Source organism: Oncorhynchus mykiss, chromosome 18 (assembly GCF_057628025.1).
Source record: "Oncorhynchus mykiss isolate SJ-2025 chromosome 18, ASM5762802v1, whole genome shotgun sequence".
Lineage (NCBI taxonomy): Eukaryota > Metazoa > Chordata > Actinopteri > Salmoniformes > Salmonidae > Oncorhynchus > Oncorhynchus mykiss.
In genome coordinates this window covers 23923803-23974931 of record NC_143039.1, presented here as the reverse complement: position 1 = coordinate 23974931, position 51129 = coordinate 23923803, and the positions used below count along the sequence as shown (strand labels likewise).

Here is a 51129-nt window from a genome sequence, read left to right as displayed (position 1 = left end):
TCTAAATAGACAAAATACGAAAAAATGAAGGACCTGAATGAATGAGTATGTTAGGTATGTCCAAACTTTTGACTGATACTGTATGAGGTATTGACTGTCACATACTACTGAATATCAACTATGACGCTGTCGATTTTTACAACATCACAATTGAATATTAAATAGTAAAGCAAATTATACAAATGTCGCCAGACTTTTAAAAACTTTTTGGAAAGGGTTATAAAATGTCGCGATATGCGCAATGTCCTCCTCTGCTCTTTGTGGTTGTCTCAACCAATAAAATCACGCTCTGGGTTCCTGCTTCTAGCTTCCATTACACCACGACACGCACCACCACCACCAGTTAGTAAACGGTGTCGGTTTAAAGGCTTTAGACCACCTAACTATAGTGCCATGAACATAAGCAAAAAATAATTTACAGTAATATAATATATCAACTGTATCTTTAAGGTTCATTCATTCGGAAATTGACAAAATAAGAAAAGACGAGCGAAACCTAAGGGACGTCGACAACCCGGCAAACAAAGAGATCCCTTCTCGACGACAACATTTTTCCTCAATATTCTTTAGTTATGAGTCATGTGGCCGTCGAAAATTTACACGGTCTAGAACAGCAGGTGAGTTTTCTGTATTTCTTTTTATTTGTGTTCATATCTATAACACGTAGAACGAGTCTGAAAATGCAGTCGTGGATATCAAGCTAGCTGGTTAGCTTTGCTCGCTAGCTACGTTAGCTGTAACTGCGTGTGTTGTCTAATCTCTGGGTAAAATGGAGGCCGGTGGGTGATAATGGTTGGTGACGATGGCGGTGCTTCACGTTCAACAATTCAGTATTTCTCACAATTGGATTGATCCTTAACTATACCTCAAAGACATGCAATCTAAACCCTATGTTCAATGTTGGTGACTTTCACTTTATCTTGCTTTTATTCACTTGAGCTGATTGTTAGCCTGCTTGCTAGTTTGGCCTCTAGTTAGCGTTAGGTACGCTAACATGAAAGCTAGGTGCCTACATTTTCTTCTGCGTCACTGTGACATTGTTTTAATCCCGAATGAACAAAGCGTGTTTATGCTTTGCACAGTTCCTGGCTAGCAACGACTGCATTGTTTGGTTTTATGTTGTGCTATAGATTTGGTTGCCATGTTAAAGAACCTGTCATTGTTAAATCATCCAGTTGTTTTTGTCACCTGTAATGTTAGTCCAACCGACAGTATCCAGGAAAACACCCATTAATTTGGTATGGAAGCATTATAAAATGAGTCTTGCTGTAACTGCATTTGCAAATGCAACATTTGTCTGTTAAATATGGTCAAACGTGGAAGATGAAACCTAACATAATTAGTAAACTGTCATGACATTTTCTGATAGTCAGCAGATGCTTATTTGACATGTGCTTGGAGGTGTGAAAGGATGTTGGGTTGGTGGGGGGGCAATTTATTTTGACACAGGAAATAAGACCCCCTTTGAGCCATGTTGGTCACGCTCCTTGATAACCTGTATTTGTCTGTTAAAGCAAAGGACTCGAGGGGAAGAATTTCGGTAGCAGTATATACATTTGAGCAGAGAATAATCCAGTCCAGCTCTGTAACGTTAATTGGAGTGTTTTGGTAGGGTGTTAGGCAATGAAATCAAGCTATGGTTCTGGTGTTACACTTTATATTCCATGTTATTAGAGAAGCTTCTCATGAACACACAATACTTTATTTCCTGATGATAGGATTTACCATTGCTGATATCAAATGTTCAAGTGATCTAAAAGGTCGTGACAGGTCACTGTCAATCCCTAGTCAATGATGGCACCAAATCACGTTTCTGAATTCTAAAATTAAACACATATTGTCCAATATTTCAAGGACATTTTCGGGTCTGATGTAGAACAGAGATTATGAAAATAAAATAAATGATTAACTTAAAATGCTATGTTATGCAAATTAGGCACTTCAAATGCAAACCAGGCAGTACAGAATACATCATTACTGTAATTTACACACACACACACACACACAGTCTAATGGCGTGCTTCCCATCCGCAATAATTTGGAACAGTTTGTGCAATTATTATAACATTGTTACGTTTTTGTTCAGTTTTTTTAATCGGCAGTTCACGCCCCATGGTTTGAATGGTCAGCAGTATGGATTCTTCAATGAAGTGGGTTGACATTCCAACGAGAGTAATATTTTTCACTTTAGAAATAATGCACCAATAATCTTTGTTAGATTAAAAAAAAAGTATTTGGCAACAACCTCAATGATTTACAGATTTCTTGAGTTGTCTAATTTGACCAAGTGGCTACGGCGTCTCAAGATGGACAAAAAGTACTATTGCATCTTTTTTCTAGTTTTTCAAGCTGCCTTTTAAGGGAGTATACGAGCACACTCATTCGGTTTGCGACGCATGCGGAAGGCTTAAGACACGTCTCAGCATCCGCACACACACACCACATCACACACTTCTCACTAAGTCTGAACTGTAACATGGAAAGCTACTGGTCTAATAACGTACACTACATGGCCAAAAGTATGTGGACACATGCTTGTCGAACATCTCATTTCAAAATCATAGGCATTAATATGGAGTTGGTCGGTCCCCCCTTTGCTGCTACAACAGCCTCCACTCTTCTGGGAAGGCTTTCCACTACATTTGAGAACATAGCTGCAGGGACTTGCTGCCATTCAGCCACACGCATTAGTGAGGCCGGGCACTGATGGTGGGTGATTAGGCCTGGATTGCAGTCGGCGTTCCAATTCATTCCAAAGGTATTCGATGGGGTTGAGGTCAGGGCTCTTTGCAGGCCAGTCAAGTTCTTCCACACCGTTCACCACAAACCATTGATGTATGGGCCTCGCTTTGTGTACGGGGGCATTGTCACGCTGAAACAGGAAAGGGCTTTCCCCAAACTGTTGCCACAAAGGTGGAAGCACAGAATCATCTAGAATGTCATTGCATGCTGTAGCATTAAGACCTCCCTTCACTAGAAATAAGGGGCCTATCCCAAGCAGTTAAAAACAGCCCCAGACCATTATTTCTCCTCCACCAAATCTTTACAGTTGGCACTACGCAAACCCAGATTTGTCCATCGGACAGCCAGATGGTGAAACATGATTCATCAAACCAAAGCACGTGTTTCCACTGCTCCAGAGTCCAAAGGAGGCAAGCGCTACACCACTCCAGCCAATGCGTTGTGCATGGGGATCTTAGGCTTGTGTGCGGCTGATCGGCCATGGAAACCCTTTTCATGAAGCTCCCGACTAACAGGTCTTGTGCTGATGCTTCCAGAGGCAGTTTGGAACTCGGTAGTGAGTGTTGCAACCGAGGACAGATTTGTACGTGCTTCAGCAGTCCCGTTCTGTTAACCAAATGACTTGACAGAAAGGTGGCATCTTATGACAGTGCCATGTTGAAAGTCGTTGATCTCTTCGGTGAGGCCATTCTACTGCCAATGTGTTTGTCTATGGAGATTGCATGGTTGTGTGTTCGATTTTATACACCTGTCAGCAACGGGTGTGGCTGAAATCCACTAATTTGAAAGGGTGTCCACGTACTTTTGTATTATAATGTTTCATAAAGTACAGTATTGGGATTTTTGGACATTGGGTAACAGCTGATACTTTGTTTAAAGAAAGTTATGTTTTTTCTTTTAGTGATAACAGATTTGTTTACAGCATTTAAAATTAAAACATTTTTTTTTATACCTTGGTCCATTATTTCTCCCACACCGAACACCCTAGTTTTGGGTCTGTATTCCTGTAGGCCAGGGCTGCCCAACTTTCTTCCTGGAGATCTCCTGTCCTGTATGTTTTCAGTCCAACCCAAATTTAGCATATCTGATTCAGCTAGTTAATAAGGTCTTGTTGAGCAGCTAAATGGTAGAATCAGGTGTGTTAAATTAGAGTTGGACGGTAGAGGGTTGTGCAGCCCTGATCTAGCCTATTGGCAGTTTTGAGTTTCTGCCTTGTAAGAAAGTATCTTTTGTTGCTTGCAAAGGTACACCCACGGTAGACTGCTCTGCAAAACGTACAATTGAAACTTACTGTATGGATTGTGGTGGTGGGGGGCAACGACACTAGACAGGGGAGTTCCCTGCTTCACATATGAATAATGGGGGAAGCACTGTAGTATAAGGGATATTCATGTCTTTCTGCTTTCTGGAGATCAACAGTTTGTCACACTTTATTTGGATATTGTGACCATCTGTTGGTAAGCAACTGCCGGCGTAGGTTAGGGAAAGGGTTGGGATAAGTGTTAGGGTTAGTAGATTGGTAGTTGAAATGTTACTGTATAGCTTCTATAGATGGCGTGTTACCCAGTTTTTGTCACCCTTTGTCTTGCAGCTTACTGTCCTATGTGCATGTTTAGAATGACATTTATCCATAACAGTGTTTACAGTAGTACTTAACTATCCGTTTCATTTTCTATTTCAGCTTGCTGTCCTAGGCTTGAACAATGCTGACGGGCAGGGCGGAGGCACTGGCAGTAAGTGATCTCTACTCTTTGAGCCAAAGGACATCTAGCTTGTGTTATGGTGATCCTTTTCTTTTTGATCACTTGGTCTGAAGCAGCCCTCACTCTTATCCTTTCCTTCAGGGCCATTGTGTGGTTCAAGGACTGAATATAACCCAAGGTTGCCTTTTTAATACATAGTTCATACCCCAAAGTCAAAAACTTGTCAGATGTTTTCAGACCTTAGAGGTGGTCTGAAGTTGAGCTGAGTCAGTGTTCTGCAGGAATCTGCAGATAAATTATTGGTACCGTCCAATCACGGGCCCACGAAACATCCCAGTCCTGACATCACTGGCCTTTGTGGGAAAGAGACTAGAGTATGGAGCTTTAAACTATTGGGACTGACTCACATTTCCATCAGTATTACTAGGTTCATTTAGGTGTAAGATGCCATCAAGTGATTTTAATTTCACTTGTTTATTTTTAGCCAAATCATGCTCTTATCATTTATGAAATAGCATAAACGCCATTAAGTTTTCAGTTTCCTTATTTGGGGTACAAGACAGTTTACATTTTTTATTTTATTATTTGTTTAATCAAACAGGCCAGAGGCTACTTAATACCTATTAAATTAAAGGGATTGAGACATCCCTAGAATAAGGCTAGGAACCCATTAGACCTGTGACGTGTTTGTCCGTTTGTGTACAGTACTGCCCTTGTGTTCACAAGTCTGTCTCTCTAGGGACCTGTTACATTCCACCTCATTTACGGAACCAAGAGGCTTCCAAAAATGGTAAGTGTCGTCCCCCCATCAACACTACCACCTCTATGAGGTATGCCAGTTGGACACTGTAAAAATGCCCTGGCCCCCTAGTGGTGAAGAATGCCATAATGCATTCTAGTGGACCATAATAAACATTTCACTAAATTGATTGAGCAAGCAACAATGCTGTGAAATTCCCTCAACTAAAAAGCAGACAATTAGCTTTAGTTTTATCTTGACCATTTATTCTCGCTGGGCTGGGACATGGTCAGCTAGAGGGTGACTGACCTGGATGTATTGATTTTCTCCACTAGTTGGAAACAATGGCGTAAAGGTTGCGTTAGAATCCCCATCTTATATAGCCAGCCGCTTGTTTTTATTTCATCCCAAAAGTCACTACAGGAAGACGGACACAACCGTGCATATCCAGTGACCCGGAGTCCATTTTGTGACAGCATCTGGGAACTGCGTTGACAAACCATCAACCACTCCATTTCCCTGCTCTTACTGGCCAACATTTGCAGTACATCATGTTTGCATGGCAGCATGTTTTCATCATGAAGCCCCCCCCCCCCCCCCCATGACATTTTATTTTTTTGCAGCAGATGCTTTCTCTAGACCGAGCGCTTTGTCAATGGCACCAGGAAGCTGTAAGTCCCTTTACTGTCCTCTCTTTGGCTGAGGGAAGCTCTGGCGTTTTTCATTGTAAATGTTATCTTTATTTTATTCTGCATGTTTTAATTAAATTGCCTACCAGAACAGTGGTCTCACTCAATTCGATTAGAAAACAAGGCCACGTGCATTTCGACAAGGGAACTGGGGGCTCTCAAATTACATCTTTAAAACCACATTCCCATGGGTGAAACGAAGACACGACTGGCTTTTTCCTGCATTAAGGGTGTTGGCATCCTCTCACATGCTTACATTTTGTTCAAATGCAAAACAGCCTCCATTAGTTATGTCATTCCAACATACTGCTTAATTGCAAGGTTTCCATTTATTTGTGTGGAATTTAAAGTGGTAGGTTTTAGCAAATTAATGCTGCTTGCATAACAAATGTTCCTTAATCAGGACCCTAGTTAATGAGCCAAATGATTGACTTGTGTAGACTGTTTTATTGTATGGATTGCACATTGTTTACCGGGAAAATAAGCCAGGTCCTTTTTAATTGAAGTATTTCCCTTTTCAGAGGCATCCATGAGGTAACAAGTGGTGGGTATCTGGGATGTTAAAGCCAAAGGAACCAAGAAGGGCGTGGTTCCATTGTGCCCCTAACTCCTACTAGCTCTAAAGGACCTCAACACATTTCTTACAGCCATCCAGGTCGTTCTAATCTGTTAACATAGAAAGGCTAAGTGGAAGTAGCTAGAGGCTGAAATGGAACTAGGCCTACTTGGTCCAAATGTCTCTTCCTATAGGGTCCGTTACTGCCGTTGTGCCCTTGAGTAAGGCACTACCTCTAAGTGCTCTAGGGGTGCTGCTCTGCCGCTGCCCCTGTGTTGCTCCCAGCCTGTGGTGTCTGTGAGATTGGGTACTGTGACAGCAACAACTAAAGAATATCTGTGCAAATGGACCAATAAACAAAGTATTGTATTGACTGCGTATGAGGAGGAAACCCTCTTGTACTATGGGAGTCACCATGTCTCCCCTCTATTTCCTTTCTGTTTTTACCCAAGATATGCCTGGCGGTTGGGACGGCGGACGCAGCAACGGCTTCGTGCAGAACGGTTACCACGACAACCGCATGAATGGGGGCAACCGGTACAACAGTGGCCCGCCTCGCATGGAGAGGGGCAGGGGGGGTGGAGGTTTCCGTGGTGGCAGGGGCGCGTCCTACAACCCGGTTCAGCCTATGCAGAATGTCGGCATGTTTGGAGTCTACGACAACAAAGATGGCGGCGGCTGGAACACGACTAAAGATGCCTACACCAGCTTCGGCGCGCGTCCTGATAGGGGGAAGTCTGCTTTTTTCAACAATGGCGGGAGTGCACCCCGAGGAAGGTGAGAACTAGAGAATTCACTCCCAAGCCCTTAGCCAACAGTTATCAGGTTCCTCAAAGTCCGGGGCTGTACCATGAGGCAACTCATTAGCAAGCTAGCCCTTCCTGACCCCTGTGGTTATGTTATACTTGACAGTTACCCGCGTGGAGGGTTTGGAGGCAGTGGAAACAGCCGCTGGGTGGAGGAGTCCAGGGATGATGAGGACTGGTCCAAACCCACTCAGGCCAATGAGCGCCTGGAACAGTGAGTAGTAACCTAACCTACCCCTCTTTCTGCATACTAATGGTATTTCAATAATGAGGAGTTAACAATGTCATTTTACAATACATCACTATCCGCTGTCCCTGTCCTTTATCAATATCCCCTCTAGTTAAAATGGTCAGGTAGACCTTTCTGTCACTTTCCTGACCTGTGTTTCTGCTTCTCCCCAGGGAGCTGTTCGCTGGTGGCAACACAGGGATTAACTTTGACAATTACGACGACATTCCTGTTGAGGCCACTGGCCAAAACTGCCCCCATCACATTGACAGCGTGAGTCCCTAAGTATTCTAGCCAAATAACCCTGTCTCAGATCCAGTAACCCTCATGTCCTATTAGTCAGCATTTTGTTAGTATTCTTCAAAACCAGAAGTGTTTCCCATGGGCTCTACTGAGCAGCTTGTGTGGCGCTGTTGATCCCGCTGCACATTTCCTCCCCCTTCCCCCTGAAACAGAGTTGCGTGAAAGCTGTTTGGTGCTCATTTGAGTGACTGGTTCGTCTTCGTATTTCAGTTCCAAGACGTAGAGATGGGAGAGATCATAATGAGTAACATCGCCCTGACCCGCTACACTCGGCCCACTCCGGTCCAGAAGTACGCCATTCCAATCATCAAGAACAAGAGGGACCTGATGGCCTGCGCCCAGACAGGTTAGAACCAGAGTGAACTAGAACCACTTCAAATTGGATTGGTCTGGAGAGCTATATGCAGATATGACTTACGACAACTGTATTGTACTGTAGTTGATTTAAGTATAGGTATATGACTAATATAAACTGTGGTCTCTCAGGTTCCGGTAAGACTGCTGCGTTCCTGTTGCCTGTACTGAGTCAGATCTACACTGAAGGTCCAGGAGAAGCCCTCGCTGCCCAGAAGTCTGGAGGACAGGACAACGGAAAGTATGGTCGCCGTAAGCAGTACCCCCTCGCTCTGGTCCTGGCCCCCACCAGAGAACTGGCCCTGCAGATCTATGAAGAGGCCAGAAAGGTAAGCAACTGCCCCCCCCTCTCACCTGTGATGTTATTTGCGGGTGTAGCAAAATGCTTGACACATCCACACAATGTGACCACACACACAGAGAGGACAGCCATCCCATCAGCATCAATACCAGCTAGGTTGGTAGCGGTTTGCCAGTGGGCCTCTGTCTCTTTGTCTCTGTTTTTGTGTTGATGGCCAACCAGCCAAGGTTGTAATTAGGGAACTGCAGTGAAACACACAACCATTGTTTGTGCTCTCCTTTCTCTCTCCTCTCGTCCCTTTCCCTGCCTTCTCTCTCTGTACCCTGTATTCACCCTCTTCCACCCCTCTCTCCTGCTGTAGTTTGCATACCGGTCCCGTGTGCGTCCTTGTGTGGTGTACGGAGGGGCTGACATTGGCCAGCAGATCAGAGACCTGGAGCGAGGCTGTCACCTGCTGGTGGCTACACCTGGACGCCTGGTGGACATGATGGAGAGGGGCAAGATCGGCCTCGACTACTGCAAGTGAGTAGACTTCCAACATGCTGGACTGCTGGCAGACTGAGCTGTCTGAGATATAACTTTTGGTTCTTGACTTCATTGTTTTTGAAGAGGTGCAGACAAGTTACAATGCCCCAGGACCCAGTCACTGGGCACTTTACCTAGATGAATAACCTAAGCCTTATTCACATTGGATTAGTTTTACTGGGGGAGATGGGAGTTATCTAATTATGTGAACAAATCACCACATCTGTAATTTAAGTCCTGTCCAAATCTTCCATGTCAGTCATTTTTAAGTAGCAGGAGAGTAATAAATCCAGCTGGAAAAACCTATCATTTTTCGACTATCTCCTGATGCAGCTTATTAGACCATTGATTAGTTGAATTGGCCTGCTGGACAGGAAAGGAATACTACATGCCCATGAGTCTCTGACTGATGGGGAAACAGGTCTACAGACAATCCCTGACCCTGTCTCTGTTAGTTACCTGGTGCTGGATGAGGCTGACCGGATGTTGGACATGGGTTTTGAGCCCCAGATCAGACGCATCGTGGAGCAGGACACCATGCCCCCTAAAGGCATCCGTCAGACCATGATGTTCAGCGCTACCTTCCCCAAGGAGATCCAGGTACTCACACCCACATGGTGTTCAACTCCCTTTACTAAAGAGATCATGGTACAATGACAATAATTGTTACTCTCCAGTCCCCACAATTGCTTCTGTATTTGTCAAAAGTATTGTGCTTAATGAGGAAAGAAGGTGTTATTTGCCATATGTCCTCTCTATGGTGTATTAACCCACCTTTCTACACACATTTAATAAACTGTCCTCCATATTGGCTCCACAACAATAACATAAACCCCTCGGTCAGATCCTGGCGCGTGACTTCCTGGAGGAGTACATCTTCCTGGCGGTGGGACGTGTGGGCTCCACCTCCGAGAACATCACCCAGAAGGTGGTGTGGGTGGAGGACGGTGATAAGAGATCCTTCCTCCTGGACTTGCTCAATGCTACAGGTAACTAACTACCTGGACTATACCTGTCACTGGCTCAACCCCCTCTCCTGTCCCTGTCTGTTAGTCTTACTTACTGGAACTTTTACTTGTAGTGCAGGGTTTCTCAAAGCTCATCCTGGGGACTCGCTCACTGTGTTCTGGATTTTACTCCAATTGAGCAACAATTGTATATACATTGATATGTGGTTGGTAAGGGCATTCAGTTATCTGAAGGAAGCTTTGATTGGTTGAAATTCAGTTGAAATGAAAACCTTCGTGGACAGTGGGTGTTTGAGGACTGGAGTTGAGAAACCCTGTGTTTAAGTAGCCCCTCTGTCTTATGAATATGTTGACTTGATCAGTTGGGCTCGGTGGAATCTGCAACGGCATTATTTCCCAACATCAGCTAACTAAAATCTAACTAAATCCTGAAGCTAATCATTGTTTGAATATGCGGACATGTCTTTGATAGGACAACTTCCCAGCAGATTCCACCTGCTCCTAACACTAGGCTAGTTTCTGATTTTTAAAGCTTGTCAGATATATATAGATAGATCTTAGAAGATGGGTAACCATTCAGCTGTGAGGGTCTAGTATTGATTTCATTAGGTATTCTGTTCTTTCAGATGGTCATAAGCCTGGGTTGTGTTCAGTGGGCAGTTTGTGTGTTGAACGTGACCCAGTGTTGGTAATGTCATAGGGTCAGATGTGAGGTGAAGACTTGTACTCTAGCTTAGGCATGTTGGCTATCATAAACTGACCCTGCCTAGTATCCCCAACCCCCAGTTACTCCTATGCAGAGCCATGTACACGGAGTTCAGGAAACCATACTCCATGTTGGCACCAAATGTTCCTCAACAATAACATTCTAATAATGAGGTCGTATTGGAACTTGTTGGTACCATTAATGGCGGCCATTGGGTTTTCTGAACTCTGTTGGCTAACCTCCCCCTTTTTAATGTCACTTATGAACTGTTGAAACTGCAATGAGTTTATCATCGGGTTTGGTTTTATCCAAAGTCATTCCGAGCGAAGTTCAGGACAATGCAGGTGAAAACATAGAGAAACCTGGTAAGTAGGAATTTATTATTACTAAAGTGGATGTAGAAGCTTGTATCTCATTTCATATTTCAGTTTATTGATTTATTGCTTGGCCTGTATTGGTTACCCATATTAGTCATCCATTTGTGTCCAGACGAGAAGGTCCCGTTGGTTCGGATCAGCCATCTAGTGTGGTTGTCATTGTGAGGTCATTCGCTGTTTTGAAGGGTGTTGTCTCCTTTGTGTGTGTGGGGGGGTTGATTTGGGAATCTGTGACTGTTGATTTGCTTTGCCCACACCCTGCTTGCTACTGCAATCATATGCCATTTCTTACACGTATGCTTTTGTTATGATGGCCACGGCAGCTTGCAAAACGTTCACTGCAGGTAGAAAAATCAATAACATGATCCACTATTCTACCAGACGGAGAAACATGTTCAAACATATCTCATCTGAATGGGCTGTAACATTTTAAACATTTTGAAGAAGCCCTCTGGTCATCATGCATCACGACTCACTGTAGAGTAGCCCGACACAGCTTTAGATATGCAGCTTTTCTTTGCCAGAGCCGCCATTTCTTAGCAACACTGGATGTTTCTCCTCTCTAAACACCCGTGGTGATTCAGCCCCCTCCTTTCCTCTCAGATCCACAACCACAGGGGGTAGTGGGTAGATGCTGTTTCCATACCTGTAATGTCTCCCCTGGGGCTTGTTTAAGAGGGTTCTGAGCAAGCACTGAACGTTGCAGATAGAAATTCCACGAATAGACCTGACGCTAACCCTCCCATGTCGGAAACCGAGGCCATGTTTGTTATACAGAATCTATTTCTATCTGAACATTTTTAAGCAGTGACTCACCGGTCATCCTTCTCCTCCTCAGGTAAGAACTCTCTGACGCTGGTGTTTGTGGAAACCAAGAAGGGAGCGGATGCCCTGGAGGACTTCCTGTACCGTGAGGGTTACGCCTGCACCAGTATCCATGGCGACCGCTCCCAGAGGGACCGAGAGGAGGCTCTGCACCAGTTCCGCTCGGGACGCTGCCCCATCCTGGTTGCCACAGCGGTGAGTCTGCAAGCTGACATTTTGGTTTGACTTCTACAGCTCTGTTACAGGTTAAATATATTGGTGGACAAATGATAAAGCGAAACACACTAGATCTTTGGCCTCAAACTGTTCAAGGCCTGGTCTTTGTTTTGCAATATGGTTGCATGTTGGGGTCATTTAAAAAGGGAGCTAACATGCTTCTGTTCAAACAAGAAGGCCAATAGTTGTATTCGGTCTCGTGTACCAGGTGGCTGCCCGTGGCCTGGACATCTCCAATGTCAAGCACGTTATCAACTTTGACCTGCCCAGCGATATAGAGGAGTACGTCCACCGTATTGGCCGTACTGGACGTGTAGGCAACCTGGGTAAGCCTCTACAACATTCAAGAACTCGCCACTCAGCGACATGTAATGCACATTTTTTTTTATTTAGATAACTATTTGACTGTAACATGGTGAACCCTCTCCTCTCCCAGGTCTGGCCACGTCGTTCTTCAACGATAAGAACGGCAACATCACCAAGGACCTTCTGGACATCCTAGTGGAGGCCAAACAGGAAGTACCCTCCTGGCTGGAGAGCCTGGCCTATGAACACCAGCACAAGAGCAACACCCGCGGACGCTCCAAGAGGTACACACACATGCTTACATACACAGTCCTACATAAAGGAGCAGAAGTACAAGGGTTTAGAGACTTATCACTCTCTTAATCACTGACTCATCCTCTGTTTAGGTTCACCTCTGGTGGCTTCGGAGCCAGGGACTACCGTCAGACCAGTGGCGGCGGCAGCACTGGAGGGTTCGGGGGTCGTGGTGGACGCCAGCCCAGTGGGCATGGAGGAAACCGTGGATTTGGTGGCGGCGGTAAATATCCATTAAAACAACAGTAAATATTACTGTTGGTCTGTGTCATAAGAATTGTGGGATAGACCAAGTCCAAGAGTTGGTGTTTTAATTCCAACCATGCTCCAACACAGTCCTTATTCTCCTTCTAACACTGTCCTGATTCCCACCCCACATCACAGGTGGTTTTGGAGGCAACTTCTACAGCAGTGACGGCTATGGAGGAAACTACTCTCATCAGGGGGGAGTGGACTGGTGGGGCAACTAAACATCCCTCTAACCCTATCTCCCTACACCTCCTTCCTCCTCCCCCCACCATCGCAGTGGGTCGCACCACGCCAAACTCACTGATAAGGAAACCACATGTGTAACCTAAGCCAGACTATATAAACCCCGTGTAGCTTCCAAACAGACTGCAGTACATTACCAGCTGTGATTCTCTGACCGCTTTTCCAAAAAATGGAGCTGAGAGACGGGGGACCGAGTGGACAGCTGACCAAGAGGAAAGCTGGAGCCACTGAGCGATTCCTAAAGAAACATGGCACCGCCAGGCTCTGGAATCATCGTGTGGCCGCCCGTAGTGACTATAGCGTATTTAGGATCTTGGGACTTGCAGTTCTTTTTTTTCTTTCACTACAACTGCTTTTTCTTTCTTTGTAACAAAACAAACTGAGGATCATTTGTTTGTAAATGTACTGTGCCTTTAACAATTAGATTTGTTTTATCTGTATTTTCTTTTAAGTGTCATAACTGGCTAAAACCTGGCCAACAAGAACTAAATGATATATTTTTTGTTTTGGGGTTTAAATGTGGTTTTGTTATTTTATTCGGAAGGAAAACAAAATAAGCTTGAACTAAATATCAAACCTTGGCAAACACTGAGATGACATGACTTTTGAGTGAGTCATTTGTCCATTTGAGATTCAAATTTGTCACAGGGTAATCTGATGGCTCAAACTAGCTCCGACCGCATGTTGCAGCCATCCTATGAGAATTCCGCTATAGGTTTTCAAACCCTTGTGTGACAAAAGTGCACTTCAAGGAAAAAAAGAGTTCAAAATATTTTTCGCTCACTCTATCCTGGAGAGGAATATGGTAGTCTTCACTTAACGAGCCATTCCAGTTGTACAATTTTAAAATTGAATATTTAAATGGTATGTCCATACATACAAGCTATTTGAGCAAGTCGATGCTCAAAAGTTCAGTTCCCCACTAACAAATTGTCTTGGCATTGTGGCACCTAGTGAAGCAACTTCTTCTAGCTGCCTGGTGGGTGAATTTAGTTTTTGATTGAGCTTTTTTACTTAAACATTTTGGAGGATGGAAATGGACAAATATCCATCCTTCTGAGAGAATGTTTCTTAAACTGGTCAATTCTAAAACGGCGCTTGCCATATAGAAAGTGAAGTTCGAATGGTTGCCATAGGACCACACAGTAACCTGGGTGGCTTTGCTTTTTTGTCAAGGCCATCCTGGGATGAAATACGCATGCAAGTGTTGTTGTTTTTTGGTCAAGGAGTTTAAAAAAATAATGCAAAAGGAAATTCTGCAGCAGGCTTTTATTTCATTACAAAATGTCGTTCTCTTACACCTTTTAATTTAGTTCTCTTTTTCAAGCTGCGTTCGAATCCGAAGGACATTCTCGGGTTAACTGTTTAAAGACACAAGCTCTTCCTCCTCAGAGAGCGTAGGAAGGTCAGAAGTTACGGGTTAAGGGTCAGCAATGTACAGACGAGCAAACTGAACTGCACACGTAGCAAAGGGTGATGGGAAGTGCAGTTTATTTACCAGTGCACCATTTTAAGAGGCAATGGGGTTTTCCTGTGTATGCTGGCTGGTGAATCTAGCCCACGCGACCCGGCCAAAGACGGGGGTGCTTTAACTATCCTTGATTTCTGACACAGAACCAATGCAGCTATTCTTCCCTTTGTAGGGTTGGGCCGCCTTGATGTATTATGTAAAACCACTGGCCAGTTTACTACTATAGCTGGCATCCAGGCTTCCTCCTTATATAGGAGGGAGGCCCAACGTTGGCTAGAAAATGGCATTTTAAGTGCAATAGGTATATATTCTCAGTGTGTCTGTCGTGCCTTGACATTTTGAATCAATAAGTGAGGTGGTGGTTATGAAGCAGATGCACTGACAGTATTGTGTTAACTTAAGATTGAATGGTGCTACCTAAGTTAGGTCTAGGCCCCTTTGTGATGTTACTTAATGGCCATCAAGTTTTCCAAAAAACATTTTATTGCACATCTAGAGTTTTATATAAATGTCTTGAGTGTGTGTCCTTAAAGCTTCCGAATTTTGTGTGTGAGGAGATTGTGAAAAACGCAGCTTGTTTACGAAAGGGGAAGGGTTATCACTATTTAAACCAGGATTTATTTGGGACCAGGGGTTAGTTCAGTAGCAGTCTGAGAATTGAGCTATTTGCACACAGATTACTAGATTCTACTTTCGCTGCTAGTTTGTGTAATTTATTAAGCATTTTTGAGAAATATTTATTTTTATAAGCCTAAAGTGATAGTTTAAGAAACTTGACCAAAAGACAGTACAAAAACACTGGCACTTGAATGTTGAATGTCACCGGTATGCGTGGAAATTTATATTTTTCGGGGTAGTGTGAGCTTTTTAATGTCAGTCATATTGGACTCAAATCAAAATCCACACCTGTTACTTATAGTAGTACTGGCCACATGGCCACACCGTCTAATCAACCTTAACGTTTAATTGGCGAACAAAATTCGAAACAAACAACCAATGCCAAGGTTTGGATAAAAGTGATAACATTTTCTAAAAAATATTGTACCAGTGCAAGAAGTGTCCAGATTCTCTCCAATTCAATTTTGCTTTTCCTTGTTTTTGAGTTGTTTTTTTTCCTCCCCCAGCGAATGTCTGGCACATGGTAATCTTAAGGAAAAAAAACATGTGGTTCTGCTCTGTTGTATTTGCATATTTGGGCCTCCGTGTGTGTTCTGTGGAGTGTGTGGTGAGTCTTACAGTAACATTGACTGACTGAGTCTGAAAAGTAAAGGTTTGGATGAAACGTATGAATGGAAATGTGAAGCTGCAGAGAGGAGAGGTTGGAGAGCTTTCGGCTGGCCAGACACTCTCCTGAATGCCACTGAGTCGCCCACTAGTTTGTATTTGCTTTATGTACTAGTTTAGAGGCTGTGCACTGCACGAGAAAACACCTGTGCATTTATTGTATGATTTTACCAAAATTAAAAGTTTTGACTTGCAAATAGTTAACCAACTTTTGTATTTTGTCTTTGCATATCCGGAGTTTAATATTCAACATTCAAGCCTGCGTTATAAAGTTATTTATTGACTATGATGAATATTACATTCGACCTTCATTAGTAAAACATTTACAAAAATAAGTGTTCCCTTGCACACCCACAGTGATTGAGCTGACTAGTGGAGGTCAACAACCCTAATTAAGACTGATTAATTGAACCAGGTCTGGAACAAAATCCAGCACACCCTGTTGCTCTCCAGGAACACAATCTATGTGCTTATTGGTCTCTGGTATTGGGCTCAAAGGTAATTGGTTGGTCTTCTGGTTTGACATCTGGCCAGAAGTCTGGATTCTCTTGGTACCATTTGACTGAAAAACAAATGAAGGAGAGGATACTTTAGAGATTCCCCCCTTGTGCTAAACTATATGAAAGTCAATCTAAGGAATCCATAGAGTAATGTGTTCATGTACCTGTCCTTCTGATGCCCTCTGCCCATGACACTGCAGGCTTCCAGCCCAGCCTCCACAGCTTCTCACAGTTCACAGGGTACCTCAGGTCAACCACTGGCCTTGGGTGGGTGAGAGGTTCAACAATGTCAGTGTCTTAGGAGCCAATCACACAGCCTGCCTTTCTCACACTGGTTTCCATGGCAAAGACATGCTCAAAGGAAGTAAAGGCTCTGAAAAGTGTTTAGTGGGATCCCCTTCTACTTCACTCACCGGTCAGGCACAAACTCCAGCCAGTCGTCCAGTTCTGCATCAGGTACATGCCTGACCTGTAACATACACTATTAGCAGATGTCTTTCAGTGGCTCAGTAAAGAGGACTACAGTGTGACCAGGCACACACTTCACCTACCATCTTGATAAGTTCTCTGGCTAGTTGAATGATGGATATTTCGAAGTCGGTCCCGATGTTGTAGGTTTCTCCCACTGTCCCCCTCTACAGGATGGTGTGGAATGCTTCAATGGCATCATCCACGTACAGGAAGTGGCGAGATTGAGGGCTGGTCCCTTGGATGGTACTGTGGCAGAGAGGAGCATGGGATATGTAGGCTTTATTTGAAACAATAACATATGAAGTAAAAGATGCCCCCAGTCTGGGATGATGTCAGTGCTCTCTTAAAGTTGAAGTATTTACCATTTTTTGTTCCGCTGAAGGAAGGACACGAATTTTGGAATGACCTGGGGGTAAAAAAAAGAAGTTTGTTGAGACATCTTAAAAGACCAGACACACAACAGAAATATATAGAACTGTGGTTCACAGCCAGGGGTGCTAGGACCACTAGGGGTACTTGAGAAGACTCATGAAACCATAGGGTTACTGGTAGAATGCACATTAGAGGGTACTTCAGAGGTACTCCGGGCAGAGTAAAATTCAGTTGGTGGTACAGTAACCGAAAAAGGTTGGGAACCACTGATATAGAATATAGATACTATATTGACCTTCTCCAAGTACTGTCTGGGTCCATATACATTATTGCTCCTTGTTATTATAACAGGAAACTGAAAGAAAAAAACAAATATTACTACAAAAATGTGTACATTCCTCACAGAAAAACGTGGTTATAACTGTGGTATGTCTGGTGACAGTATTTACTACCTTGTGTCTCTCCCTGTAGGACAATACAAGACACTCAGCAGCTGATTTAGACACAGAGTATGGGTTGTTGGGTCTTCTTGGGCTGGTTTCATCTAATTCCTACATGGTGGTAAAAGCGACTGCATTTAACACCAGGGACCGACAGTACTGCAGACAAAGAACCTTAAGTGGCAAAATAAGTTGAGAAGTGGCACTCAACTTGGAGTTCAAATGTAAATGTGGCATACACCTTACAACAAGTTATGATATTTATGTCAGGATAACAGTGAAAATGATATGAGTGGACTGACCTTATACAGACTCTCTCCATACACCTCATCTGTACTAATGTAAATAAACTTCTCCACCTTGGCCTCAAAAGCTTCTTTCAGTAGCACCCTTGTCCCCTCCACGTTCACCATGTGGTATCTGGACGGCCATACGAAGGACGTCTCTGAAAAAGGGGCAAAGAAACATATGGATGAATGTCTTGCTCTATGGGTCACTGAGTGTTGTCAACAATGCCTTTGATTGTTTTGGCATGGTAACAACACAATCTAAATAGTAAAATGTCATTTCTTACCAACATGTGTTTGAGCTGCAAAGTGAAAGATGATATCGATGTTTTCTGTGGCAAACATGTGTTTTAACAAGCATGGATTGCATATATCCCCCTGTTAAAGAAAAGGCACAAGCCATGACACCTACAGTGCCTTGCGAAAGTATTCGGCCCCCTTGAACTTTGCGACCTTTTGCCACATTTCAGGCTTCAAACATAAAGATATAAAACTGTATTTTTTTGTGAAGAATCAACAACAAGTGGGACACAATCATGAAGTGGAACAACATTTATTGGATATTTCAAACTTTTTTAACAAATCAAAAACTGAAAAATTGGGCGTGCAAAATTATTCAGCCCCTTTACTTTCAGTGCAGCAAACTCTCTCCAGAAGTTCAGTGAGGATCTCTGAATGATCCAATGTTGACCTAAATGACTATTGATGATAAATACAATCCACCTGTGTGTAATCAAGTCTCCGTATAAATGCACCTGCACTGTGATAGTCTCAGAGGTCCGTTAAAAGCGCAGAGAGCATCATGAAGAACAAGGAACACACCAGGCAGGTCCGAGATACTGTTGTGAAGAAGTTTAAAGCCGGATTTGGATACAAAAAGATTTCCCAAGCTTTAAACATCCCAAGGAACACTGTGCAAGCGATAATATTGAAATGGAAGGAGTATCAGACCACTGCAAATCTACCAAGACCTGGCCGTCCCTCTAAACTTTCAGCTCATACAAGGAGAAGACTGATCAGAGATGCAGCCAAGAGGCCCATGATCACTCTGGATGAACTGCAGAGATCTACAGCTGAGGTGGGAGACTCTGTCCATAGGACAACAATCAGTCGTATATTGCACAAATCTGGCCTTTATGGAAGAGTGGCAAGAAGAAAGCCATTTCTTAAAGATATCCATAAAAAGTGTTGTTTAAAGTTTGCCACAAGCCACCTGGGAGACACACCAAACAAGTGGAAGAAGGTGCTCTGGTCAGATGAAACCAAAATTGAACTTTTTGGCAACAATGCAAAACGTTATGTTTGGCGTAAAAGCAACACAGCTGAACACACCATCCCCACTGTCAAACATGGTGGTGGCAGCATCATGGTTTGGGCCTGCTTTTCTTCAGCAGGGACAGGGAAGACGGTTAAAATTGATGGGAAGATGGATGGAGCCAAATACAGGACCATTCTGGAAGAAAACCTGATGGAGTCTGCAAAAGACCTGAGACTGGGACGGAGATTTGTCTTCCAACAAGACAATGATCCAAAACATAAAGCAAAATCTACAATGGAATGGTTCAAAAATAAACATATCCAGGTGTTAGAATGGCCAAGTCAAAGTCCAGACCTGAATCCAATCGAGAATCTGTGGAAAGAACTGAAAACTGCTGTTCACAAATGCTCTCCATCCAACCTCACTGAGCTCGAGCTGTTTTGCAAGGAGGAATGGGAAAACGTTTCAGTCTCTCGATGTGCAAAACTGATAGAGACATACCCCAAGCGACTTACAGCTGTAATCGCAGCAAAAGGTGGCTTTACAAATTATTAACTTAAGGTGGCTGAATAATTTTGCACGCCCAATTTTTCAGTTTTTGATTTGTTAAAGTTTGAAATATCCAATAAATGTTGTTCCACTTCATGATTGTGTCCCACTTGTTGTTGATTCTTCACAAAAAAATACAGTTTTATATCTTTATGTTTGAAGCCTGAAATGTGGCAAAAGGTCGCAAAGTTCAAGGGGGCCGAATACTTTCGCAAGGCACTGTATTCAAGGTAACAGCCTTTATGAATTTTTAAATATATTTTTTTACAATAAACATAAACAATGGACAAAAAACAATAAACAACTTAACATTCCCCAAACATTAATCACACCATACTCAGACCCAAATGTTCCCACCGTAACCACACAATATGTTGCTTGTATCGCTTTTAAGACTTTGCCCCATATGACTTCAAATTGTGTTCTTTTGTTTCTGTCCTAGACAGATTTTTTCAATATTTAAATAATAAAGTATTTGATTCTTCCATTCTCTTAACGTTGGAGTATCATTATACTGGCAGTATTTAAGTAATAGTTTATTCAATATAATTGTCCAACCCATTCGGTATCTGACCGCACCCCTATATGCCATGTCTTGAAATATGCAGAAAGACGGATTAAAAGTAAACTTACATTGTACAACTTCTGACAACTATCTTTCCAACTCCACCCATAACTTTTGAACCATAGCACTCCTAGAATTCATGAATTATTGAGTCATTGTTAGTTCTACACTTAAGACATTACTCTGCCGTTGTGCTGTAGAATTTGTGAATTTCGTCTCTTGTATTGTATACATTAGTTTATACTGGATTAAGCGTATATTGTCAATAACTGTAATTTTGTTTGTTATGTTCCAACACTCCATCTTGTGCCAATATCAGTTATTTTTAAGTCTTGGTTCCAATAGTTTATATATATTTTTTTCTAAGACATTGTTAGTTCAATAGGCTTTTTGTATATATTACCTTTCATATGAGTATCTTTTCTTGAATCAAATAGGATTCCCTCAATATTGCTCAGATGTCCAAAAGCTTTCAGGTCAAAATTTTGAGATATTAAATATATATATATATATTATATATATATATATATATATATATATATATATATATATATATATATATATAATATATATATATATCACCTTTATTTAACCAGGTAGGCAAGTTGAGAACAAGTTCTAATTTACAACTGCGACCTGGCCAAGATAAAGCAAAGCAGTTCGACACATACAACAACACAGTCTGTTGTTTGTTTACTCAACACATGGAGTAAACAAGCATACCGTCAATAATACAGTAGAAAAACAAGTCTATATACAGTGTGTGCAAATGAGGTGAGATAAGGGAGGTAAGGCAATATATAGGCCATGGTGGTGAAGTAAATACAATATAGCAATTAAACACTGGAATGGTAGATGTGCAGTAGATTCATGTGCAAAGTAGAAATACTGGGGTGCAAAGGAGCAAGATAAATAAATAAATACAGTAGGGGATGAGGTAGTTGTTTGGGCTATTTACAGATGGGCTATGTACAGGTGCAGTGATCTGTGAGCTGCGCTTAAAGCTAGTGAGGGAGATAAGTGTCTCCAGTTTCAGGGATTTTTGTAGTCTGTTCCAGTCATTGGCAGTAGAGAACTGGAAGGAGAAGCGGCCAAAGGAGGAATTGGCTTTGGGGGTGACCAGTGAGATATACCTGCTGGAGCGCGTGCTACGGGTGGGTGCTGCTATGGTGACCAGCGAACTGAGATAAGGCAGGGCTTTACCTAGCAGGGTCTGGTAGATGACCTAGAGCCAGTGGGTTTGGCGACGAGTATGAAGCGAGGGCCAGCCAACGAGAGCGTACAGGTTGCAGTGGTGGGTAATATATGGGGCTGTGATGACAAAAACGGATGGCACTGTGATAGACTGCATCCAATTTGTTGAGTAGAGTGTTTGAGACTATTTTGTAAATGACATCACCGAAGTCAAGGATCGGTAGGATGGTCAGTTTCACGAGGGTGTGTTTGGCAGCATGAGTGAAGGATGCTTTGTTTTTGCGAAATAGGAAGCCAATTCTAGACTTAATTTTGGATTGGAGATGTTTGATGTGAGTCTGGAAGGAGCGTTTACAGTCTAACCAGACACCTAGGTATTTGTAGTTGTCCACATATTCTAAATCAGAACCATCCAGAGTAGAGATGCTGGATGGGCGGGCAGGTGCGGGCAGCGATCGGTTGAAGAGCATGCATTAGTTTTACTTGTATTTAAGAGCAGTTGGAGGCCACGGAAGGAGAGTTGTATGGCATTGAAGCTCGTCTGGAGGGTAGTTAACACAGTGTCCAAAGAAGGCCCAGAAGTATACAGAATGGTGTCGTCTGCGTAGAGGTGGATCAGAGACTCACCAGCAGCAAGAGCGACATCATTGATGTATACAGAGAAGAGAGTCGGCCCAAGAATTGAACCCTGTGGCACCCCCATAGAGACTGCCAGAGGCCCGGATAACAGACCCTCCGATTTGACACACTGAACTCTATCGGAGAAGTAGTTGGTGAACCAGGCGAGGCAATCATTTGAGAAACCAAGGCTGTTGAGTCTGCCGATAAGGATGTGGTGATTGACAGAGTCGAAAGCCTTAGCCAGGTTGATGAAAACGGCTGCACAGTATTGTTTTTTATCGATGGCGGTTATGATATCATTTAGGACCTTGAACATGGCTGAGGTACACCCATGACCAGCTCTGAAACCAGATTGCATAGCGGAGAAGGTACGGTAGGCTTCGAAATGGTTGGTAATCTGTTTGTTAACTTGGCTTTAAAATACCTTAGAAAGGCAGGGTAGGATAGATATAGGTCTGTAGCAGTTTGGGTCAAGAGTTTCCCCCCCTTTGAAAAGGGGGTTGACCACAGCTGCTTTCCAATCTTGGGGAATCTCAGACAACACGAAACAGAGGTTGAACAGGCTAGTAATAGGGGTTGCAACAATTTTGGCAGATCATTTTAGAAAGAGAGGGTCCAGATTGTCTAGCCCGGCTGATTTGTAGGGGTCCAAATTTTGCAGCTCTTTCAGAACATCAGCTAACTGGATTTGAGAGAAGGAGAAATGGGGGAGGCTTGGGCGAGTTGCTGTGGGGGGTGCAGGGCTGTTGACCGGGGTAGGGGTAGCCGGGTGGAAAGCATGGCCAGCCGTAGAGAAATGCTTATTGAAGTTCTCAATTATAGTGGATTTATCGGTGGTGACAGAGTTTCCTATCCTCAGGGCAGTCAGGTCTGGAGAGAACCAAGGGCTATACAGTGGGGCAAAAAAGTATTTAGTCAGCCACCAATTGTGCAAGTTCTCCCACTTAAAAAGATGAGAGAGGCCTGTAATTTTACACTTCAACTATGACAGACAAAATGAGAAGAAAAAAAATCCTGGGCAACACGGACTTTCAACTCCCTCCAAAGATTTTCTATGGGGTTGAGATCTGGAGACTGGCTAGGCCACTCCAGGACCTTGAAATGCTTCTTACGAAGCCCCTCCTTCGTTGCCCGGGTGGTGGGTTTGGGATCATTGTCATGCTGAAAGACCCAGCCACGTTTCATCTTCAATGCCCTTGCTGATGGAAAGAGGTTTTCACTCAAAATCGATACATGGTACATGGCCCCATTCATTCTTTCCTTTACACGGATCAGTCGTCCTGGTCCCTTTGCAGAAAAACAGCCCCAAAGCATGATGTTTCCACCCCCATGCTTCACAGTAGGTATGGTGTTCTTTGGATGCAACTCAGCATTCTTTGTCCTCCAAACACGACGAGTTGAGTTTTTACCCAAAAGTTATATTTTGGTTTCATCTGACCATATGACATTCTCCCAATCTTCTTCTGGATCATCCAAATGCTCTCTAGCAAACTTCAGACGGGCCTGGACATGTACTGGCTTAAGCAGGGGGACACGTCTGGCACTGCAGGATTTGAGTCCCTGGCGGCGTAGTGTGTTACTGATGGTAGGCTTTGTTACTTTGGTCCCAGCTCTCTGCAGGTCATTCACTAGGTCCCCCCGTGTGGTTCTGTGATTTTTGCTCACCGTTCTTGCGATCATTTTGACCCCACGGGGTGAGATCTTGCGTGGAGCCCCAGATCGAGGGAGATTATCAGTGGTCTTGTATGTCTTCCATTTCCTAATAATTGCTCCCACAGTTGATTTCTTCAAACCAAGCTGCTTACCTATTGCAGATTCAGTCTTCCCAGCCTGGTGCAGGTCTACAATTTTGTTTCTGGTGTCCTTTGACAGCTCTTTGGTCTTGGCCATAGTGGAGTTTGGAGTGTGACTGACTGTTTGAGGTTGTGGACAGGTGTCTTTTATACTGATAACAAGTTCAAACAGGTGCCATTAATACAGGTAACGAGTGGAGGACAGAGGAGCCTATTAAAGAAGAAGTTACAGGTCTGTGAGAGCCAGAAATCTTGCTTGTTTGTAGGTGACCAAATACTTATTTTCCACCATAATTTGCAAATAAATTCATTAAAAATCCTACAATGTGATTTTCTGGATTTTTAAGTGTACCTATGATGAAAATTGCAGGTCTCTCTCATATTTTTAAGTGGGAGAACTTGCACAATTGGTGGCTGACTAAATACTTTTTTTCCCCACTGTATCCGTTCCTGGTTCTAAATTTCTTGAATGGGGCATGCTTTTAAAACAGACAAGTAAAAAGATTCTGGGGATGAGCATGACAATATGTACCCATTGTTCCTCTTTAGTGTATTTAACAACATGTTGCAAGTAAAAGCCTTGGGTGGCGAGTTGATACCATTCCAAATCTGGAAAGTTATAAAACACCCTCAGACTTAGGAAGATGTTATAAACTATCCTTTTTATTCAGTGGTATTTTCCCACATGAAGTCTGTTATGGCCGAGTATACATTTGTAAATAATGTCTTCATTGGGGTAATTGGTATATAACTGGAAATGCACAGAACAAAAAAATGTATGTATGTAAAGTGTTGGTCCCATGCTTCATGAGCTGAAATAAAAGATCAGAGAAATTTTCCATACCCACAAAAAGCTTTTTTCTCTTGAATGTTGTGCACACATTTGTTTACATCCCTGTTAGAGAGCATTTCTCCTTTGCCAAGATAATCCACCTGACATGTGTGACATTTTAAGAAGCTGATTAAACAGCATGGTTATTACACAGGTGCACCTTGTGCTGGAGACAATTAAAAGCCACTCTAAATTGTGCAGTTTTGTCACACAACACAATGCCACAGATGTTGAGGGAGCATGCAATTGGCAGGCTGACTGCAGGACTGTCCACCAGAGCTGTTGCCAGATTATTGAATGTTCATTTCTCTATGCTAAGTCGCCTCTAATGTTATTTTAGAGAATTTGTCAATACGTCCAACTGGCCTCAACTGCAGACCACATGTATGGAGTCGTGTGGGTGAGTGGTTTGCTGATGTCAACATTGTGAACAGAGTGCCCCATGGGTGGCGGTGGGATTATGGCATGGGCAGGCATAAACTACAAACAAAATAGCATTTTATTAATGGCAATTTTAATGCACAGAGACACCATGACAAGATCTTGAGGCCCATTGTCGTGCCATTCATCCGCCGCCATCACCTCATATTTCAGTAGGATCATTTTGATTTTATTTGTACCTTTATTTAACTAGGCAAGTCAGTCAGGAACAAATTCTTATTTACAATTAACGGCCTACCCCGGCCAAACCCGGACGACGCTGGGAATATTGTCAAATCAATCAAATCAAATTTTTATTTGTCACATACACATGGTTAGCAGATGTTAATGCGAGTGTAGCGAAATGCTTGTGCTTCTAGTTCCGACAATGCAGTAATAACCAACAAGTAATCTAGCTAACAATTCCAAAACTACTACCTTATACACACAAGTGTAAGGGGATAAAGAATATGTACATAAAGATATATGAATGAGTGATGGTACAGAGCGGCATAGGCAAGATACAGTAGATGGTATTGAGTACAGTATATACATATGAGATGAGTATGTAAACAAAGTGGCATAGTTAGTGGCTAGTGATACATGTATTACATAAAGATGCAGTAGATGATATAGAGTACAGTATATACGTATACATATGAGATGAATAATGTAGGGTATGTAAACATTATATTAGGTAGCATTGTTTAAAGTGGCTAGTGATATATTTTACATAATTTCCCATTATTAAAGTGGCTGGAGTTGAGTCAGTGTGTTGACAGCAGCCACTCAATGTTAGTGGTGGCTGTTTAACAGTCTGATGGCCTTGAGATAGAAGCTGTTTTTCAGTCTCTCGGTCCCTGCTTTGATGCACTTGTACTTGTACTTGTACTGGCCTCGCCTTCTGGATGATAGGGGGTGAACAGGCAGTGGTTGTTGTCCTTGATGATCTTTATGGCCTTCCTGTGACATCGGGTGGTGTAGGTGTCCTGGAGGGCAGGTAGTTTGACCCCGGTGATGCGTTGTGCAGACCTCACTACCCTCTGGAGAGCCTTACGGTTGTGGGCGGAGCAGTTGCCGTACCAGGCGGTGATACAGCCCGACAGGATGCTCTCGATTGTGCATCTGTAGAAGTTTGTGAGTGCTTTTGGTGACAAGCCAAATTTCTTCAGCCTCCTGAGGTTGAAGAGGCGCTGCTGCGCCTTCTTCACGATGCTGTCTGTGTGGGTGGACCAATTCAGTTTGTCTGTGATGTGTACGCAGAGGAACTTAAAACTTACTACCCTCTCCACTACTGTTCCATCGATGTGGATAGGGGGGTGTTCCCTCTGCTGTTTCCTGAAGTCCACAATCATCTCCTTAGTTTTGTTGACGTTGAGTGTGAGGTTATTTTCCTGACACCACACTCCGAGGGCCCTCACCTCCTCCCTGTAGGCCGTCTCGTCGTTGTTGGTAATCAAGCCTACCACTGTTGTGTCGTCCGCAAACTTGATGATTGAGTTGGAGGCGTGAATGGCCACGCAGTCTTGGGTGAACAGGGAGTACAGGAGAGGGCTCAGAACGCACCCTTGTGGGGCCCCAGTGTTGAGGATCAGCGGGGTGGAGATGTTGTTGCCTACCCTCACCACCTGGGGGCGGCCCGTCAGGAAGTCCAGTACCCAGTTGCACAGGGCGGGGTCGAGACCCAGGGTCTCGAGCTTGATGACGAGCTTGGAGGGCACTATGGTGTTAAATGCTGAGCTATAGTCGATGAACAGCATTCTCACATAGGTATTCCTCTTGTCCAGATGGGTTAGGGCAGTGTGCAGTGTGGTTGAGATTGCATCGTCTGTGGACCTATTTGGGCGGTAAGCAAATTGGAGTGGGTCTAGGGTGTCAGGTAGGGTGGAGGTGATATGGTCCTTGACTCGTCTCTCAAAGCACTTCATGATGACGGAAGTGAGTGTTACGGGGCGGTAGTCGTTTAGCTCAGTTACCTTAGCTTTCTTGGGAACAGGAACAATGGTGGCCCTCTTGAAGCATGTGGGAACAACAGACTGGGATAGGGATTGATTTAATATGTCCGTAAACACTCCAGCCAGCTGGTCTGCGCATGCTCTGAGGGCGCGGCTGGGGATTCCGTCTGGGCCTGCAGCCTTGCGAGGGTTAACACGTTTAAATGTTTTCCTCACGTCGGCTGCAGTGAAGGAGAATCCGCATGTTTTGGTTGCGGGCCGTGTCAGTGGCACTGTATTGTCCTCAAAGCGGGCAAAAAAGTTATTTAGTCTGCCTGGGAGCAAGACATCCTGGTCCGCGACGGGGCTGGTTTTCTTTTTGTAATCCGTGATTGACTGTAGACCCTGCCACATACCTCTTGTGTCTGAGCCGTTGAATTGAGATTCTACTTTGTCTCTATACTGACGCTTAGCTTGTTTGATTGCCTTGTGGAGGGAATAGCTACACTGTTTGTATTCGGTCATGTTTCCGGTCACCTTGCCCTGATTAAAAGCAGTGGTTCGCGCTTTCAGTGTCACGCGAATGCTGCCATTAATCCACGGTTTCTGGTTTGGGAATGTTTTAATCGTTGCTATGGGAACAACATCTTCAACGCACGTTCTAATATACTCGCTCACAGAATCAGCGTATTCGTCAATGTTGTTGTCTGACGCAATACGAAACATATCCCAGTCCACGTGATGGAAGCAGTCTTGGAGTGTGGAATCAGATTGGTCGGACCAGCGTTGAACAGACCTCAGCGCGGGAGCTTCTTGTTTTAGTTTCTGTCTGTACGCCGGGATCAACAAAATGGAGTCGTGGTTAGCTTTTCCGAAAGGAGAGCGGGGCAGGGCCTTATATGCGTCGCGGAAGTTAGAATAGCAATGATCCAAGGTTGTGCATATCCTGAGATATGGGACTCCCAATCACGGCCAGATGTGATACAGCCTGTATTCGAACCAGGGACTGCCTCTTGCACTGAGATGCAGTGCCTTAGACCACTGCACCACTATGGAGTCCAATGCATGGCCCCATGTCGCAAGGATCTGTACAAAATTCCAGGAAGCAAAACATTTCCAAGTTCTTCCATGGCCTGCATGGTATGCAGAGTATGTTTGCATGTTTGGGTACTCTGGATCGACGTGTGCGACAGCATGTTCCAGTTGTCGCCAATATCCAGCAACTTCACACAGCCATTGAAGAGGAGTGGGACAACATTCCACAGGCTAAAATCAACAGCCTGATCAACTCTTTGTGAAGACTTTGTGTCATGCTGCATGAGGCAAATGATGGTCACACATGATACTGACTGGTTTTCTGATCCACACCCCTACCTTTTTTAAGGCATCTGTGACCAACAGAGGCATATCTGTACTCACAGTCATGTGAAATCCATAGATTAGGGTCTAATGAATTCATTTCAATTGAATGATTTCCTTACATGAACTCTAACTCAGCAAAATCTTTGAAGTTGTTGCGTTCATATTTTTGTTCAGTAAAATATAAAAACTTTGGGAGCCATGCCATTTTAGAGGGTTATTCTATCTGTAAGATTTATGGGGAGATTGTTCCATTTAATTAGATCTGCTTTCATGTTATTGAGTAATGGAATAAAGTGAACTTTATATATTTGTTGTTTTTTGTCACTTATTAAGTATCCTAAGTATTTCATATTTTTTTGTGGTCCACAAAGTATTGCTGTAGTTCATGAGTTATTATTTTTCTAATTGCCATTATTGCATTTTTTTCAACGTTAATTTCATATCCTGAGATTTTTGAGTATTCCAAAAAATATTTTGAACAAGGGGGACATTGAGATTAAAATATTAGTCAGGTATATCAGAAGATCGTCAGCAAATTAGTTCATATTCATGCTTATCAATACCGATACCTGTTACATTTGAGTCCTGTCTAATTATTTCAGCAAGCAGTTCAATTGCCAGTGCAAACAGGAGGGGAGAGAGGACATCCCTGTCTCGTGACACTGGCACTCCATATACAGTGATGTAACAGCAGGACTTGGCAGTTCTCTCACCCTGATAAAGGTGTAGTTCTCATTCTCCTCTACAGACTCCAGGTTCCTGAGATTGGAACAGTAGTCCAGCTGTATGGGACCAGGAAAAGTTAGACAGTCACTCCCAGGAAATGATGACAAATTGGAATTCTGCAGTCACATAATGTAGTAGTTAGCGTGTATAAGCTTCACTTTGGGTTTTTTTTTATTTAAATTTTTTATTTTGTTGTCACATACACCGGATATGTGCAGTGAAATGTGCTGTCAAATCAAATCAAATTGTATTGGTCACATACACATATTTAGCAGATGTTATTGCGGGTGTAGTGAAATCCTTGTGCTCCTAGCTCCAACAGTGCAGTAATATCTAACAATACACACAAGTCTAAAAAGTAAAAGAATGGTATTAAAAAATATAGAAATATTAGGACAAGCAATGTCGGAGTCCGGAGTATAAATATATATGGACAGCTGGACTACTGTGGACAGTATATGGATAGAATATGCAGTATATCTGAAGAATACGTAGGATAGAATAGTTTATGTACAGCAATAGTTGAATAGGATGGCCTTAACTAGAATACAGTATATACATATGAAATGGGTAAAACAGTATATAAACATTATTAAAGTGACCAGTGTCAAATGTCTATGTTGCATCTTGGCTGCAAAGGGAACGAGAGGCCCCAGCTTGAACAGGGCTTGAATCTGTCGTTACAGGAAAGCACATTTAGCTCCTACTTACATTGTCAAAGTTGATGATACGCCAATCTGGGTGCCTGTTGACTAGGGAGCAGACAAAATGGGACCCACTGTATTGGGAAAGAGTTACAGATGAAAAATGTATAGTATGCAATAAAATCTCATATTTTACATACATTGTAGATTCAACTACTGATCGTCATGATGATGATTTTCTAACTGTTACTTACATGAAACCTGCCCCTCCAGTCACCAGGACCGTTTTGACAAAGTCCATCCTCGCACAACCTGTTGATGTCTCCTCACAACTCTTCTCCTGGATCTTCAGTTTTCATTGAAGCCCAAAGGCACTCTCCTAGTGACATAAATTATGCCCAATTTAGCTAGCTAACTAGTTTACCTGTGCTGGAGTGTTTTATAGTTGAGCAAACAAGAGATAATCTCATAAACTATATGCGGGAACTGATTTTAAGTGATTGAGGCCATTCTAAAGCGAAGCACATCGACAACACGTTAACGAACAGTTAGATAACATTACTCAGATGTTTGTGTTGTCACTAGTTCATGTCAGAAGCAGCTGATACTGTACAAACCACACCAGCTAAATGTAATGTGCAACTTTTGCGACAGTTATTTGTCGCTTTATGGCAATGTTGACACGTAACAGAGGCCTGCGTTGAGTTGGTCCGTTTTGGTGCCCACCCTTTAATCGCTCTCTGATTGGCTTACAGATTTAACGTAGGCAGAGGTCCTTTTATGATTAGGTAAAACCTAAATCAATCAAACTTTCAGTGCAGATGGAACTCACCCTTTTTGACAAGACCATTCATTGTTGTCGTACAATCATCTTCTTTATATATAATTTGAGAAGTCGCTTTTAGGAGACAATGTATCCGTTAATGTTCACACTTACAGCCTATTTACTATGCATTCCAGCTACATTTGGAAAAACTGTGTCGGGAGTTTTCAAGAGCGATGCAGCCAGAGAGCAGAATGGACAGTACATCACACAATTCATGTACAACGGTAGGTGTAGCAGTCTGAAGCTAGCGACAAATTCTGGAGGGAGGCTTGTGTGGATGGTTACCAACGCACCAAGATGACGTGATGCGTTTTATTATTGGATGTTTTATATAGACTATAGTTGCAATGCTAATGTACATACGGAAGCAACATATCATGTTCTCTTAGTCTGGAAAGTGTTAATCTCTTGCATGGTGTTATGCATCATTGTCTCAAAGTATTTTTCTGTGTGCATCGCAATCTTAAACGGGAAATCGTGGGAATATGTTGAGTTGGGTTCAAAGATCAAATCACATAGGTCTATGCAGTATCTTGATAATAGGTTGGTTCAGTCTTACATTATTCCAGACCCATGAGCATCGGCAATGTTGTACCCGGGAACAGAATGACATGTTGCCAAATGTGATAGCCAGGCAGTACATTAGAATCAATAGATCTCCTTTCTTTATCACAGACGGTCTGCATATTCTGTAGGTTCGAATGAAACCCAATCCTCTGAAAGGTGGATTTAGTGTCCTGTCAGATCTCTTCCCTCATTCCCCCTTTCTCTCTCTCCTCCCCTCTACTTCCACTACCTCTTATTCTCTCACACCCTCTCTTGTCTCTCTCTCCCTCCCTCTGTCTGCCTCTTCCCCAGTGGGTAGGGGTCTGGTGGTGTGCAGGCTGGAGAATGCTCCCCTGGCCACGGAGAAGGAGTCCAGACTGCTATTCTTCCCGGAGATGGAGGACGGCTTCGACATCGACAACCTCAGCTGCCACGAGCGCCTCTCCAAGGCACAGCTCTCCAGTGAGTGTGTCTCTGTGACTGTCACATATATTGTTGTTTGCATTCATGTCCCGCTGGCTCGTAGTAAACATGCATTCATAAACAAGAGGCATTTGGTTAAGTGACATAAATACCATCATTTACAGGACATATTCTGAATGTACTTGCAGTATGTTGCATCTGCATATGTAACCAACTGGTTATCAAACCTTTGGTCGTTTGCATGACTTAAGGCCACATTAGCCCTCTGAGCGAAAGCTTAGGCCTTGTCTCTCTCCTAACGTTGTTTCCCTCTCTCTGCTCAGTCCGTCTGAGTGAGGAGGAGCACAACCAGAGCATCCCCCACCTTCACTCCCCCACGGCCTGGATGGCGCTGTATGTAGACCGCTACACCTGTGGGGAGGGGGGCATCATCCCTGCCCACGGGGACCTGACCTTCACCATCCTGCTGTTCAACCCTGACTCGGCAGGCAACCCCCTGGAACACTTCAGCGCTGAGGAGGCAGGTCAGTACATGCACATACTTTAATATATGCATTTGGTGCACTGTAAATCGCTTTGGATGAAAGCGTCTGCTAGTCATAACACATCATTTTATACTTCTGAATTTAAGATATGACTAGGGCTCCAGACAGGACTGCACTGAATGCTTGACTGATTGTGTCCTCCCCACCCCTGGCACCCTGACCCACCCTCCCCCTTACCCCTGCCCCCCTGACCCACCCTCCCCCTTACCCCTGCCCCCCTCTCCCCCTTACCCCTGCCCCCCTCTCCCTCCTACACCTGCCCCCCTCCTTCCTACCCCTGCCCCCTTGACCCACCCTCCTTTCCCACCCTCCTCCCTACCCCTGCCCCCCCTCATACCTACCCCCCTAACCCACCCTCATACCTACCCCTGCTCCACCCTCCTCCCTACCCCGCCCTCCTCCCTACCCCTGCCCCGCCCTCCTCCCTACCCCTGCCCCACCCTCCTTCCTACCCCGCCCTCCTCCCTACCCCACCCTCCTTCCTACCCCCCTGACCCACCCTCCTTCCTACCCCTGCCACCCTGACCTACCCTCCTACCTACCCCTGCCACCCTGACCCACCCTACTCCCTTCCCCGTTCCTCCCTGACCCACCCTCCTACCTACCCCTGCCCCCCTACCCCACCCTCCTACCTACCCCTGCTCCTACCAGGCCTGCATAGTTTCTACTGTCTGCTGATCCTGGCCTACTTTGTGGCATCCTGTATCTACATTCAGCCTCTGTGGATGGCCCTGAGAAAGGGTGGGCCCATGCAAACTGTGCTGAAGGTGCTCTCCACAGCCTTGGCCCTACAGGGGATCTCTGCCCTCTTCAACTACATCCACCTGGCCAGGTGAGTGAGACTCTGTCTCAGTCATTGTTAGTCACCTTTCAGCAGCCCTGCTCAGGTTTACATCAGTTACTGTATTACTGTATTATCCTGTATTGCAGAATATTTGGATGAGTGAATATCAGTCTTGCTGTGTAAAAACACACACCGGTCTCTCGTTCCACAGGTATGCCAGGGATGGAGTGGGCATTCCTATCATGGGCAGCTTGGCAGAGTGTGAGTGTTGTATTCTCACTCTGTCGCTCTTGCTTCTTTCTTCGTACTGTCGTTCGTTCTTCCTTTGTGACTGTGCTGACTGTTGCCTGTTGTTGTTCTCCCATGCTGCAGTCTGTGACATGGTATCCCAGGTGTCCATGCTGTACATGCTGCTGAGTCTGTGTGTGGGCTGGACCCTGAGCAAGAACAGGAAGCCCCAGAGCAGACCTCTCCAGTGGGACTCCTCTCCCGCCTCCAAAGCCCTCGCTATGGGAGGGGTCGCCACACAGGTCAGAGCCTCATCAGCCTATCCATTACCTTTAATCTCTTACCCCAAAATACTAAGCCCTGACTTCCAACTCACTGGATACAGTAGCCCATACTACTTGCACTAACCTCTACCTTGCCCACACCATCCCCTATCCTGACCAATACTGTAACCCCCTATTAACTCTCAATTTCCCTTTTGGGATCAGTCAATAAAAACACATTCAATACCAATGACCTAAATACCTTTCCACTGACTCCCTGTCTGTGTCGCTGCCGGGCCACTAGGGGGCGCTACTGCTGTGGGAGCAGTATGAGGAGACGGAGCACCACAGCTACCATGCCCAGCGCAGCATAGCGGGTCTGTTACTCATATCTCTACGTATCATCCTGGCCTTGTTGCTAGCCTCTGTGCTCTACACCATCATCAGCACAGAGAGGAGCGCCCTCAAGAGAGACTTCTATCTCAGCTTCGCCAAGGTAGGCGTAGAAATACAACACAGAATAGCTGGTAACCCTTTCCATGCGTTTATAGTGCCATCTACAGTGCATTATAAGATTGGTTATTCCAGTCTCACTAGTTTGTTTCTCAGGGTTGTTTTATCTGGTTCCTGTGCCACCCTGTGCTGGTCCTACTCTCTGTGGTCTTCAACGAGCATCAGAGAGAAAAGGTGAGAGGACGACACTCATATATATATATATATATATATATATATATTGTACTGACTCATTCGGAAGGTTTTTGGTGCTGATGTTTGTGTGTCTGTTTGTAGGTTGTGACAATCGGTGTGATTCTATGCCAGGCTATCTCGGTGGTGATCCTCTACCAGCTTTTCCTGTCTCGTAGCTTATACTGGGAAGTATCTTCTCTCTCCTCTGTCTCACTACCCCTCACCATGTCCAGAGGGGGCCGGGGACGCTACTGACCCTGCGTGCAGGGGGAACACTTTCACTGTGACACATGCCGAGGGCGAAGGGATACGCTGTGACACCTGCAATTAAAGGGACAATACTTCCACTCCTCTCCACCCACTCACGGCAAAGGTGCCCCCACAGATGGGTGAGGAAAGAGAGGTGGGTGGGATGAAGAGTAGGAAGTTCACCCACAAATATAGAAGAGAAGAGGAATGATGGCCTGCTCATGTAGCTGGATAGCACACCTATTTAATAGCCTTCCAAACAGGATGAGAGTGAGTCCTGGGTTTAAGCGCACATAAAGTATGTATGTAAATGAGACTAATTTGTTAGTATACAACAGATGTGGACACAGGTAACTGCCAAAATAATGGAAACGCGAGTAAAAGAGGGATCCAAAGTATATTAAAAGCAGGTGCTTCCACCCAGGTGTGGTTCCTGGGTTAAGCAATTCACATCCCATCATGCTTTGCTTAGGGTCACGTATAAAAATGCTGTCTGCCATGGCTGTGGCCCTACAGGATTACAATGCCCCCATTCACAGGGCACGGGTGGTCCCTGAATGGTTTGATGAGCATGAAAACTATGTAAACCATATGGCCGTCTCAGTCACCAGATCTCAACCGGGGACAGTGTTTTTCACCACCATCAACAAAACATCAAATGATGGAATTTCTCGTGGAAGAATGATGTCGCATCCCTCCAATAGAGTTCCAGAATCTATGCCAAGGTGCATTGAAGCTGTTCTGCCTCGTGGCACAACGCCCTATTAAGACTCTTTATGTTGGTGTTTTCTTTATTTTGGCAGTTACCTGTATGTTAGTCTTATTTGTAGTATGTATGTGTGAACTTGTGCTTCACCGTTTTATTTTGAATGTCAAACTTGGGCTGGATTTGATGTCTCTTTTTCATTTTCTGACAGAGTATAAGACTCCCAAAATAGGTTTATAATAGATTACAACGAAAGGTTACTGTTTGTCAAATTCCCTGTTAAGTCTTATTCATTGCCGATAAAGATATCCAGGCGCGGACTGAAATACCGTTGATCCATAGAGATATGGATCCATGTTCAGTGTGGTAAATCTCAAACCAAAAATATAGTCTGATCTTAACTCTGTCAGAAATAGAAAGTTGGGTCGTTTTTAAAAGTTTTTTTTTTTTTTAAACAAGAGTTGCTTCACACTGTTTTACTGCCGTTTCATTCTATTGTCGTCAATTGATCGTTCTTTCTGCGAGGTTCAGGTTTAGGGTGTGCTGAAGCTATTACAGAAATCACATGGAACTCATGGAATCTTTGTGTCATCCCCAGCACTCCAACACTGCAGCTAGTTGCATGTGTGAGAATCGTACCACTATTTTTAGTTGTGTACTTATTGAATTATACTTGAATATGAACACTTGGTATTGTTTTGTCTGACATTGGAGCTAGACATGTGCAATGTTTAAATGTAGCTTTATTTTCTTTCTCAATCGTTGCAAGTGCCTGAGAAGACAATCCCTTTGCTAGTAGAAGGTACCTGTGTTTGTCTATGAAAAGATAGGTTTCACATTGACATACATGACCAGTCTGATAGTTAAGTTATGCGGAGATATTGGGGGGGGGGGGAAATGGTCAACAGAGCAGTGACTGTGTAATGTTCCTATTAAGCATGTTTATAAGGCTGTTTTAAATTCATTACTGTATACTTTTGTAAAATAAGTCTTTATTAGATGCTGATGCAAATACAAGAAAATGTCTGCAGGGGGCAGCAGTTCTCTTGATCTGTTACAGTAGCTTATGTTGACCAGCGTTTCTCAACCCTGGTCCTCCAGTATCCCCAACGGTGAACATTTGTATTGTAACCCTGGACAAGCACACCTGATTCAACTCGTCAACTAATCATCAAGCCCTCAATGAGTTGAATGAGGTGTGTTTGTCAAGGGCAACAACGAAACGGTCTATTTTTGAGCAAAGACACTGCTGTAGACTACTCTCAACCAATGCACGCTCAAACTGCCTGCATTCTCATTCAACAATTAAACGCATGATAATTCAAACATGGAAGGAGAAACCACGAAATGTCACGGTTGCTAGGAAATGCCACCACGATGCTCCACATTGAGTACATAAACAGTTTTCCACTCTCCACTTCCTCAAACGGATCTGAGAGGCTAATATCAAACACTAACATCAGAGCTAAGCCAAGTCAGTCTCACTTTATTTGGGTAGTTGCTTGCAGATAGATAATCATCTTTGGTTGGTCATTGTTTTCGGTCCATCTGCTATGGATTCCAGTATGTGACACTAAATAGGCCAATATAACTAGTAGCCTACACAACACAGTCAAAGTTGTGGAAACATGTCGTGGAATGTGGTTAAACTAACCCCAGACTTCTAAACAGTCAACAGTCAAAAGGGGAAGAGTCGTGTTACTGATGTTTCTCCACTACCTGCCTGTTGGCCTGTTTTCTGGTTTGGTGGTTTCAGAGTCACTGTTAGTTAGCTGGTTATAATCCTTGTTTTCTGGATGCTCTTCTTTCACTCATTTTACCTTCATGTTGCAAAAGATCAAGAACACACCATAAAGTATGATGGCTGTGTTTACACAGGCAGCCCAATTCTGTTATTTTTTTTTTGTCTTTTGACCAATCAGATCAGCTATGAAAAAGATCTGATGTGATTGGTCAAAATACCAATTAGTGGGGGAAAAAAAAGATCAGAATTGGTCTGCCTGTGTAAATGCAGCCTATATGGCGTTGAACCCTAGATGAATTAAAACTATTTGAGAGTGGTGGGCTATTAGTGACAATGAGGACTAGGCCAGCAGAAAAGTAGTGCTCACTCCCACCCCAATCCCATACTGCTGTTTAACCAGGTGCTCCTGTGCTGGTTTACACACATCAGTGGCTCCCTACAGACCAGACCATGGCGTCCATCTTGGGTCTTTTCAGGACACCGGTTACCCACTGGGCTATTTCTGACCTCAGGCACACCAGGACACTGTGGGCTGAGGGGGATGAATACACACAGGACTTATTTTCCTGCAATACCACCATTAACTCCTTTTCTTGTATTACGCAAATAGTCTGACAACAGGAACGTGCTTGGGCTAATACTGTAACATTCATTTGCACCTTTTTTGACTCTACCACAGAAAGTAGTACCAATTCAGGCAGTACTATTCCATTTAGATAAGGGGGTTTCTATGTATTCTATATCTAGGTTTAGGTAGAGTGTAGCGTAGGTGGCAGCCTGAAACCACAGGCAAAGATGGACAGTTTCTGTTAGATGTATTTAAAATACTTATTTGAATTCTGAGTATTTTGTAATTTGACTTACACTTGGCTGAACTACAATCCAATGTATTTTGTATTTTCAAAATACTGTAATTTGGATTTACAAAATACTTTTCTATACCATTTTTTGATAGCGGTTCACATTTTGTGGCCCTTCCTTCACCCTGCATTGGTATCAGAAGTCTGATAGCACTATGGTGTGATAAAATTGCTAAATTAATGAATGTGTGTTTGTCATCGGCAAGAACTTGGGAGTTTTATTTGGGATTAAAAGAAAGGGAATAGAGCTAAGCACAGGCATAGTCCTAAAGGAAAACCCGGTTGTCTGCTTTCCAACAGACACAGAGACAAATCCACCTTTCAGCAGGACAATAGCCTAAAACGCAAGGCCAAATATACACTGGAGTTACTTATCAAGACGATATTGAATGTTTGAGTGGCCTAGTTACAGTTTTGACTTAAAAATTGACTTGAAAATGGCTTTTTAACAATGATCAACAACCAACTTGACAGAGCTTGAAGAATTTTTGAAAGAATAAATGGGCAAATATTATACAATCCAGGTTTGCAAAGCTCTTCGAGACTTACCCAGAAAGCTATAATTGCTTCCAAAGGTAATTCTAACACGTATTGACTCAGGGGGTTGAATACTTATCTAATGAAGATATTAGTGTTTTATTTTCCATTTAATTTGTTGCGAATTTTTTTCCACTTTGACATGAGTATGTAGTGTAAATCGTTGACAAAAAATGACAATTACATCTATTTTAATCGCACTTTGTAACAACAACATTTTGAAAAAGTCAAGCGGTGTGAATACTTTAAGGCACTGTACCATACGAAATGTAACATTACATACTAGATTTACGTTTGCTATGTTACATCTACCCCTGAATCCATGTTGGAGGACCACCAAGGTTGGACATTTTTGTTCTAGCCAAGCTCAAGCACACCTGATTCACTGGGCTTGAACTTTTGGGGTGGTGTAGGAAACACAAGTTAAGAAACACTTCTTTAGATGTCACATGTAGACATATTACATATAAACTATATTGTGTATGTCACAGGTTGAGATCCCCTCCTACAGAGAGAAGTAGATGAAGAGGAACACCCCCACAGAGCAGACCAGCACCAGGCCCATGTTGAGGATGAGTCTGGTTCTGGGGGTCTCCTGGAGCATCTCCTGCAAAAGTCTCTCTTCCTCCTCAGCTGATCTGGGCCGGGTCTTAGCCGGTTCCTCCTTAAACCCACAGAACCACTCTAGAACCCTCACACACCTCCCCTTCTCCCCTTCTACTCCTCCACAGCAGACCACCCAAGGCTTCTCTTGGTTTACCGCCATTCCGGTGCTTGAAAAGGTCGGGTGGCCACCATTTTGGAGATTAGATGGAGACTCCATATAGGATAAAGCCTCCACCCCATTATGGAGGTCTTTGGTCGTCTCCTTGTCCATGCAGCCGTTCCCATTGACATGGGTCTTAGTTTGGGGGTTCAGCTTGCTCATCTCCTCGTCTCTCTCTATGTTTAGGGTTGTGTTTCTTTGGCGTAGCCCCCAGAAGGTAGTGGTGCGGACCTGCTCTATGCTCGGTGGAGGGGTGCAGAGACTAACCACCACAGCCACCAGGCCTGAGATCCAGAACAGCCCGACTGCCACGTACATGAAATGAACGTCCTTGACAAAAGACGGCCGCTCGTCCGGCTCGTCGCAGTGGGGCTCTCTGTAGACGAACGCAAGCACCAGTCTCGTGGCGCCCAACGCGAACCCCACTATGCCACCCCAGAACGCACCAGTCTCATTGCAGCGCCGCCATAGGACGCCCAGCAGGAATAGGGCAGCGATGGGTGGGGTCAGGTAGTCAGACACTTCCTGGATGTAGTAGAACATCTGGCCTCCCTGCATCTCGATGATGACTGGAACCCAGGCGATGCTGATAACCACCATGAACACCACGAACACACGTCCCACCACCATCAGCTCCCTCGACGAAGCCCGCTCCCGCGCCATTTTGTAAATGTCCAAAGTGAAGATGGTGCTGGCGGAGTTGAAGATGGAGTCCAGGTCGCTCATGAGCGCTGCGATCATCACCGCCATCATCAGGCCACGCAGACCCACCGGCATGACGGACATCACCAGGCGGGGGTAGGCGATGTTAGAGCACCCGGCCCTGGATCCACACACCTCCATGCAGTGTTCTGGGCTGATACACACCAGCTCATCTGCAAACAGTATGCGGGAGATCATCCCGGGAATGACGATGATGAACATGGGCAGGATCTTGAGGAAGCCGGCCATCAGAGTGGCGCCTTTAGCGTGGGAGATGCTCCGTGCGGCTAGCACCCGCTGGACGATGACCTGGTCGGCACACCAGTACCAGATGGAGGCCGGGGTCTGGCCAAGGAGGAAGCCCGGCCAGGGGAGGTCCTTGTCCAGCGGGCCCCTTAGGATGCGCAGGGAGTCGGGCTTGGGCTCCACGTGGCAGGAGGGGATGTAGGTGAAGTTGGAGGATGCTAATATTGCTGTGATGTTCGGTCTGGCTTCCATGTACTTGGTCCGCACCCCTTCCAGGCCACCCACTTTTACCAGGCTAATGGCGGTTAGGCATAGCGCGCCACCAATCATCAGGAATGCCTGGAGGGTGTCGGTGTAGATGACTGCAACTAGGCCCCCTGTGACGGTCAGCAACGCGGTCACGGTGATGAGGAGGATGATGGACAGATAGAGATTCCAGCCCAGTGACTCCTGGATGAAGAGCGCTCCGGAGTACAGGTCCACAGAGAGCTTGGTGAAGATGTAGAGCAGCAGAGAGAGAGCAGCGAAGTAGACCTTGAGCCGTCGGCCGCCGAAGCGCTTGGCCAGGTACTCTGGCATTGTGTAGACCCCAGAGTGGATGTAAACAGGGATGAACACCCAGCCCAGGAGCTGGAGGAGCAGGAGGGCATTGAACTCCCATGCGGCGACTCCGAACCCGCTGGCCGCCCCGGACCCTGCAAGGCCAATGAAATGCTCGCTGCCAATGTTGCTGACGAACAGAGAGGCACCAATCATAGCCCAGTTCATTGATCGGCCGGCCAGGAAGTAACCGCTCACAGTGCTCCGATTGGCTTTCATCATGGCGAAGAAGCCAATGGCAAGGACCAGGATGAAGTACATTACCACAACAACGATGTCCGCCGCCTCCATGGTGGTGGGAGCCATCTTGGATAATACTTCTAAAGACAGTTATTGAGGAGTTAGGTGATATGGTTGCTAGTGATATGGTGATATGGTTGCTAGTGATATGGTGATATGGTTGCTAGTGATATGGTGATATGGTTGCTAGTGATATGGTGATATGGTTGCTAGTGATATGGTGATATGGTTGCTAGTGATATGGTGATATGGTTGCTAGTGATATGGTGATATGGTTGCTAGTGATATGGTGATATGGTTGCTTTAGTGATCAGTATCCTTTCAATTTAAGTACCAGTCTTTCAGTTGATTATGAGAGATTCTAAGACACTGAATGCTTGGATGTTGCAGGCGAGTCAGGTGCAGTTTAGGTCTTGGTGAGGTATTCCCACAGAAAGGCACCCTAAGGGTTGACAGGGAACACTGTAGGTTGGAGGTAGCAGCTCATCTGTATCGACACTCCTACAACAGAGCACAAAAACACACAACAGATCAGGGTTGGAAAAACCTTTTTTAAATAAACAGAGGTTAAATAAATAAGAAGATATACAGTACATCTAAAACTGTGTTTCCCCAAAGAAATAGCGGGTCAAGAAACTGGTTTTGAGTTGTGGCAAAAGTATTTTAATTAAGTCGTGGCTGGGTCCTGGCCAGGAACATTGGTTTCGCTGACTTGGTTGGCCACTAAAAAACCTCAAAAGATATAAAAGGCTAACGGTGAAAAAGGCATGTGAACCACTGATCTATAACACATAGCTAACAGTATAGTAGTACTAGTCTTGTATGAGTTTTGCACAGTTCAATGGGTGCATGCATACTTACCCCTACCAGTCCCACCCTCACGCTGTATTTCTCAGTTTAACGGACTCCCCTTATAGCTGTGTAAACAGTCATCCAATTTTAACATGCAGTAGCTGGATCTTCGTGTGTCAGATGGGTGTACATATTTGTGGTCGTCAGGTTTGACTCAGATTTATGTCAAATAGTTCCATAGGGTGTCGTTTGCTCATCTGGGTTACTTTGAAGAGATGCATGTCACAAAGGGATGGATGTGTCTGAGTTATTGTACGCCCAAATGTGTGCTCCTTCCAGACTCAATAGCTCTGGTGTGTGTGATTCTAACACAGTGTTTATGAGACAGTCAAAGCCTCGCAGGGCTATGGACATAGGGATGTGTCTGTTACTGACATTCATTCTAAATCTGTCCAGGCAAAGCCTCGCAGGGCTATGGACATAGGGATGTGTCTGTTACTGACATTCATTCTACAAGTGTCCAGGCAAAGCCTCGCAGGGATATGGACATAGGGATGTGTCTGTTACTGACATTCATTCTAAATGTGTCCAGGCAAAGCCTCGCAGGGCTATGGACATAGGGATGTGTCTGTTACTGACATTCATTCTAAATGTGTCCAGGCAAAGCCTCGCAGGGCTATGGACATAGGGATGTGTCTGTTACTGACATTAATTCTAAATGTGTCCAGGAAAAGCCTCGCAGGGATATGGACATAGGGATGTGTCTGTTACTGACATTCATTCTAAATGTGTCCAGGCAAAGCCTCGCAGGGCTATGGACATAGGGATGTGTCTGTTACTGACATTCATTCTAAATGTGTCCAGGCAAAGCCTCGCAGGGCTACCACACCACATTCAAATTGGAGGATAACCCTAAGCGAAAGACTTGACAGACAGTAACGATGAATAAGTTAAGGACATTTTTGAACAATCACTAATTCTGATCCAAACTTTACAAAAGTGTCATTAAGGTTAATCTTTCTCTCTGGCTTTATCTGGTGACTCCATAATTATAGATAGACAGAATATATGATTGATTAGCAGTAAACTACACATAGTTCTACTAGTAATTGAACTACATTTACTATATAGTAATTTAACTACATTTTGCAGGAGCGTAGTGGTAGTTGAACTTAATTCAAATGTTGGTAGGGTTTTCAGTAGCTAACTACTGAAACTACACTACTTTTTAAAATGGGTGAAGTAGGCAAGAATTTCCTTTCTTTTTCTGCATCAGACCTGCCTAATTCTTACTTGAAACATAGTTTAAGTGTTTAATAGTGATGGATTCTGGGTTCTGACTCCTAAACTTGGAATAGTGCTATAGTCTAGGTTCTACACCAGAAGTTAATTGTTATCTGAAGGAAAAATGTATATGGTGGAGGCTAAGCTTGGAATGTACTGAGTAAGGGAAGGATAATCACATGTGGCAGGCACTGATAAGGGTGGTGAGATGTGGATTAGTGACGAAGGGGGCCGAGGTCAGCTCAGATCACATTAAGGGAGAAGGAACAGTTTATTGCCCACATCACTTAATTTCCTGCCTAGCAATAAAGATGTAATGTTTAAAGAGAAGGAGGACGTCTCCCAAATTGGGGTTTATATACTACCACTGGTGGAAGCATGTCTTTGTCTTATGCAGCTGTATGACCCAGTGGGTGAATGAACTTGGTTTACTCTTTACTAATCGTCCGTGAGTTTTACTAGGTCAATTTAGAACCTAACAATAGGCTAAATTACACATTCCGTAAACATCGGACTCCAGAAAAAATACATTGCTTTCAAAAAAATAAGCAAACACATTTGGTGTTCCGCAAACATATGGAAGAAGGTACTCTGGCCATCAAGGAAAACACTATGTCTTGTGCAAACCCAACACCTCTCAACACCCCGAGAACACCATTCCCACAGTGAAGCATGGTAGTGACAGCATCATGCTGTGGGGATGTTTTTCATAGGCAGGGACTGGGAAACTGGTCAGAATTGAAGGAATGATGGATGGCGCTAAATACAAGGAAATTCTTGAGGGGAAACCTGTTTCAGTCTTCCAGAGATTTGAGACTGAGACGGAGGATCACCTTCCAGCAGGACAATGACCCTAAGCATACTGCTAAAGCAACACTCGAGTGGTTTAAGGGGAAACATTTCAATGTCTTGGAATGGACTAGTCAAAGCCCAGACCTCAATCCAATTGAGAATCTGTGGTATGACTTAAAGATTGCTGACCACCAGCGGAACCCATCCAACTTGAGGGAGCTGGAGCAGTTTTGCCTTGAAGAATGGGCAAAAATCCCAGTGCCTAGATGTGCCAGGCTTATAGAGACATACCCCAAGAGACTTGCAGCAGCTGTAATTGCTGCAAAGGTGGCTCTACAAAGTATTGACTTGGGGGGGGGGGGGGGGGGGGGGGGGGTGTATAGCTATGCACGCTCAAATTCTTAATTGCTTTGTCTTATTTCAGGTTTGTTTCACCACAAAAAAAATATTTTGCATGGTATGTGGTATGCATGTTATGTAAATCAAATGATACAAACCCTAAAAAAGATTTCATTTTAATTCCAGGTTGTAAGGCAACAAAATAGGAAAAATGCCAAGGGGGGGTGAATACTTTCGCAAGCCACTGTATCGTGGATAAATTGGGACTGACTGATCTTCAAATAATATGAAGTAGATATTTATGAGTAGTTATTTTTATCGATCAGTCTGCAGCCGCCCACAGGAAGTGATCCAGTCCAGAGGCATGTTGGATCACTGTTTGTGATCAGGCCTCTCTCATCTTTTTAAGTGGGAGAACTTGCACAATTGGTGGCTGACTAAATTCTTTTTTGCCCCACTGTGTGTCTTAGCACTGAAGACGGACACCTGTTTTCTGGGTTTGCGTCGCTTCCTGTGCCCCTTTTTGTTTAATTTGGTTGTGTCTGATTTTAAGTAGCATGTTAAATTCCATATACAATTTAACTGAACAGAGTACCACAGTATGAGTCATACCACAGTATGTGCCCTCCTAGGTTTTGCAGTCTCTCCCATGGGTGGTTCTGAGCGCAGGTGAGGAAGCCACACTTTGTGCCCTCCTAGGTTTTGCAGTCTCTCCCATGGGTGGTTCTGAGCGCAGGTGAGAAAGCCAGTCTCTCCCCTTCTTGTCCGAGAGACACTAACTGGCCTGGGGCATATCAAGGTGCCTTGTGGGTGAAGGCTAAATGGAACTGGTTGGAGGTGTGTGGTCTGGTGATCTGAGGGCAATGTGCCAGCAATAGGGCAGGTCAACACCGCTATGGGAGCCCTGGCTGCCTCAGAACACCATGTGGTAGAGTTGCTAGCAGGTATTGGAGGTATATTTCTCCGTGGGGACTTTGTTGTATAGTTAGAGTTTCAGGGAGTTTATCTTTGAGTGCAATTTGTGTGTTCTAACCCGTGTGTAAAACCTATTATTGCACATGTACTTTTGCAGAGTTTCAATATTAAGTGCAAGGAAACACTCATTTTAAGTGGGTGAGAATGTCACCTGTGACTTATTGGCATGTTTAATCTGAGTAGCATTTTCTTTTGGTTAAATGCCTGGTCATGAGCTAAATGATAGTATTTAAAACTATTTTTTTCCAGGCAGCTGCCCACAGGAAGTGACGCTGTCCCGAGGCATGGTGGATCATTGTTCGCTGAAAGCTTATTATGACAGGCTGATATGTTTGGTGAGAGTACAAATGGAGACTGTGCTGCGAGGTTTGCTACACTGACTAAATCTAGATGATGGACACCTACCTGATGGGCTTGCTGTGCCCCTTTGTTTGCGTCTGATTTTAAAGTAACGGTAACGACATCGAAATGAACATAACTGAATTGTGAAACCAAATTGAGAATGCGCCGGTACTGAGAATGTGCTGAAACTGATAGAAAAGCATGCCTTACAAAATAATGTAGTCATTTTTGTCTGCCTCTTACTTCACGCTGCCTGCTCAACTAAGACCTAGAACCTGTCACTTTCCACGTGACAAACGCACCACTGTTTAGGATGTTTCTTCAGCCTGACTCCATACATTTAATTATGACTTTTGTAACGCTTGTACTTACCATTTCCAACAGCCCTTCTGACTAATCTCTCCAACACCGGACTCGCGGCATCAATCACGCTCCTTCCTAGTAGGCAGGTAGATTAGGTGCAACTTTTTTCACAGGTTGCGTTCCAATTTTGGTTTGACAGCATAGTGCCATTTCTATGAACACGCCCCCCATATTTGCCTATGGCGTAGATGCACGCTCTAGCCTCAAGTTTTAGCATAATTGGTGACGAAATGGGTAAGAATGTTAATAATTAAGACATTTTAAAATTCCCATTTCCGGAATAAAAAAAAATACAATTTAATTAGGTTTCCATTGAATTTTCAACTCTACTGATGGCCTTGCAACCGAATGTGTATTGGGACGTGCGCGCTAGCCACCAGCTCATTCCGACATTTCTTGATTCCTTTTCAGGTGTATATATAGATAATTTACTGCAAGGTCAGGACTTAACATAGCATTTTGCTGCACCCGCTATAACATATTCTAAACCGTTTACTTGTCTTAACGTTGATTTGATGAAAAGTTCTGCAAGCACCTTATACGTCTATATGACTTGGAAGTGTGTTTGTGCTCTGGAGGTCATGTGCACACTCCAGGGGTGCAACACCTTTGGCAAAGATGCATGAAATTAAAACACTTTCAGGGGTAGGCTACATCATTCTCCAGTTAGCCCTGTACATTACATCCTACTTGATGTTTCATAGCCAGCGATGACAAAACAGCCCATGTTGTTGCTCGATTAGTTAAAAGTTCCCGTGGAACACCCTCATTCCCCCAAAGGGCTTAATCACTAAACCAAACATCCTTTTAATGACGTTTTAGTCATTTAGCCGACACTCTTATCCAGAACGACTTATAGGATCAATTAGGGTTAAGTGCCATGCTCAAGGACACATCAACAGATTCTTCACCTAGTTGGCTCAGGATTTTGAACCGTGACCTTTCAGTTGCTGGCCCAAAGCTCTTATAGGCTACCTGCAGCCCAAATTGTCTGAATAACACACTGAGGACTGGACACTGTCATAATGGTGTGGACTGTCACTGATGAAACCCCCAGAAGCACTCACTCCCTGAGTGACAGGCATGTAAATATATTATTAGGCTGCCCATTACCCTGATGTGGACCAGGGATGTGGCAGTCGTCTTCTGCAAAGACACCATGAATGTGCATTTTTCATCCCTTAAATCACTGCTAGCGGTATAAAGAAGGCTACTTAATTAAAACATACTTTGAAGTATAGCATTTGCTCAAGTTTGACAATCCACAACATTTTAACCACCACTTAAGTAGGCTACATTTATTTTACATTATAGCAGAAGCTCTTATTCAGAGCAATTACAGTTAAGTGCCTTTTCTCAAGGGCACATCAACATATTTGTCACCTGGTCATCTCAGGGATTTGAACCAGTAACCTTTCAGTTACTGGTCCACCACTCTTAACCACTAGGCTATCCCTATCTGCCAGATACTGGGTGACTTTCACGTGAGTCATTTTCTATTAAGGTATCTTTACTTTTACTCAAGTATGACAATTTGGTATTTTTTCCCGATTATCTCTTTGGAAATCTTCTTTCTTTGAGCTTTCTGTCCGTCAAGCATTGTATTTGCTTTATCTTACAGTTCTCACCAGTCTTGTTGATTTTGCAACATTCTATTCTAAATTGCAGATAGCAACCCTAAACCTGGTTATGAGTTAATCTATGTAATGAAGGTCTGATGTAGTGTCTAGATAGACACTTGGTGGCAATGTTGCATTTCTAACAGTATAAAATACCGATGTCAAACCTTGAATGTCAAACCTTAAATCACTATGAAATGAGAACACTTTGAATGGGGCAGACAGGAAGCACAAACCACAAACAGGAAGATACTTTTTTTTTACTTAACAAGGTTATTCGGTTTAGGAAGCTAAATGTCTGTGGAATCGATAGAGATCTGTCTCTAAGGTGAAGAATAGGAGCCAGGTGTTAAAGGTTGCTCCAGTCCATAGAATTAGAATACTAGACTGTACATCAACCTTCTTATGATGGTCCAAAGGTCAGCCATGTTGGTGAGGGAGTTGGTCAACCATGGTTTGCCAGTGCTGTGATAAGATAGTGTAAAATAATGAATTTGAATAATTTATCTGCACTGTATGTTTATTAGCTAGCTAGCCAGCCAATTTTAGAGGAATGATTCCATAAATGTTTCAAATTAACTGCCAATATGCCAACAGTCCATTCAAACAATGCAGTCAATCCACAGACATACACTGTCTTAAATCAGTTGATGATAGAACTTAGAAAAAAATGTAAATGCAACAAGTACTAATATTGCATCATATAATAGAACTCACAGCTTTCCAAAAAAACACACCTGTTTAGATATATTTTTTATTTATACAGAAAATGTGTATAAAACCCCTATAAAATAAATTTCTAATTATATAACAATATTTTAGGTTGACAATTCTATTACACAATTTCTGATATCACATGCCTTACTTTTATTTTCCTGCATAAGTCAAATCAGGATTATGCCTCTACTGCCATTCAATCCAATTGGACTGGTTTGTTTTTCTCCCTGGCCAATATGGCTGCAATTTTAACCCCATTCTGAAATTTTTATGACATAGCCCGTCTAGTAGTTTAATAGGATCTCTATGCTCCAGTCACTCTCCAGCCCTAACAACTGATTCCAGATCAGAGCTGTTCATTTCAAGGCTATTGTCAAGGTAACAGGTCACGTCTCCACTGCAGACAATAGAAATAGAATACCTATGATCTTCTAGAATGGTAGACGATTATAGCTAGAATAGAGTGATTCTAATTGCTACATACGTTTTCCAAACTCTGACAGGCAAAGAAAAAGATCAACCAAAAGGTCTGTCACAGAGCTCTAAAATGCCCAATTGTAACCATGGAGATACGAATATTTACATTCTACCCCAACCTTTGCCCTCAATGGCAGGAAGAGGAACGAGGAGGCCTATGGGAAAAGTGAAGGAAGAGAAGAAGGAAAGAAAGAACAGAAAAGTTGATTCAACATGGGCTGTATTGATTCTCAGTCTGGGAGAGGAAGAGACAAAGGCTTTTGACCTGAATGAAGCCAGTCCAGAAGTCATTTCCTACACCGTTAGGAATCTTCTTTAGCCTCGTTTGTGTCACAGACCAGTTGATTCTGATAACTGATTGATTTTTAGAAGACACACAGCCTACAGTACAGTACTGTATTCTTAAGGACAAAGTTCTAAAATGTACAATTAGCTGGGCATTTTAGCCATTCATTTGACTTGTGTTAGCCAGAGGGACTTAACACAAGTTTATTTAAATAAGGAGCCTGAAACCCATCGTCAATACTAACATCCTAAATCCCTCTTCACAATGGCAGCGCTAGACTATAAGATTCTCCAGGATAAGCATTCCTAATGCATGCATGTGGTGAAACAGGAGACTGATGAGGTTGGAAATAACTTTGTCCTCCCTCATTCTGTTCCTTAAGCCAGGCAGAGTAGTTCTACAAATGGTGGGGGGATTGAGTCAGGCAGAGTAGCTGTGTGTGTAACAGAGGCGGGACTGAGGGCGTCTTATTGTCTGGAGACATCTGATCTGTTCACTGACCTAAGGAACATAAAGCTAAGACACAGCTGTTTTAACAGAGAGAAAGAGACTGCCGTAACCAGAGAGAGAGATCGAGGGATAGAGAGAGAGAGAATGGGACAAAGAGGGAGGGAGAAGGAGATTACATGAGTTACATATATATATATCCTGATGGAAGTTCTTTACCCTTTAGGTCAACAAACAAAAACAGCCATTAGATTGCAGCACTGAATTATTGAAAGCACATTCCTGGTAGGCATCCATCCACCATATTGCTTTCAATCACCCTGTGTTTTCAGACCAGAACACGAGGGAGAGCAGAGGAGACGAGAGGAAGCCACTTTAGGCTATTGAGATGCAGCCTTTAGGCTCTCGCCGGTCACAGCGTCAGATGAGTGGTTGTTGAGGAAAGGAGAAAAGCCAAGGTATCTATGACAGTGGAATGGAATACGACCACAGAGGCCCTGCTGTGTGTGTAGGATGTATGGGTATGGGGTTAATTCAATATTCGGCCAGTCTTCACTGAGCCATCCTGAGCATCTAGGAGATGCAACACCACAATGCCAGCAGCTGTATGGCAATGCGAGGGAACCTGACCTAAATAGCCCCATGGGGCTAGCATGCATAACAATAGACTAGATCAGGGTTACCCAAACTCGGTTCTGGGGCCCCCCCTGGGTGCACGTTTAGTTTGACGTAGCACTACACAGCTGATTCAAATAACCAACTCATCAAGCTGGGAGGCCCCAGGACCGAGTTTTGGAATCCCTAGATTAGATGACCGCAGGCAGGGCCTTAATGTAGGCTGATTGAAGGCTAATAAAATCTGTTCTGCGTTGGCAGAAGTCTCTGTGGCTCCGTCCTGTGTTTATTATAGTGTCTGTATGGCTGTGCTAAATCAACATGAGCAGAGCTAATAGGCATTACAATGTTAGTCACTCAGAAAGATGGCTGTGCCAGCATGGATGGACAAACAGGGTGATGCAGTCAGAGCTGATGGGATATGTGTTCTTTATTAAAGGTTAGAGGTCAGGGGTCAGGGCTACTTAGTGATTAGAAGCATATTGGTGGTTAGAAAGGGTCAGGTTTCAGTCCCCTCTAGAATGATACAACAGACAGAATAACTAAAGGGCTTCAATGTAGCTTCCTGCAGGCTGTGGACATTCATAGAGCATACATAACAGCCGTATGAACGGATCTATAAACAGCCTTAGAAGCACACCCGCAGCCGTAGTGGCAGAGGTTAAAGAACTGCAATCAGTAAAGATGTATATGGATTATGGGAGGGAGATATTGAACAAAATGGCCATGTGACTGAAATCCAATCAAATTTCATATCCATGGGTGGTGTTTGTTTTATTGATTTCATTTCTATGAGCCAGGGCCTCCTGAGTGCTGTGACAGTGATGGGTGAGGACACAGGAAGTTGGCACAGGGGGATGGTCGCCCTGAAGAACACACACAGCCTTACAAGGACAAGGCATGCTCCAACCAACTCCCAGAGTATGACACTACTGGAGGTGTGTGTATAGTATTCTGTGTGTATAGTAGACAGAATATAACTGTGGATAGGGGGAAACTAAACATAGATGTAGGTTACGTGTGTGTGTGTGTGTGAAAGAGTGTTTGCAGGTGGTGGAGGCAGATCAGATATCACACCCCCAACTTCTTTCCTCTCTCTCCTCCATCTCCCCCCCAACCACACACCCTCCGACTGTAGAAAGTTGCCATGGCGAGGCGTTGACGAGTCATCGCCACATTCCGGGGCATGGCTCTCCCCCCTGGACACTCTCCGCCTCTCAAGTTTCATATTTACTCTATGCGGTGTACTGTTGCGTGTACTCATGCAGTCCTCTC

At 43.9% G+C, this 51129-nt stretch overlaps 4 protein-coding genes across 8 annotated transcripts; 2 read left to right on the top strand and 2 right to left on the bottom strand.

Moving 5' to 3' along the window:
- The first annotated feature begins 253 nt into the window (after window positions 1–253).
- LOC110495669 (putative ATP-dependent RNA helicase an3) lies at window positions 254–16083 on the top strand. Of its 5 annotated transcripts, XM_021571020.3 has the most exons (18): window positions 287–617; window positions 4424–4475; window positions 5185–5235; window positions 5808–5855; window positions 6882–7206; window positions 7342–7449; window positions 7638–7737; window positions 7978–8113; window positions 8254–8450; window positions 8784–8944; window positions 9403–9547; window positions 9792–9936; window positions 10936–10986; window positions 11837–12018; window positions 12248–12365; window positions 12476–12629; window positions 12732–12862; window positions 13024–16083. In XM_021571020.3, exons 1-18 carry the CDS (start codon window positions 573–575, stop codon window positions 13107–13109), a joined length of 2235 nt encoding a protein of 744 aa, XP_021426695.2. In that variant the 5' UTR covers window positions 287–572; the 3' UTR covers window positions 13110–16083. The 5 variants fall into 5 exon arrangements, with proteins under 5 accessions (XP_021426697.1, XP_090064014.1, XP_021426698.1 ...); XM_021571023.3 differs by lacking the exon at window positions 5808–5855 and having other exon boundaries at window positions 285–617; XM_021571022.3 differs by lacking the exons at window positions 5808–5855; window positions 10936–10986 and having other exon boundaries at window positions 254–617.
- A 62-nt stretch (window positions 16084–16145) lies between these two features.
- LOC110495670 (UDP-D-glucose 4,6-dehydratase) lies at window positions 16146–30571 on the bottom strand. The gene is given in 12 exon segments (XM_021571026.3): window positions 16146–16448; window positions 16551–16648; window positions 16800–16855; window positions 16938–17103; window positions 17220–17263; window positions 17525–17584; window positions 17682–17780; window positions 17972–18114; window positions 18244–18334; window positions 29198–29266; window positions 29922–29988; window positions 30109–30571. Coding segments are annotated over 12 exon segments (1032 nt in total). The 5' UTR covers window positions 30156–30571; the 3' UTR covers window positions 16146–16356.
- A 58-nt stretch (window positions 30572–30629) lies between these two features.
- Window positions 30630–36141, top strand: LOC110497063 (integral membrane protein GPR180-like). Its single transcript, XM_036952027.2, has 9 exons — window positions 30630–30904; window positions 31539–31688; window positions 31973–32173; window positions 32846–33026; window positions 33190–33239; window positions 33351–33508; window positions 33774–33965; window positions 34079–34156; window positions 34259–36141. The coding sequence occupies exons 1-9, from the start codon at window positions 30766–30768 to the stop codon at window positions 34409–34411; spliced, it is 1302 nt and encodes a 433-aa protein (XP_036807922.1). The 5' UTR covers window positions 30630–30765; the 3' UTR covers window positions 34412–36141.
- A 2285-nt stretch (window positions 36142–38426) lies between these two features.
- Window positions 38427–46021, bottom strand: LOC110495668 (sodium/myo-inositol cotransporter-like). The gene is made up of 2 exons (XM_090207889.1): window positions 45703–46021; window positions 38427–41307 (listed from the first exon to the last, which is right to left on the bottom strand). Exon 2 carries the CDS (start codon window positions 40870–40872, stop codon window positions 38758–38760), a length of 2115 nt encoding a protein of 704 aa, XP_090064015.1. The 5' UTR covers window positions 40873–41307; window positions 45703–46021; the 3' UTR covers window positions 38427–38757.
- Between the last annotated feature and the right edge of the window lie 5108 nt (window positions 46022–51129).

Coding starts and splice junctions, on each gene's coding strand:
- LOC110495668 (XM_090207889.1), bottom strand. CDS start 40,872: ATGGCTCCCACCACCATGGAGGCGGCGGACATCGTTGTTGTGGTAATG.
- LOC110495669 (XM_021571020.3), top strand. CDS start 573: ATGAGTCATGTGGCCGTCGAAAATTTACACGGTCTAGAACAGCAG. Junction 7,450..7,637: donor GCCAATGAGCGCCTGGAACA/GTGAGTAGTAAC, acceptor GCTTCTCCCCAG/GGAGCTGTTCGCTGGTGGCA. Junction 12,366..12,475: donor TGGACGTGTAGGCAACCTGG/GTAAGCCTCTAC, acceptor CTCCTCTCCCAG/GTCTGGCCACGTCGTTCTTC.
- LOC110497063 (XM_036952027.2), top strand. CDS start 30,766: ATGTATCCGTTAATGTTCACACTTACAGCCTATTTACTATGCATTCCA. Junction 31,689..31,972: donor CTCCAAGGCACAGCTCTCCA/GTGAGTGTGTCT, acceptor CTCTCTGCTCAG/TCCGTCTGAGTGAGGAGGAG. Junction 34,157..34,258: donor ACGAGCATCAGAGAGAAAAG/GTGAGAGGACGA, acceptor GTCTGTTTGTAG/GTTGTGACAATCGGTGTGAT.